The sequence below is a fragment of the Pinus tabuliformis genome, chromosome 5_1 (genome assembly GCF_031772625.1).
Source record: "Pinus tabuliformis cultivar Carrire ecotype Pingquan chromosome 5_1, CPIR1, whole genome shotgun sequence".
NCBI classification, from domain to species: Eukaryota; Viridiplantae; Streptophyta; class Pinopsida; order Pinales; family Pinaceae; genus Pinus; species Pinus tabuliformis.
The window spans coordinates 613,050,639-613,122,727 of record NC_142305.1 but is presented as its reverse complement, the minus strand read 5'-3'; positions in this window follow the sequence as shown (position 1 = coordinate 613,122,727).

The following is a 72,089-nucleotide window of genomic DNA, read 5'->3' as shown; positions in this document are numbered from 1 at the left end:
CGGTTATATCTCTATGTCTCTATATGTCACAGTTAGTTTTGATACCACATTTCAGATGTCCTATTCTTGATACTACACATTTGATGCTACACCAAGTTTGATAAATCTATATGATGTTGTATGTTCATGTTACCTCTCTTTTCATAATTGATAGAATGGTCTTTGTTGTTGTACTTATAACTTGGTCAATCACAAGTCTAGGGTATGTCATCAGTTTTTATTGTATATATCTTTAGGTCAGTTTTGGATATAGTCTTACATAGAGTCTAGGCCTATATCAAGAGTGGGAGTCTTTGTCTACTGCTACAACAAGTCAACAAAAAACGTGACAATCACACTTCAAGTACGCATTGTAATTTTAATTTGTATTTATTCATTAATATGCACTTACATGTGTTTTATGGGAAAAGGTAAGTTGAAGGGTATTTTGTTCTGTTTTGGGATTGGTTTCATCGCGAAAATTTTGCATGTAGGTAGAAGAAGATTCAAGTACAACTTCAAGCAAGAATTCAAGAGTAGAAGTATCAAATCAAAGGAAGCATTGCAACGGGACATCCTTTGAAGACATGGCAGCCATCTGTATATTGTGAAGAAGTGTCAAGGCCAAGAGTCATCATTGTAAAGTTGTAAAAGAGTCATTTGTAAAAGTATCATCATTCGAAGAGTCATTATTGTAAAAAGGTCAATCTGCCTAGAGTCGAAAAGGCATTATTGGGAGGTATAGGAGTCTCTGTTGGGATGATGTCATGGTTGGGTTGCAGGTCATAGTGTGATTGGGTGTTCGGTCAAAATCATTGTAAATCATATTGTATCGTGGATCGTTGTCCCTGGTACGGGAATCCACATCTTGTCTCTTTTTCATTCATTATAGGGTGGCAGGGAGGTGCTAGGCAGGTGAATGAAGTCACCTATAGGCTGGGGCCTGTAAACACTTCAGGGTGGTAGGGTGGTGCTAGGGTGAGTTATGGCTCGCTAGAGTGTTGGGGCATCCATTCAGTTGATTACTGAAGAAACCAGGGCGTTGGGGCATCCTTCCAGTGGGAGTTGGAGAAGAATGATTTTCTAGAATTCCAGGAAGTTGTTGCTTTCATTTCAGTTGGGGCCAAAGATTAACTAATTTATTAGAAAAGAGTTTGGTGGTTTTTGACCTGGAGGGTGTTTTCCACCTAAAAATCTTGTGCCTACTATGTTCTTTTATTTATTGTTATTACTACATAAACATTAATAATAATTGAAGATTAACTAATGCTATGAAAAGATTTAAAAGTGTTAATTGCTAAGGAATATTGATTCACCCCCCCTCTCAGTATTTCCAACATCTCCAACCCTATTGATTTGAGTGCTCAGTCTAGTAATCATCTTCTTTCCCCTCACCTTGTTGTTGAAGAAGGATTTTTAGATCCTTGAGGGTGGCCTCTTGTTCAAGATGAGGGAGATGATTCCACGAATCCTCCCAAAATAAAGCAAATTTACCATCCTTAATTTCCCAAAAGAAGTGGTCCCAAATGAGGTAGTTGTTCTAATTGGACAGGTTCCTTATGGCCGACCCTAAGGGAAGGATCGGTCTCGCAAGAGCATGCAATGTGTTTTTCCTTCGCCATTTTGGGTCCATGTCTATTTCCATTGATTGGATACACCTTGTATCCATCACCATTGTTGTAGCATCCATTTTCCTTTTAATTCTATTTTCAGTTTTATTACAAAAAATGAAAAAAAAAAAATATTATGTTGTAGCCAAAATAAAGGGAAAAGCAGAAATTTAAAAGAAATAACTTATTTTATTTGATTGATGGCTTTTGAATGTGAGAAACCCACAAGAAGATCTGGGCCATCCGATCAATAGGCCACAGATCCAACGGTAATCGCGCGGTTAACTAGAACAGGGTTTATTTCGGAAATCGAACACGATGATGTATGAAATATAGTTTAATATGTTGAAGTCTGGGCCAATCGTAGCCTTCCATCGAAAGAGACGGGATCTGATGGATATTGTGTTGAAAAGTAATTGGGTTTTATATTTAAAAGCAGACTTGATAAATCATTAACTGGAAGTTTTATTTCTTATTGGGTCCGTATGGCAATCAAAGGGGCGTTGCAAAAACAGACGCGATAAAGTTTTGTTCAAACAAGTTTAAATTTTCATGAGTTTTGAGGCATCAGACTATCCATTGAAGGGGTGACCGGACAGTGATCGCATACAGCTCAATCGAATGCGACAAGTTTATGAACCAGAGTTTTAATTCTTTGAGTTATGTGGTAACTGAAGGTTTGCCATATTTTGTGTAAATTAATCAATTTTGTTGTTTTAGAAAACTAACCAAAGTTTGAGGCAGATGACTAAAATTCCAAAGGAAAGGTGATTGGTCAGGTTTCTTAGTGTTTTCTCCAATCAGAACACTCCCGATATATATGTGGGCCCAAGTTCACACACATAGTTCTTGTAAAGTTGCAGTTTAATGTGTTAAAACAGTCTAAATGTCATCATGACATCTACAAGGATACAACTTGCATAATAACACTTAGACCACGTACTGCAGCCACTAATTCGAACAGTGAATAGCCATCACCTACTAATTTTTGTTACTTCCTATTATTTTATTTTCTTGAGAATGAGGTGTCTTTTACCCTCTACGTAATATTCTATAATAACTTTTACTTTAGACAGTTAGGGGAATAGTTAAGTAGTTTGATAGTTTTGGTGATTACCAACGGTCTCATAATGTATAAAAAATGGAAAATTTAGAGAGAAGGGTTTTGGACTTTGGAGAACCTGGAGACTAGGCCACTATATTCCTGATACAACTGTTGATTAATGAAAGAATCAAAAGTTTTCCATACATTGTTGGGTATGATTTTGTGACTTCTCTGTTATGTGTCATCAAATGTTTTCTTCCTTTAAGTATGGTAATGAAGTTGTAGGTCTTTATTTGCTTATGTAAATGAAGTTAAAATCCCTTAAAAGAGCGCTCCTATACTTGAAGTTCCTACCTCTGCAATTCTTCTAAGTTATAGATAGTATATTCTGTGTAAAACAGCATATTGTCTACGACTTCTTCAAGCTTTCTTCATTCATCATTTATGTTCAGCAATCAAATGGCATTCTGAGATTTTCATGTCACCTAAGTATTGAGGGTTTTAAAACCAAGTCTTTCAGGTCCTTCATTTGAGAATACAACATACAATTACGTGACAAAGAAGTGACAACAATTATAAACATTAAAGTCTTAAGCACAATTTCCACATAGCCAGGAAATTGGTTTCTTAAGGTACAACATTAATTGGCACCGTTGCCGGGGACAGAAGACAAGAACACTTTTCCCTGGATTTTCAATATTTTCCTCTAGTTGTTCAATGAGGAGAAAATATTTGGTTGTTTTGAACAAAAGCAATAACTTTGGCTGCAAAGAGACCCCATACAAGGTCAGATACCTCACAGCAGAAAGTTCAAGCCCTTTCAGATCCTGAGAGGCTAATTTCCAAGAGGGTTGGAAGGCCTAAAACTCCACTTACACCAAGTCCTACATTGTCTGCACCAGGCAGCAATTCATCAGATCTTTCACATTCATCTTTTATTGATCAAGAGTCACTTTCTACATCCAATTCATTTCAAGAACCCAACTGTCAAGAACAATCTTTAGAGTTTGTTTCTTTTTCAGTATCTACTATAGTTATTCATCCTGAACCTATAACTACATTACCACCTCTGCACACTCCATTTACTCCTCAGTCAGGTTCCACATCTGCTGGTAATCAAGGTTTAGTAAGTTCAGGAGAAAATATGGCAGCACCTGCATTTTTGATGAATAGGTATGCACCTATTCAATTGCCACAATAGTTGAATCAAATTCCACAAGAATACTTGAAGATTCTTCCTCATTTCACAGGGTAGGATGACCAAACATTATAGAATCATATATCAGTATTTTGTATTTTTGCAAAAAACCTAAACGTTGAACACCTGGATGTTGTTCTAAGACTTTTTGTCCAATCCTTGGATGGAGGAGCAAGAAAATGATTCAAAGGGCTTCCTAATAACGCTATTACAACATGGGAAAACATGGAGCGCTCGTTCACCTAGAGATGGAGAGAAAAAAGAGACCATGGGTATTCACTCGCAGAGTTTAATGCTATAAAGAAGAAATCTAATGAACGTGTTGTTGAATTCATCAGAAGGTTCAATAAATTGTACAATAGTCTTCTAATGGAGATTAATCTCCCTCCTGCTGGTGCAAAAATAACTTTTGTAGGGGATTTTGAGTCAAATTTTGGATTCACATTGAGGGAGAGGAGATCCCCAACCCTTGATCAGATCCAAACAAATGCATTAGATATAGAAGAAAATTTGGTGGTTGTAGGTAAAACACCAGATGCATAGCCTATCCAAAATAAGGGAAAGGCTAAAGTTGAATCCTCTCAAAGTTGAACATTAGAGGATATGAGTAATGTAATAAAAAATTTGTCAAATAAATTGATTAAATTAGAGTTGGAAAGTAAGAATTCTTAGAGGCAAGCACAACAGAACATGAAATTTAATCCTCAGTGTATAAGACAACCTCTACAAATTTTGCAGAAGGAGAGAAAATATCAAGATCAGATTCAAGCACCACTGTGGATAGAAGCAAATCCTGATGAAATAACAGAACATTCCAGGGACCATGATGATCATATTTCTACATTGTATGTAGTAGATGAAAATGAACTAGGTGTTGAGGGAGAAGAATATGAATATGCTGAAACAGATTCCATTTATGATGATAATGAGATTGATGAGTATTGGAAGCAGTTTTCTAATTTTATGCAGGTAGAACTACATAAGAAATATGACTTGAGATCAAGGAAAAGGTCTAGAAGTCAAAAATATGAAGGTGAGCAGCAAGTTCCAGCTCCCTCACAAAAGGCAACTCCACAAGAACCACAACCTGTAAAACAATTGAATAAAGGAAAGAAGCAATAGAATACAAGTAGCAAGACTCAAATGCTTCAAGGTGAGTCTTCTCAAGACAAAAGTGAAAAAATTCCTTTAGAAAAACTTGTTTCCATTCCACAAGAGATTTCAGTCATGAAGAGAAGTGAAGATGAAAATGAAAAGAACACTAAATAGGGTCATGTGTTCAGTTTAACTAAAGAATTAGAAAATCAGAATTCAAGTGCCCCTCACAGAGTTCGTCAAAACACCAGTTTATCAAAGAGAGATTACTGAGTTTATCAATCTACGACAGAATGTAAATATAAATGACACTGTGAACTCGTAGGAAGAAAAACCACTAGTGGTTTTTGGTCCACATGTGGAGGAGGTGGTTTCTTCAACCCCTCCATTCTACATTAATCTATTGATTCATGATTTACTTTTGCAAAATTGTATGTTTGATTCAGGAGCTTCACATAATCTTATGCCATTATCAGTGATGAAACAGCTAAACCTACAAGTCACTAAACCTTACAAGGACTTGTATTTTTTTTATTCAAATAAAGTCAAGTGTCTGGGGTGTTAGAGCCTAGATTTGCCTCAGGCTGAAAAGACAAGGTTCTAGGTCCACATCAAACCACGCTCAGCCTCGTAGCTAGCCCTACGAGGACAGGAGAGGGTTCTCTCTGGGTCAATCTCAGCGAAAGATAATCTATGGGGCTTAAGATTACTGAAATATAAACTAATTTTAGGCTAGGTATGAAGTACAAGGATATGTTTTGAGTTTTTTTAAGGTTTTGTTGGAAAAAGGGACAGGCAAATTTTGGGTCCGGGGATGAGGCCCGATTTTTGCATAATTCTAATTGGGGCAAGGAAGGCAATCATTTTTATGCTTTGAATTGAATGAATGGGTGGATCATACCAATGAGGAGCCAAGGAAGGCAAGAGGATCTCAAGGGTCCTCCTCAAACATATGAAAATATGAAGAATTAAACAAAATATCTAGGCAGAGCATAGCAGTCCATGAATTCTACCTTAATCACTCATTTGTTTAATTTCAGAAGACAAGAGAAGGGAAAATGATACAAAATAACATTAATTAACTTACAAATACTTAGAGAAACACACCATCAAAACATAGAGCCACATGGATCCCAACAAGTGTTGCAAAACCCTGGTCTTTCCTTTGCCAAAATTGCAGAAATGAAATGTACAATAGAGTGCTAAGCAATCCCAAGTGTCCAACCCTGAAAATGGCTCAGAAATTACATAATATACACAAGCCAAACCTATTCCCTTGCCTCTAGGGGTCGAGCTCATCATTCTAGGAGCTATTTGAACTAATTCTAAATAAGGAACTGAAATCTAGGTAGTCAAACAACTTACCCCTATATGCTAGGAAATTGATTCATTCATTAAATTTTCACCTTTTAGTGAATGAATCATCTAGAACAAGTAAATATGTGCCAAAATTACATCATAGTCATCAAATTACATCAAGATAGATTAATAATTACATCAAAAATTCAAACTGGTCAAAACTGGTGAAATTCTGAGCTGCTAAGTGAAAAACAGGCCAAAATTCTTTGTGCGTCGCGCCAAAATCTGTATGCGTCACGCCACTTTAGAGCTGGTTTTAGGGCACTTCCTGAAGTCCAAATTCAGCACAAGTGTGCTTGTTGGAAATCTCTGCCTATATACTTTCCAACCCAAGTGTAATTTCTAAATTTGGATGTCGTTTGCCTCTCCAAAACCTCAATCTCCCAAGACTGCTTCCTGTGTGTCAAAATAGGGGCAGTGAGGTCATTTTTAGGGTGTTTTTGACCCTTTAGGCAACCCAGAACTTGATGAAATCCTTAGTTAATCCATGAACATGCATAACATTTGATGAAAAATCTAAAAATGTAAAGTTTTCCTTCTGGAGATCTCCTAATTATAAGCGCGTGCCAAGTGGCGCTACACGTAGGGCAGAAAAACCTGTTTTAAAGCCAAAAAAATTCAAAATTGACAAAAGTTTCTCCAAATTTCTTGAAATTTGGGTTGTAGGTCCCTGATCAAGTACCATGCTCAACCAAAGAAGCTTCGACCAAAATTTGGAGTCGATCATGCTCCTTTTGCATCTCCTCAGTACCCTCCTGGCGCATGCAGTTCAGTGGCGGAATAACTGTCTTGTTCGTATGATGTGTCTATGTTCGTCGCCTCCATGGCGCTGCAATATGTATAACAGGTGTATGTTTTGAAAATGAGAAATAGGTGCTTTGTTTCCTCTGCCAAAGGGAAATTAGGGATTGTGAGGAATATGGGACAGTGGGAAAAGCGGATGATGGAGTTTGTCAAGTGAAGAAATGTGCAAACAGTCACTTGACTGTGTTTAGGGAGTGGGGATTTAGGGATTTTGTGAATGATATAGTGATAAATGATATAGGAGGGGGAGAATGATGGGGAATGATATGAGTTTAGTATAGGGAAAATGGGAAGCAGGGATATGAGTGTTTTGGGAGTTTAATAATGATAGGATTATGAAAGGGAAGGGATCACAAGTGAGAGAGGAGACTTGGCACCAAAATCATCATTTAAAAACACCAATTACAAAACCCTATGGAGCAGATTTTGATATAAATGTAGGGTTTATATTTTCAAACTTCAAACCTTTGAATTCTCCCTCCAAGCAACACCCAACACAAGTTAAATTCAATAGCAAGAAGGCTCAGACTTACTTGGAGCAAAAGACATGGCGCTATTGAGTTTTGATGACTGTCGGGATAAACAACTGGCCTGTCGGCTCTGTGCACCATGACCTCTTCCAATGCACCACGCGGCCCTTCAACGCGCAGTCAAACACAAAATTCCTTCCTTTAACCCACAAATCAATATCCTTTGACCTCTTGGCATAGCAATGAAAGTTTCAAGCAACGAACAAGTCTAATGGAATGATGAGTTTGATTTTTATTGAAGCCACAATGATTTTTTGTGTTGGAGGTTTTTTGCACCACACGCAAGCCCAGTGCACCACGTGGCCTATGTGTGTCATGCCAGTGTAATTTAACACTGAGAATTTGCGCTCAATGCGTCACGCATGCCATGTGCACCGCGCACAAACCCAATGCGCCACACACCCAAACCCTGTTTTTTAGTGCTTTTTGCAGGAGACATTTGGAGGCCTTCCCGGTGTCTAAATTTGGCGTAGGATAGCTCGTTGGAAATTTATTTGAGTCTAATTTCCAATGCAATTTTAATTTTTCAATTTGGAGTTCATTTTCCTTGTCAAAAATCAAATCTCCCAAGACTGGTCAAAATGTGCCAAATGAGGTTGCCTCAAGGTAGAGTGTTGTTGCAGTCAACTTTTGAAGAGCTTCCTCAACTCCAAATTGAGCTCATGACAGATCATTGGAAATATATTAGTGTCTAGTTATCAGTTTACGCATCAAGCAAGTCATTTGGCTAACCAATCTAGGAGAAAACTTGATTTTCCCAAGGTCACTTCAGAGGTGCATCAATTCTCCCTAGGCAATTGTATTTTTGACATTTCTCTAAAACCATGACACCTGTGTAAAAAGTGAAGGATTTTTTTCTTCCTTGGCCTGTTGTGGACAAAAAAATCTCTCAGTTTTTTCAAATTCATCTTTCCTTGCTCAAAAACATCATTTGAGTAAAACCTACCCCGATGTGTGAAACAAGAGATTTGTCGAAATGAAGCGAAATGAAGGGGATAGGGAGCTTCTAAATTCTTGAGGAAATTTTGAGAAGTAAGGAGGGATGTTAGCAAGTAGGCGAAAGTATAATCTCAGAAATTGAGTGAGGGAAAGGGGTCCAAAAGGGAAAAACACAAGCCCAACCTAGAAAATAGGGTTTGTAGCAAGAAACTAGGGTTTGTGCGAAAATGAGGAATTTGGGAGGGTTCAGTGATGGGAAGTGTTTAATAAGGTACATTAAGGATAAGGGAAGGTGTATGAACATCAGGATAGAAGTTTTGTTGATGATTTGACCGTCCAAACCCTGAAGCATGAACAAGGTGTAAAATGACCCAATGGAACTTGACATGATGATGACAACCCTCTCAATGATGGTACACTCAGCTGTATGGTGACATGGAACGACATTTGGACAACTTTGAAAGGAGTAAAAGCAAACCCTAGACCTAATACCTAGTGACCAAATTTTGCTTGAAGACTCGCTGAAATGACAAAATTTGACCTTGACGCCTTAAAATCACTTTGTAAAAGCATGTTTGATCACTAGAGGAAGGCTACAAAGACTGACACTAACATTGGCTCCAATGGGGATGGTAGCTCCTTGGAGGTGCCAAGAACGACAGATATTTGGGAGAGCAAACAAGTGCCTTCATCCATTGGGCAATGGAGTCAAAAACTCAAGCTGAAATGCATGACTGAAAACTGATGACTTGACGACACAAATTGACTCTCACTCAACTAAAAACTGACTCGATACTTAAACACAACCGACAAACTGGAAAAGATGCTCAAGGTTGAGCTTATTCATCAAACCTACTCTAATTGTTATTTTCACCACCCGATCAAGTGAAATGGAACATCCAATGCAACCATGTAAGCATCATGGCTTATATTTGATTTCTTCCCAAATGCTTTATGATGCGCAGGAAAAGGGAAGAATCGAAAGGCAACTCCCATGGAAACTTGGAATCAAGTTGACTGCTGATAAACTTGCAAAGCATGAATTGACTGGATGACTTCAAAAATACTACGAAAGGATCTTTATAAACATCGCTATTAATTTCCATTAACACATTACTACTCTGGCCCAAGTAATCTTCATAGCTGGATATTAAGATTTTCCTCACATCTGTGTTGTCTTTCTTTGGTGATTGCAGCAAGTTGTTAAAAGGATCCTGAATTTCGTGAATAACCAAACTCTGTTGTTGATTCCAAACAGAACAAAAATATCCTTTATCAATCTCCTCATATGACTGCAAACCTTGATATGGGCTATGCAATGAACAATATGTTAAACAAGACAGTGAAGGCGACTTTTGAATAAGATTATTATCAACATTCTTTTTTGGCGCATGGTTAGCCAATGGGGAAGAACTTTTACAGCACACATCATCCAACACACGAGCAATAGGATCATCAAAAAATTGAGAAGACTGCTGCGATGTATCTATTGAAACTGTATGACATCCTACTGGCTGATCATCTTTTTCTTTAGAGATATTATGAATACTCTGCCTTATAAACTGAAATGTTTCGAAGCAAAAGGGTACATAATCCTCTTGCATCATTAAATCATGTATTTCGGCTGCCACACCTTCATCCTCAACATTAAAGCTGAGAGATTGTTGATTTCCTACAGGTTGCTCTTTCGAAGATTTACTATGCATTTCACCCTTCAAAAACTGAAATGATTCAAAACAGAAAGGTAGGGAATCATCCTGTATCGTTTGATCATATGTGCCACCTTCCATGTCTTCACGTGTAACTTGACAAGCAATGGTTTTCGGGGACTGCATATCTGAATATGAGAAGTCTTGAACAAGGTTTTTATTGCTCTCAAGGTGGTCCAGATCTAGACTTGTCAACAATTGATTTCTGAGTGCATGAATGTTGTCTCTAATGAACTGAAACGAAGCAAAACAAAAAGGAAAAGATCCTTCACTTACTTCAAAATTTGCTGCACTTTCCTCATCATTGTCATAGCTGATATGCATCGGTTGATCACTGTACTCGAGCTGTTGAAAGTGAACTTCTTCCTCCCACAAACTAGCTGCTGATTTGTCTGCAAGATTAGCTTCTGTTTGGAGAACATAATCATCATCATACTGATCAAACTGAGGCAAATCGTCACTATAAAACACATCATCAAGCATACATGTCATATCAACAAATATCTTTTCTCCAAGATGATCTATAAGATAATCATTATCAGAACTATGTTTTGGATCAGCAACTTTTTCTTCTTCAATCAGCAAGCCATGGGCTTGAACATCATAATCATTCCTTGTGGTGATCCTTCGCATCATCTCTTCCATTTCACTTACCAAAATGTCAAGCTTTACTTATAGAGATGTCGATTTCTCTGGATCTATGTTTTTTGTCTCTTCTTCTTTCAACCTTGCCCTTCGGATCAGCAAATGAGCCTCTACATTTACTGCACTGTTCTGCATCTCTTCAAGTGTTGCAACATTCCTTTCTCTCAGCTGAAACTCCATTTCCGGATCAAAGGCACCCAGGTAGTGCAAGAGAGTGGATTTAGGAGAAGGCCTTATCTCAACTGGAATTGAATAATAAACTTGGTTAAATCTGGCAGAAAACTGTTGTACTGTCTCCCCTGGAATTCTTTTCAGCTGGTTATACTCTTCTATAATAAGGAAAAGGTTCTGTCCGATCATCCACCTGTCAAGAAAAACTTTGACGAACTGCTGGAAATCTGAGATGCTCGCATCAGGTAGGGTTTTGAACCAACTCTTGACTTTTCCTTGCAAAGAAATAGCAAAAAGCCTTATACTGACATCTTCGCTATCAACTTCAAAAAGGTCTAGAAAAGACTCAAAATTCTGCACATGTTGCTCAGCGTTGACATTCTTACTTTCACCATCAAACCTCGGCAAGTATAGATCATATTTTTTGGGGAAAGAATGAAGAACAGAAGGTAAAACAAGAGGTTTATACATATCCGGGACTATAAAAGGTGTAGGAGTATATACAAGAGCTACGGGATCAGTTTTGGTCTCTTGAAGTTCATCAGTTTTAAGACGGTCATCACAAGATTCAGAAGAAAGGTCTTGATCAAGCTCAAAGGTATGCAAATCTTTGGTATTCACAATCTTCAAAGGGAAAGAATCAACTACAGGCTGAGGATCTCTTCTCAAATACAGTATATTTTGCAAAGCATTCTTGACATTCTCAGGAAAAGAGAAGAATTAATTTATAACAAAGAACAAAATTTCTTGGATGAAATTCCAACTTGAATACCTGATCTGTCCATATTGCCCTTTCATGTTTCTACTGGTCAGGATCATCCTCCAGTGGAGTCTTTAGATCTGATCTTAAAACTAATTTAGAGTCACCAGGTGAATGATTTCAGCCTAGCCAGTGTCTGATCGTTGTCCACCATCAACCATCAGATCTGAACTTGATAAATGTATTGGGGTGATCGTTTAGATCAGATGTTCAGTTTATAAACTAGACTGGAGATTGACTGAAGCAACTTTTATCTACTTGTGCTAATGTAAAGCAAAATTGTTTCGAAGGCTACCTGGCTAACTTCAGACTCTGTCTGTAGTCTACAAAGCCAAACAGTGAAAATAAAATTTCTTCCCCAGTGGAGTTGCAACTATGTTAGAGCCTAGATTTGCCTCAGGCTGAAAAGACGAGGTTCTAGGTCCACATCAAACCACGCTCAGCCTCGTAGCTAGCCCTACAAGGACAGGAGAGGGCTCTCTCCAGGTCAATCTCAGTGAAAGGTGATCTATGGGGCTTGAGATGACTGAAATATAAACTAATTTTAGGCTAGGTATGAAGTACATGGATTTGTTTTGAGTTTTTTGTTGGAAAAAGGGACAGGCAAATTTTGGTTCCGGGGATGAGGCCAGATTTTTGCAGAGTTCTGATTGGGGCAAGGAAGGAAATCATTTTGATGCTTTGAATTGAATGAATTGGTAGATCACCAATGAGGAGCCAAGGAGGGCAAGAGGATCTCAAGAGTCCTCCTCAAACAGATGAAAATATGAAGAATTAAACAAAATATCCAAGCAGAGCATAGCAGTCCATGAATTCTACCTTAATCACTCATTTGTTTAATTGCAGAAGACAAGAAAAGGGAAAATGATACACAATAACATCAATTAACTTACAAATACATAGAGAAACACACCATCAAATCATAGAGCCACATGGATCTGAACAAGTGCTGCAAAACCCTGGTCTTTCCTTTGCCAAAATTGCAGAAATGAAATGTACAATAGAGTGATAAGCAATCCCAAGTGTCCAACCCTGAAAATGACTCAGAAATTACATAATATAGACAAGACAAACCTATTCCCTTTCCTCTAGGGTTCAAGCTCATCATTCTAGGAGCTGTTTGAACTAATTCTAAACAAGGAACTGAAATCTAGGTAGTCAAACAACTTACCCCTATATGCTAGGAAACTGATTCATTCATTAAATTTTCACCTTTTAGTCAATGAATCATCTAGAACAAGTAAATATGTGCCAAAGTTACATCATAGTCATCAAGTTACATCGAGATAGATCAATAATTACATCAAAAATTCAAACTAGTCAAAACTGGGCGAAATTCTGAGCTGCTGAGTGAAAAACAGGCCAAAATTCTCTGTGCGCCGTGCCAAAATCTGTATGCGTCGTGCCACTTTGGAGCTGATTTTGAGGCACTTCCTAAAGTCCAAATTCAGCCCAAGTGTTCTTGTTGGAAATATCTGCCTGTCTACTTTCCAACCCAAGTGGAATTTCTGAATTTGGATGTCATTTGCCCCTCCAAAACCTCAATCTCCCAAGACTGCTTCCTATGTGTCAAAATAGGGGCAGTGAGGTCATTTTTAGGGTGTTTTTGACCCTTTAGGCAACTCAGAACTTGATGAAATCCTTAGGTAATCCATTATCATGCATAAATTTTGATGAAAAATCCAAAAATGTAAAGTTTCCCTCCTGGAGATCTCCCAATTATAAGCACGCGGCAAGTGGCGCTACGCGTAGGGCAAAAAACCCTGTTTTAAAGCCAAAAAAATTCAAAATTGACAAAATTTTCTCCAAATTTCTTGAAATTTGGGTTGTAGGTCCTTGATCAAATGCCATGCTCAGCCAAAGAAGCTTCGGCCAAAATTTGGAGTCGATCATGCTCCTTTTGCATCTCCTCAGTAACCTCCTGGCGCATGCAGTTCAGTGGCGGAATAACTGTCTTGTTCATATGATGTGTCTGTGTCCGCCGCCTCCATGGTGCTGAAATATGTATAACAGGTGTATGTTTTGAAAATTATAAATAGGTGCTTTTTTTCCTATGCCAAAGGGAAATTATGGATTGTGAGGAATATGGGACAGTGGGAAAAGCGGATGATGGAGTTTGTCAAGTGAAGAAATGTGCAAACAGTCACTTGACGATGTTTACGGAGCGGGGATTTAGGGATTTTGTGAATGATATAGTGATAAATGATATAGGAGGGGGAGAATGATGGGGAATGATATGAGTTTAGTGTAGGAAAAATGGGAAGCAAGGATATGAGTGTTTTGGGAGTTTAATAATGATAGGATTATAAAAAGGGAAGGGATCACAAGTGAGAGAGGAGACTTGGCACCAAAATCATCATTTAAAAACACCAATTACAAAACCCTATGGAGCAGATTTTGATATAAATGTAGGGTTTATATTTTCAAACTTCAAACCTTTGAATTCTCCCTCCAAGCAACACCCAACACAAGTTAAATTCAATAGCAAGAAGGCTCAGACTTACTTGGAGCAAAAGACATGGCGTTATTGAGTTTTGATGACTGTCGGGATAAACAACTGGCCTGTCAGTTCTGTGCACCACGACCTCCTCCAATATGCCGCGCGGCCCTTCAACGCACAGCCAAACACAAAATTCCTTCCTTTAACCCTCAAATCAATATCCTTTGACCTCTTGGCATAGCAATGAAAGTTTCAAGCAATGAACATGTCTAATGGAATGATGAGTTTGATTTTTATTGAAGCCACAATGATTTTTTGTGTTGGAGGTTCTATGCACCACGCACAAGCCCAGTGCGCCGCACAGCCTGTGTGCGCCACGCCAGTGTAATTTAACACTGAGAATTTGCGCCCAATGCGCCGCGCATGCCATGTGCGCCGCGCACAAACCCAATGCGCCGCGCACCCAAACCCTATTTTTTAGTGATTTTTGCAAGAGACTTTTTGAGGCCTTCCTGGTGTCCAAATTAGGCACAGGTAGCTCGTTAGAAAGGTATTTGAGTCTAATTTCAAACCCAATTGGAATTTTTCAATTTGGAGTTCATTTTCGCTACCAAAAGTTAAATCTCCCAAGATTGGTCAAAATGTGCCAAATGAGGCTGCCTCAAGGCAGAGTGCTATTGCAGTCAACTTTTGAAGGGCTTCCTCAACTCCAAATTGAGCTCATGATAGCTCATTGGAAATATATTTGTGTCTAGTTATCATTTTACTCATCAATAAATTTATTTTGCTAACCAAGCTAGGAGAAAACTTGATTTTCCCAAGGTCACTTCAAAGGTGCATCAATTCTCCCGAGGCAATTGTATTTTTGACATTTCTCTAAAACCATAACACCTGTGTAAAAAGTTAAGGATTTTTCTCTTCCTTGGCCTGTTGTGGACAAAAACCTCTCTTATTTTTTCTAAATTCATCTTTCCTTGCTCATAAACATCATTTGAGTAAAACCTACCCCGATGTGTGGAACAAGAGATTTTTCGAAATGAAGCGAAATGAAGGGGATAGGGAGCTTCTAAATTGTTGAGGAAATTTTTGGAAGTAGGGAGGCATGTTAGGAAGTAGGGGAAAGTATAATCTCAGAAATTGAGTGAGGGGAAGGGGTCCAAAAGGGAAAAACATAGGCCCAACCTAGAAAATAGGGTTTGTAGCAAGAAACTAGGGTTTGTGCGAAAATGAGGAATTTGGGAGAGTTCAGTGACGGGAAGTGTGTTAATAAAGTACATTAAGGATAAGGGAAGGTGTATGAACATCAGGATACAAGTTTTGCTGATGATTTGATCGTCCAAGTGAAATTGCCTTCAAAACCCTAGGAGAGGGAAATGAACTTTACCTAGGTACAACTGAAGCATGAACAAGGTGTAAAATGACCCAATGGAACTTGACATGATGATGAAAACCCTCTAAATGATGGTACACTCAGCTGTATGGTGACATGGAACGACATTTGGACAACTCTGAAAGGAGTAAAAGCAAACCCTAGACCTAATACCTAGTGACCAAATTTTGCTTGAAGACTCACTGAAATGACAAAATTTGACCTTAACACCTTAAAATCACTTTGTAAAAGCATGTTTGATCACTGGAGGAAGGCTGCAAAGGCTGACACTAACATGGGGGTAATTAAAGATATGGTAGTGCCACTAGCCCAGATCCCAGCTAAAAGCTTGGTAATGGATATAGTGGTAGCAGATATCCCTGTTATGTTTGGAACGTTGCTATATAGGTCATTGGGAGCCAAATTGGCTGTTGTTTTGAAGCTAGATTTTACATATGCTGTTATACCAATTCTTGGTGGGGAATAAAGGAGGTTGTACAGAGAAACTAGATTTGTAAAAACAATCACAAAAAACGGAGCAAGTAACTCACCTGTATATAGTCAAGAGAAATATGATTTTTCTTACTTCGTGCTGCATGATAATGCAGAGTTGGCTGAAGATAAGCAGAGGCAACTTACTTCAACTAGTGTAAATACAGAGTTGCAATTAGAAGGAGTGTGGAAGTTTTTTTTTGATGGAGCTTATTCTAAGGAAGGAACAGGTGCTAGTTTCCTTCTAAATGCACCTGAAGGTAATATGTTCCCTTTTTCTTTTAAATTGGAGTTTGAAGCAACAAACAATGTTGTGGAATATGAGTCCTTGATCATTGCTCTTCAAACAACAAAACAAATGGGAGTCAAGTCAATTTCTGTCTTTGGAGATTCAGAACTAATTATAAAGCAAATAAAGAACCACTGTCAAACAAAACACCCTAGGCTTAGGGCATACAGAAATGAAGTGTGGGATTTAGTTGAGAATTTTTTTGAAGCTTTCAATATTCAGTTCATTCCAAGGGATGGAAACAGATTGGCAAACTCTTTGGCTGTGGCTGCTAGTACTTTTAGGCCTCCTATTAATCCAAAGCTAAGATATGAGGTTGAAATGAGACACAGGCCTTCTGTTCCTAATAATATAAAGCACTGGCAAATTTTTGAAGATGATCAGCAGATTAAAGAATTTTTTACTATGGTTGAAGATTTTTAGGGCACAGAGATTGATCAGGATGAAGATGAAGCAACAGAAGGTGCGGAGGTAAGTGGTTTGAAAAATTCTATAGTTGATCAAAATATTATTCAATTGAAAGATAATACGCTACCAAGGGGACTTGTCCCTCTTGAAAGGCTTTTTAACTCTAATGATGTAGCTATTGGTTCAGAGAAAATTCCACAAGATGAGCAGATTCAAGATCACAATATTGGAACTCAGGAGGAGCCCAGGTTAGTCAAATTATTCAATGGAGTTCCATCTAATTATAAGGAGAGATATATTAAACTTTTCAAGGACTATGTTGATGTTTTTTCTTGGTCCTATGAGGATCTTAAAACATATGATGTAAGTATTATTCAACACAAGATTCCCTTGAAAGAGGGGATTAAACCATTTAAGTAGAAGCTCAGACAGATAAACCCTCTGCTTTTACCATTGATCAAGAAAGAAGTCAAAAAGTTGCTTGATGCCAAGATTATAGTTCCACTCAGGTACTCTGACTGGGTGGCCAATTTAGTGCATGTAAGGAAGAAGAATGGAGAGATAAGGCTATGTGTAGACTTTAGAAATCTCAAAAGGGATTCCTTAAAAGATAACTATTTGTTACCTAAAATAGATCATGTGTTGTAGAAAGTAACAGGGTCATTCAGGATGTCAATGCTCGATGGGTTTTCTGGGTATAACCAGGTGGTTGTAGATAAAGAAGATCAGAAGAAGACTACATTCACAACTCCTTGTGGAACCTTTATGTATAATAAAATGCCTTTTGGGTTGATGAATGCAGGTGCTACATTTCAGAGGTCTATGGACATTGATTTTGTGGGAGATAAGTTTTTAGTGATATACTTAGATGACATCACTGTTTTCTCTAAGTCTGATGAGGAGCATCTAGACCATCTTAAAAAGACTTTTGAGAAATGTAGAAGATATGGACTTTTCTTGAATCCTAAAAGTCTATTTTTTCTCTGGAAGAGGGAAAACTATTGGGGCACATTGTTTGTAGAGATGGAGTGAAGATAGATCCAGCAAGGGTGCAAGCTGTGTAGAAAATACCTTTGCCTAGGAGAAAGAAGGACATTCAGAAATTTCTAGGTAAAATTAATTTTTTAAGGAGGTGTGTGTCCAATTATGCAGAAATTGTAAAAGAAATTACCAATATGTTGAAGAAAGATAATGAAGTGCATTGGACCAAGGAAGCCAGAGAGTCATTCTCTAGGATTAAAGAAGCATTGCAAGCTGCTCCAATCCTAATAAGCCCTGATTATCAAAAAACTTTCCAATTTTTTTCATTTGCATCACCTAAGTCAATAGTTGTTGTTTTGTTGCAGAAAAATAATGAAGAAAAAGAGCAGCCAATTGCTTTCTTTAGAAATATTCTCAGATATGTTGAACTAAAGTATAATAATCTTGAAAAATAGGTATATGCTTTTGTTATAAAACTAGCTCACAAACATGTATAAAATATAGTTGAACGCCTTAGAATTCAGCCTCTTTGAGGGGGAAACCTCCTTTACATTACACGAATGAAAAATTCTTGGATGACACAATTGATAAGACCTCCATTCTATATATAGGAGTCTAAGGGGTCATAATATAATTAGAGCCGACATAACAATAATAATGTAAGGGCACAATAATAACAATACTGGGCTTCTATGGGGCACAATAATAACAATATGGGGACTACATGGGCACAACAATATAATAAGGGGGTTGTACTAATAACAATAAGGGGTTACACTAGTAGTATAAGGGCCTAACATGCCCCTCTCCTTGAAAAAGTTTTGTCCTCAATGTTTGAGTAGTTCTTGATGCTTTTGTATAAAATTCTTGTCCTCCCATGTGGAATCTTCGGTGGGTAAGTTCTTCCACTGGATGAGATACTCTGAAATTGATTGATTTCTTAGCTGTCGAGTTCTTATTTCTATGACTGCTCCAGGTTCCAATATGATTTTTCCTTCCTCTTCAAGTTCTGGTAATATTGTTTGAATTGGGATATTCTACACCTTTTGAATGAGTGGCCACACTTCTTTATCCTTCTTCCATTCATCCCTTGTCTCATTTATCCAATCTAGTTGGATAATAGAAATGGCACAAAACAATGCTTCCACAGCCTCATCCTTTCTTGAGAGTGCATCTGCAACAAAAAATTTCTTCCCTTTTCTGTAGATGATGTCAAAGTCATAACCCAACATATTTGTGACCCATTTTTCTATTCTTCTAAAGATAATATTTGTTCTAAAAAGTATTTAAGACTATTATGATCCATTTTTACCTTGAAGTGTCTTCCCATTGGGTAAGGTCGCCATTTCTTAAGTGCATGTAGTATTGCCAATATTTCCTTCTCATAAATAGCTTGCTTGAGATGTAGCTGTAAAAATACCCAATCACCTACATCAAAACTTTTTTCACTGCGATGTTGGCCTACCTGTTGTTTCATTCAATTCTACACCAAAGTGGTGTTATCCTTTAAAAGTTGGAGAACTTGTTGTTGATGGTCGATGTGATCTTTCACTGCTTGAACCATTTTCTTCTTGATATGTCCTTCTATCTTGAGAGTTTGAGGAGTGGTAATTTCTTCCAATGTTTTACAAGATATGGTCGGATTCATTTCTTGTTGCTCGATGTGATCTTTCACTTCTTGAACATTTTTCTTCTTGATATGTCCTTCTATCTTGATAGTTTGAGGAGTGGTAATTCCAGCCAATGCATTACATGATATTTTTGGATTCATTTCTTCTTTCTCGATGTGATATTTCACTTCTTGAACCTTTTTCTTCTTGTTATGTCCTTCTATCTTGAGAGTTTTAGGAGTGGTAATTCTTGCTAATGCTTTACAACATATGGTCGGATTCATTTCTTCTTTCTCTGGGGTTGGGTCTTGGCATATATCCTCTTCTTTTGATGTTTCTTGATCCTTTTCTTCCTCCTCTTCATACTCTATGTAAAATAGTTTCTTCTCAGCACACTTATGGCCTTTAGTGCATTTGATATCACAGTTGTAACAAAGCCCTTTTTCTCTTTTTTCTTCCAATTGTTGCGGTGTAACCATTGTAGGTTGTGGAAGGCTAGGAGAAGAAACACTTCCATAATTACAGTCATGAGTGGTGGGATTCCTTGTTTCCATAATTTCGCTTTCAATTTTTCTTGCCCACCTAAATGCCTTCTCCAATGAATTAGGTTCCCAAAGACGAACCTCATGTTGAATGTTATCCTTTAAAGTACCTATGAAGACATCAATCCTTTGCTTCTCTGGAATATCATTTACCCTTAAATTCAATTTTTGAAAGTCCTCATTTTGATTTTCCATTGAACACTTTTTTTTGAGATTTATCAATTGGCTAAAGAAGGTGTTTCTCTTTGTATCCTCATAATGTTCTATCATTTCCTTCGTGAAAATTGATCACGTAACAATTTTTTTACAAGAACAAAGCCCTTTATACCATAAAAATTGATCTGGTTCTAAATATGAAGATGCAATACATACCTTTTGTAACAGTGGTACACCATGTAGATCAAAATATTTCTCCATCTGTCGTATCTAATTTACCGGATCCTTGCCATCAAACTTCCTCATATCACCTTTTCTTGATTTTAGGAGCTCGATATTGAAATGGCTATAACTCTATAATTTCGGTTCTTCTAGTTCTAAAATTGCGACCTGCAGTAGCCCTCTATGTCCTCTTTCCAATGCCACCAGTCTTATCCAAATTGGATTCACCAAGGAAGAGTTATGCCAAATCTCTCACAGTGACCTGATTATAGACTAGTTCAGTAGAGAAAACTTGTACGACATGCCACGTGTCCCTGTTTCGACCTTTGGCTCTGAAAAATATATACAAGAAACTAAAGTTCTTTCTATACCTTCTTATGAAATTTCAATCCGATGCTCAAAGCGAAAGCTATGATGATTTTCCCCAGGTCACCTGTTTGGAATGTAATTCAAAAGTCTACAAAAAGACCAACTTCCTCAAATCATATCTCCGCAAATATAGCACAAAAAGCTCTGAAATTTGGACCCGAGGTTCAATGCGGTTTTGTCTCAAATGGGTTTTTTTTTTTTTTACTTCTGAAACGTCTCAAAAAGAAAGTTATAGCGAAAATGCCATGATGACCTATTTGGAGCAGCGAAACCATAGAATCCAAAGCTCTGATACCAAATGTTATGAAACCAGCTCACAAAAAGATAGAAAAGATAGATCAACGCCTTAGAATTCAGCCTCTTCGAGGGGGCAACCTCCTTTACATTACACAAATGAACAATTCTTGGATGATACAAATGAAAAGACCTCCTTTCTATATATAGGAGTCTAAGGGGTCATAATATAATCAGAGCTGACAAAACAATAATAATTTAAGGGCACAATAATAACAATAGTGGGCTTCTATGGGGCACAATAGTAACAATATGGGGACTACATGGGTACAACAATATAATAAGGGGTTGTACTAATAACAATAAGGGGTTAAACTAGTAGTATAGGGGCCTAACAGCTTTGGTAAAAGCCCTAAAGGCCTTCAGGACTTATTTACTGCAATAACAGATCATTGCTTATGTGCCAAAAGTTGCAGTAATGGATGTCTTAGTCCAGAGCGATGTAGAAGGAAAAAGGGGAAAATGGATAGCTAAGATCCAAGAGTATGACTTGGACATAAATCCCACAAAGCTAGTGAAAGGGCAAGGATTGGTGAAGATGTTGACAGAGTCAAATTTTCAGGCATTGGGAATCAACTTGTTGACACCTGTGAGTGAGGAGGCAATTGAAGAAGGTGAAGAAAGATCAGACCCAGGTATGAAGATTAGGTATAAATTTTTATGTTTAGAATGGTACAAGCACATAATCCATTATTTGTGTTTTCTCTCTTGTCCTCAATCTTTGGATAGAACAAAGTATAGAGCATTAAAGATCAAAGCCCAGCCATATGCGATTGTTGAGGGTAGATTGTATTGGAAGGATCTTGTAGGAATTTTGTTGTTATGTTTAACAAAGGATGAATTTATAGAGACCATTAAAGATTAGCATGAGAAGTTATGTGCAGGACATTATAGCTAGAAGGCTACTACACACAAAATCCTCCAGGCAGGGTTTTATTGGCCTACTTTATTTGGTGATACATATAAGTTTGTCAGAAAATGTCAGAAGTGTCAGCTTTTTGCTAAGAAGAAGAGGTTATCTTCCTTGCCTTTGATCCTAGTCTTCATAGAGGAACCATTTAGACAATGGGGACTCGACTTTGTTGGAGAGATTAATCCACCTTCAAGTAGATAGCACAAGTGGGTTCTCACAATTACTAATTACTTCACCAAGTGGGTAGAAGCTATACCCATCAAGAGGGTAAGTGACCAGGTGGTGATGAAGTTCTTAGAGGAGAATATTTTCAGTAGATTTGGATGCCCTGTCAAAATTTCAATTCAAGTAAGTTTATTACTTTTTGTGAAAATTATAATGTTATTTTTTCCCATTCAACATCTTATCATCCACAAGGAAATGGATTAGTTGAATCCACTAACAAAACTTTGATGAAGATCCTTAAGAAAACTATTGCAAAGAACCAGAAATACTGGGATTCTAAGTTAAAGTTTGCTCTATGGGCTGCTAGAGTGACTACAAGAAGGTCCACAGGAAAATCACCTTTTGAGTTAGTGTATGGAACTCAAGCCCTATTCCCAAGCCAACTTGTGAAGCCTATGATTGCAATGATTCAGGAGGCAAAAGAAGAGCCCAATGCTCTGATAAGAAGAATGAATAAGGTAGTGGAGTTGAGTGAAAACAGGGATAAGGTAAGAGACAACTTGATCATGTATCAATCAAAGATGAAGAGTATTTTTGACAGAAAGGCCAAAGAGATTGATTTTAAAGTTGGAGACCTGGTATTAAGGTGGGATACTAGAAGAGAAGATAAGGGAAAACATGGAAAGTTTGATCCTCTCTGGTATGGCCCATTCAGAATTATAGAAGCAAGGACAAATAATACATTCTTCGTAGAGAATCTTGATGGTAAATCATTGCAACTGCATGTCAATGGGAAGTACCTCAAGCATTACTTCCAGTTCTGAAGCATAAGCATCCTATCATTGTAGATACCGGAGTGAACTCATTGTACAAATTCCATAGAAGTTTAATTGGCTAAGAAATATGTGACTCCATGCCCGAGGTGAAGGCACTGATCTATGGTTCTTAGTGCTTCTGTGGAAAAAGAACTATCCCCAAGTGGAGCCAAATGTTGTAGCATCCATTGTCCTTTTAATTCTATTTTCAGTTTTATTACAAAAAATGAAAAAATCAAATATTATGTTGTAGTGGAAATAAAGGGAAAAGCATAAATTTAAAAGAAATAACTTATTTTATTTGATTGATGGATTTTGAATGTGAGAAACCCATGAGAAGATCTGGGCCATCCGATCAACAGGCCACAGATCCGATGGTAATCGTGCAGTTAACTAGAATAGGGTTTATTTCGGAAATCAGATGCGATGATGTATGAAATACAGTTTAATTTGCTGAAGTTTGGGCCAATCGCAGCCATCCATCGAAAGAGACGGGATCCGATGGATATCGCGTCGAAAAGTAATCGGGTTTTATCTTTAAAATCGGACCTGATAAATCATTAACTAGCAGTTTTATTTCTTATCGGGTCCGTATGGGAGTCAAAGGGGCATTGAAAAAATAGACGTGATAAAGTTTTGTTCAAACAGGTTTAAAGTTTCATGAGTTCCAAGGCATCGGACCATCCATTGAAGGGGTGATCAGACGGTGATCGCATACAACTCAAGCGGACGCGACAGGTTTATGAACCAGAGTTTTAATTCTTTGAGTTCCATGGTAACCGAAGGTTTGCCATATTCTGTGTAAATTAATCAATTTCACTGTTTTAGAAAAATGACCAAAGTTAGAGGCAGATGACTAAAATTCCAAAGGAAAGGTGATTGGTCGGGTTTCTTAGTGTTTCCGCCAATCAAAACACTCCTGATATATATGTGGGCCCAAGTTCACGCACGGAGTTCTTGTAAAGTTGCAGTTTGCTGTGTTAAAACAGTCTAACTGTCATTAGGACATCTACAAGGTTACAGCTTGCAGAATAACACTCAGACCATGTACTCCAGCCACTGATTCGAATAGCAAATAGCCATTACCTACTAATTTTTGTTACTTCCTGTTATTTTATTTTCTTGAGAATGAAGTGTCTTTTACCCTCTATGTAATATTTTGTAATAACTTTTACTTTAGACAGTTAGGAGAATAGTTAAGTAGTTTTACAGTTTTGGTGATTACCAACTATCTCATAATGTATAAAAAGAGGAAAATTTACAAAGAAGGGGTTCGAACTTTGGAGAACCTGGAGACTAGGCCATTATATTCCTGATACAATTGTTGATTAATGAAAGAATCAAAAGTTTTCCATACATTGTTGGGTATGATTTTGTGACTTCTTTATTATGTGTCATAAAATGTTTTCTTCCTTTAAGTATGGTAATGAAGCTACAAGTCTTTATTTGCTTATGTAAATGAAGTTAAAATCCCTTAAAAGAGCGCTCTTATACTTGAAGTTCCTACCTCTATAATTCTTCTAAGTTACAGTTAGTAGATTCTGCGTAAAACAACATATTCCCTACGACTTCTTCAAGCTTTCTTCATTCATCATTTATGTTCAGAAATCAAATGGAGTTCTGATATTTTCATGTTACCTAAGTATTGAGGGTTTTAAAACCAAGTCTTTCAGGGCCTTCATTTGAGAATACAACATACAATTATGTGACAAACAAGTGACAACAATTATAAACTTTAATGCCTTAAGCACAATTTCCACACAGCCAGGAAATTAGTTTCTTAAGGTACAATTGCCACCATAACTTAGCTCCTAAAGCCACATTTAGTTCCTCAAGGTCTCGCAGACTAAGACCCCCTCGATCTTTGGGGAGGCATAGTTTGTTCTAAGCAACAAGGGGTCATTTCTTCTCTTGGGTGGCACCGTGCCATAAAACTTTTCTGAATATGGAGACTAGCCCTCGATATATACTCTTAGGGGTAGGGAGGAAAGAGAGTTGGTATAGAAGAATAGCTTGCATGACCGATTTAAGGAGAATGGCTTGCCGAGCTAGGTTCAAGACTCTAAATGTCTAGTTCGATAATTTTTTAACAATTTTGGAGCGTAAGTCTTTCCAATGGGCTATGCAGATGGGATTAGCAATCATAGAAACACTCAAATACTTTGATGGAATAGACCCAATAGAGAAACCTAAGATGTGATCCAAAAATAGCTAGATCGGACAACGAGTATTAAAGAATTATATATTATATTTTTCCTTATTAGGAGCATAATTGAGGTGACTTGGAATTTCGCAAGGATCACATCAAACAATAAAGCGTCTTGAACTGTGGCCTCGCCATACAATAGGTTATCATCCACGAATTGTTGATGGGTCATAAAGATGTATGTTCTTGGGAGGTGGATACCTTTTAGATCATTGTTATATTTCACCCCCTTAATCATTCAACTCAGGTCCTTAGCTGTTATGATGAATAATAAGGGTGAGATCAGATCTACTTCCATGAGACCTCTAGAAGATCATAAAGTGGAGGAGGGGGCTCCATTAACCAAAATTGAGAAAAAAAGTGGGTGGAGATCATTGAATAAATCTAGCTAAGCCAATATTTTGTGAAGAAAAAAGCTCTCATGACCGAAATAAAATAGGACCAACTAAGGCGGTTGCAGGCTTTTGATAATTCCAACTTTAACAACATCCCTTGTTTCTTGTGCCACTTGAGTGAATGAATAATTTCATGAGCATAAATTATTCCATCCAGAATTTGTCCCCCCTATACAAACCCCAACCGCTCTTGGTTGATCACATGATGGAGGATGGGTTTCAATCATTGAACTATAATAGAATAAAGGATCTTATATATCACATTGCAGAGATAAATGGGCTTGAATCCACCCAAAGTGTGTTATGAGGACAAATCCCTCTTACGAACAACAACAATCTCCTTAGACTTCAAATAACCCTAGAAACAAACAAACATAAATTTCTACCTTTCCCTAGACTCTGATTGATGAAATAAAATAGAATGATAGATGCCTCTTACCAATTTAATGAAATGATTGATGAAGTCCCTTAAAGATTTTGACCATTTTCTCCTCGAAGCTCTAGATGTCCTCTCGTCACTTTTGACAACTTCTCCATACTATCTTGAAAGAGATCTACAAAGACAGAGACAAACAAGAGATCAAAGAATACAACATATAATCAAATAGATAAATGGACTAATTAACCAATTATATATCATAAATTGATCAATATGAAACCAAAATCCAAGTAGGTGATCAAGGAATCCTATAAATTAAATCAATGAAGATGTATTTGAGAAAGAACAATTGCTTTTATACTCATAAAACTGGAGAAAAAACTTAGAACCATATAGCCTTGATGTTGCAAGTCTCTTCTACAATTTCCAATCCTCTCCCTTGAAATAAAATCCTTCCAACCTAATATCAACAGCAAAAACCTACTTCCAACAGCCCTCTTCCAATCCTCGAACCTTTAGTAGCTTTGTAGGCCAAGAATGGGAATTTTTGGATCCATTCTCCAAGGGATGAGATCCACTATTAGTGGGATAGAGGTGCCACAAAGGAAGGGGAGTTACTCCATGATAGGAGGGATCAATACTAAATATGCACCCATTTGAAGCTTGTTGGTTGGGATAGATGCTACAAACAATGCTTCTAGACTTTACTTTTTATTTTTACATACTTCAAGTCATGTTCGCAGGTCATAGTGGAAGACAATATATACTTATGTGAAAATATTAATGGTATTCTTTGCGTATGTGTAGAAATTAGCTAGGAAACTGTGAATATAGCCAAAATCCAAGTTTTGTACCATAGGATCCAGAAATTCCACTTTCTTTGGGATAATTTAGATTCGAATTTGCAGGCGAATGGTCTAGGATACATTTGTGATAGTGAGAGATCCAAACCAATGGTTATTTACCTAATGTGACAAAATTATGTGTAACATATTTCCCCCTAAAGTGAAAAGTCAAAAGAAATATTTTGATGATTGAAGTGCTTTATCATGCAAAGGTTTAGGTTAGAGACTATAGTCAGAGACCTGAAACAATCAAACAAATGTTACAATGCAATATATAATATCATCACTAAGGTAGGCATTCCCATACTCAGAACATAAATGTCTTAAAGCATAGTACATAAATATATCTGAAGATCCATGTCCATAGACGACACAGTATGGACGCAACCATCAATGGATCTATATTTACAAACATGAATATTTAATAAGTCCACACAACTTGGATGGGTGAAACTAGATCTAGGGTCTTTATCTCCATCTCTTGATCTGTAGTACAAATCTAGCCATGTGAGTCAAAACTCGAAGTCGAACATGGTAGAAACCACTTGATTACTGGTCAATGATGTGAACCATTAACAAGTGCGAGAGAAACCACCAATAATGACAATGTTTCTCAAGGTACTTCTAGTACAATCTATGAAGTGTGAATAGATGATTTGATGTTGAACACATAGAATCATTCAATCAAAGGCCAACGATAAGAATCTATCATTGAAGGTGAGAAACCTGCCATTAAGGCATGTAGACTCCAATGTACTGAAGGTTTCTAGATCAACTTCCTAGATAGTGAACTAAAGTTGATAGGAAGTGACCCGTCGTAGGAGGGTGTACAACATGAAACTCATGTCAAGTTTTGAAGAACAACAGTTTAGAGTAATCGAGGCCTGACTCAGGGATGGTCAATGGAAATGAAGGTTAAGGCTGGAAAGTAATTTGACTGAGGTTGAACTTCTCTTAACATATTAGAGACACGAAAAAATGACTTCTAAGCATTTAACTCAAAAAATAAAACCCAAACCAACTGAAGACTTTCAATGAGGTATGGTTAACTGAGTAGCAAATGGATTTCCCAACCCGAACATGAAAGTGACAGAGTGTCATGTTCAAGAGTGGAATACTGCCTTTTACAAATACAAAACAAAAATTCTTTCTCACTTTTCCCTCACAATTATTGGCAAGTACCTATTTATTTTTTACAATCTTGAGGAGGATAACATATGCTTGTCCTATAATCTCATCCTTTAGGCGAGTCCTCTAAAGTATTTTTAATGAACCGTAAGGAGTGGTTCAGTCTCAACATGCTTAACGAGTACCATATTGTTTAATTTTTACGAACCTAGTAAAGTGGTAACTCAATGTCATTTTCATGTTTAAAGAATTTGAAAAGACACAAAAAGTAAACTCATTCAGTTCTTTTACTATAAAATTTTAATGAGCCCGAAGAAAGTAAAGCTCTATGTTTTTCAGTTTTAGGGAGTTCGGAGAAAAACATAAGTAAACTCCACAATGTTATTTTTTGTAAGTTTAGTCCCTCAAGCCCAAAAAAGGATAAAATAATGCAAGAGAGAACTCTATTGACCATGATTTGTCAATGTATACCTTTTTCATAAATATTCTAGTTCAGTCTGTAAAAGGGGTAAACTTATACTGAATAGATAGTTGTTTATTTACTTTTACGAGTTCGAATAATCAAGTATTCAGTGACCTTTTCGTTTTTAAGAAGTCTAAAAAGGACATAAAGAGAAATCCATGCTTTCTCTTTTTCGTAAATTTTAACGAGTTCAAAAAAGTGATAAAAATGTACACAATACCAAAATGATCTAATTCTGTAATTAACCTATAAACTACACACTTAAACTCAAAATACTTATCTCTGCTCAAAAAATAAAATGAAAACATTATAAAACTGGATTTTAAAAAGCCAATAGGAAAACGATATTATTTAATTAGCCCTAAAATCTAATAAAAAGCCCAAATAGTAAAAAAAAATCACCATTTGTTTTTTATCATTTTGAGAGTGATAGAAGTCATTTTTTACCAAAAACTTCTGAAGTTGATTCTAGGCAAACAGCTGGATGAAATCATGAGCCATCTCCTCTAAGTAAATGGACTATCCGAGCTCCTCATTTTCATGCCATTTATTTAGCTTTCCAATGTATATTTAGGTTCGGGGGGAAGGGTTTTCAAAATGATTTTCTCCCACAATGTGCACAGGTCACCCTTATCGGGCCTCCGTGCATCGACTTAGTTTTAAATGTTATGTGCGCAATTTCTAGGAAAGAAACCGTGCACATGTGCACTGTTTACTAAGTCGGTTTTGCACAGCACCGAGGGCAAGAAAAATAATATAGAAAATGCCCAATTTTTTTCTTCTAAATCTCTCCATAATTCATTCTAATGATATTTTATGTTTAATTGCAAGCTTTTGAATTGCAAACATGGAATGGAGAGAACGTGAGCACGAAGAACAAGATATAGTTTCTCTAAATGATCTAGCAACCATATAGGTCTTGACAAATTGTGATTTGTGAAAGTTTTTTTACCATTCTGGACATGAAGGCCCAATTGGACTTGATAAAATGGATGGTAGGCAAGTGGAATGTTCAGGAAGAATGTTTCATAGTCAGAGATCACAGACTTGTCATTGATGCTGACAAAATTTACTTCCCGAGTGGACTTCCACACTATGGAGTGGAAATCAACCTGTATGGGCATAGGAGAGGTGGCACGACCAATGTTGCCTATTTGAAACAACATTGTACTGATGGGGCTGCTCTCAAAGATGGTCGAATTGACATCAATACCATAGCTAAAATTCCTTTGTAATCCCTCGGGTTCACTATTACACGACTGTGTGGTAGTGAAGGTTTGCATTTTCTCACGAAGGCTCATATGCAAACCACTGTGGATTGCTTTTAGGGTACCATTTTTAACTGGAGTGAGGTTGTAGTTTCCAATATAAAGAGGCAACTAACCAGGGTCATAACGAGAAAACTCAAAAACTTTGGGTGTGGTGCCTCTTTGGAATGAATTCCTCTTCTGGATCCACAGGTAGCTATAGAGAGAGGAGGGCCTTGTGACCCTCGCATGTTGAAATGGGTTACACTTATGACACTCCGTAGAGGTGGCGAAGGACAAACAATCAGATTTACTATTGACTTCTTCGAGTGGTTGGAAAACCATATCATCATGATCGAAGATTTCTCATATGTAGGGATGGACTACAAAGGAGATCTGGACATGCCACTACCTCCTGGGATGCAGTGGGGTGCTATAGGTAAAACTTCACATTTTGGTTGATTTTTGAAAATTTTCATTTTTTTGTTATTTTTGGCATCCAAAGCTAATTATCCAAAATGATCATGCAGATGTGACCCCAGTGAGACTAGTTGGATTATGTAGATATGATCAGTGTTGTGAGAAGCGAGCAACTCCCACAGTACAAAACCTGGAGGTGGTGGAGACAACGATAGAGATAGAGCACAATCTTGAGAGGTTGAATCTGGACATTCCAGATGCCGATATAGACGATTTGCCTCTCCGCTACCAGAGGCATAATGCAGGAGTTCCTAGTCCTATTATCCATCTTCTATGACAAGTAACACATGTTATTTTATGCTACCATGATCATCATCATGCATAGTCACTAGTCTAAGGGCTAGATTTTTTATTTTTATTAATGTATCGGCATGTTCAGAAAATAGAGGCCACAGGTCCTCATGCATTTCGATGACATTTTTTGTAAAAGCCACACTATTTATAGACTTCTATCTAATGAAAACTACTACTTTTATTTATGTCTGTCTTGTACAATATATGAATAAATATTGCATTGATTTCTTTACCAATGTTTTAGAAGTGACAATATAACACATAATTAGCTAATGCATCTGTTAATGTGTTCGAATTTCTTGGAATATGTTGATACTTCTAACAGAATAAACACCATTCAAATGTAATACCATGAGTTGTGAATCTAACCTAAAAATAAACCAATGAATGCCAAATGAAATGGCATCATATAATAGCTCAATCACTGCGCTATATTCTACAATATTGTTTTTTGTTTGATCGAGGCATATCCCATGAATAGAAAATAACTCGTCTATGGGAGAATAAATCACCCAGGCTATAGAAGTCAAATTCTAAGTACTATGACTAGTGCCATCAGCAAAGCTAATGTAAGTTTGAGGGAATGTCGACATCTGTAAATCAAGTGTAACACAAGATGAACAGGAGAACTAGCAAAAAAGTGCAAAAATTTCTAAAACATTTCACGCATAAAATATGATACAGTAATATACAAATGTTTCACCAAACAATCTAAGCATAATATCTCTTTAGGTAAAGACCATTTATGGGCTTTCCCAAAGGAATTTTGTCATAATCTACTAGTTCATAGGCCCCTTTTTCCAATGCACGTTTTACAATATAAGGGTCATGCCACATGGGGTCAAATTTACCAACTCCTAACTTGTCATGTTCTTTGTTATGAAACCAGCTCACAAAAAGATAGAAAAGAGAGATCCACGCCTTAGAATTCAGCCTCTTCGAGGGGGCAACCTCCTTTACATTACATAAATGAACAATTCTTGGATGATACAAATGAAAATACCTCCTTTCTATATATAGGAGTCTAAGTGGTCCCAATATAATCAAAGCCTACATAACAATAATATTGTAGGGCACAATAGTAACAATGGTAGGCTTCTATGTGGCATAATAGTAACAATATGGGCACTACATGGGTACATCAATATAATAAGTGGGTTATACTAATAACAATAAGGGGTTACACTAGTAGTATAGGGGCCTAACATGCCCCTCTCCTTCAAAAAGCGTTGTCCTCAACGCTTGAGTAGTTCTTGATGCTTCTATATAAAATTCTTGTCCTCCCATGTGGAATATTCAGCGGGTAAGTTCTTCCACTTGATGAGATACTCTGAAATTGATCGATTTCATAGCTGTCGGGTTCTTGTTTCTATGACTACTCCAGGTTCCAATATGATTGTTCCTTACTCTTCAATTTCTGGCAATATTGCTTGAATTGGGATCTTTTGCAACTTTTGAATAAGTCGCCATACTTCTTCGTTCTTCTTCCATTCATCCGTTGCTTCGTTTATCCAATTTAGTTGGATAATATAAATAGCACAAAACAATGCTTCCACATCCTCATCCTCGAAGCGTCTTCCCATTCGGTAAGGTCGCCATTTTTTAAGTGCATGTAGTATTGCCAACATTTCCTTCTCATAAATAGCTTGCTTGAGATGTAGCAGTAAAAATACCCAATAACTCACATCAAAACATTTTTCACTACGATGTTGATCTACCTGTTGTTTCATTTGATTTTGCACCGAAGTGGCGTTATCCTTTAAAAGTTGGAGAACTTGTTGTTGATGCTCGATATGGTCTTTCTCTACTTGAACCTTTTTCTTCTTGATATGTCCTTCTATCTTTTGAGGAGTGGTAATTTCTTCCAGTCCTTTACAAGATATGGTCGGATTCATTTCTTGATGCTCGATGTGATCTTTCACTTCTTGAACATTTTTCTTCTTGATGTGTCCTTCTATCTTGATAGTTTGAGGAGTGGTAATTTCATCCATTGAATTACAAGATATGGTTGGATTCATTTCTTCTTTCTCGATGTGATCTTTCACTTCTTGCACCTTTTTCTTCTTGATATGTCCTTCTATCCTGGTAGTTTGAGGAGTGGTAATTCTTGCCAAGGCTTTACAAGATATGGTCTGATTCATTTCTTCTTTCTCTGGGGTGGTGTCCTGACGTATATCCTCTTCTTTTGATGTTTCTTGATCCTTTTCTTCCTCCTCTTCATATTCTATGTAAAATAATTTCTTCTCAGCACACCTATGACCTTTAGTGCATTTGCTATCACAATTGTAACAAAGCCCTTTTTCTCTTTTTTCTTCCAATTGTTGTGGTGTAACCCTTGTAAGTTGTGGAAGGCTGGGAGAAACAACACTTCCATCTTTATAGTTGTGAGGGGTATGCTTCCTGGTTTCCATAATTTTGCTTTCCATTATGTCACAAAGCCCTTTTGCTCTTTCCAATTGTTGTGTTGTTGCTCTAAAGAAGGTGTTGCTCTTTATATCCTCATAATGTGCTATCATTTCCTCCGTGAAAATTGACCACGTAACAAGTTTTTTACGAGAACAAAGCCCTTTGTACCATAAAAATTGATCTGGTTCTAAATATGAAGATGCAATACATACCTTTTGTAACAGTTGTACACCATGTATATCAAAATATTGCTCCATCTGAAGTATCCAATTTACCGGATCCTTGCCATCAAACTTCCTCATCTTGCTTTTTCTTGATTTTAGGAGCTATACCTTGAAACGGCTGTAACTCTGCACTTTCAGATCTTGAAGTTCTGAACTTGTGACCTGTAGTAGCCCTCTGTGTCCTCTTTCCAATGCCACAAGTCTGATCCAAATTGGATTCTCCAAGAAAAAGTTATGCACAATCTTCCGCAGTGACCTGATTATAGACTGGTTCAGTAGAGCAAACTTGTATGAAGTGCCATGTGTCACTGTTTCAACCTTTGACTCTGAAAGATATATAAACAGAAACTACAGTCCGTTCTCTTTCTGTACCTTCTTATGAAATTTCAATCCGATGCTCAGAAAGAAAGTTATGACGATTTTCCCCAGGTCACCTGTTTTGAGTGTAATTCAGGAGTCTGCAAAAAGACCAACTTCCACAGATCATATCTCCGAAAATATCGCGCGCAAAGATCTGAAATTTGGACCCAAGGTTCAGAGCCAATTCTTCTCAAATGGGTTTTTTTGGCGACTTCTGAAACATCACAGAAAAAAAGTTATAGTGAAAATTCCACGATGACCTGTTTGGAGCAGCGAAACCCTAGAATCCAAAGCTCTGATACCAAATGTTATGAAACCAGCTCACAAAAAGATAGAAAAGAGAGATCCACGACTTAGAATTCAGCCTCTTCGAGGGGGCAACCTCCTTTACATTACATAAATGAACAATTCTTGGATGATACAAATGAAAATACCTCCTTTCTATATATAGGAGTCTAAGTGGTCCCAATACAATCAAAGCCTACATAACAATAATATTGTAGGGCACAATAGTAACAATGGTGGGCTTCTATGTGGCATAATAGTAACAATATGGGCACTACATGGGTACATCAATATAATAAGTGGGTTATACTAATAACAATAAGGGGTTACACTAGTAGTATAGGGGCCTAACATTCTTGATTATAGACGAAGACTAAATCACCTTCTACATACGAACGGGGTTTGACATTTTCATCATATTATGCTTTAAATTTTTTCTTTTGGGCCTCGCTAGCTAATGCAGCATCGTGATGAGTCTCATCGAGACGTGCTAAGTACAGGAAACGTTATTCTTCAGCAGAAGTGGCTGGTAATAATTTAATTTTTAGTTTCAAAGACGGTATCTTACATTCAATTGTTAAAATTGCTTCCATGCGATAAATGAACTAGAAAGGACTAAAACCTATCAAATTTTTTGTTGTGGTATGGTATGCCCCAAGGCTAGATAAAGCATTAAATGTCAATCTCGTTTATGAGTCCCGATAATATATTTAGTCATGGTGGTTAAAACCTTGTTAACAACTTTCACTTGGCCATTTGCCTATGGGTAATATGGAGTAGAACAGTTATGGCACAAGCCTAGATTTGTGGTAAGATCGGTCATCATATGGTTCTGAAAATGGCTACCATGGTTTGTGAAAACCATGGGAATGTAACCATGTCCCCCGGCTGAGTGAGGGTTACATGTAAAGAAATCGATGCCCCATTTAGTGAAAGGGCCGACAATAATGATTGGGTGAAGAGGAGATAGATGTGAATGCATTTTTTTATCATAAATTTAACAATTATGGCATTTTTGAACTACATTGATACAATCTTTAAACATAGAAGGCCAAAAATAGCCCGAGCGAAGAATATTTTTAGAAGTGGAAAACTTTGACATATGACTACAACAAGCTCCAGAATGGCATTCATTTAATGCCTTTTCGACTTCCTCGTGAGTTAAACATCATCGAAAAATAGAATCAGCACCACGACGATAAAGTGTATTGCCAACAATATTCTATTGTTGGGATTGATACTAGATATGATGAAGATTAGTTCGACTTAGTTATGGCCGAAACATCTGGGTTTAAAGATAAATCATGATATCTCCATACCATGGATCTAAAGTACTGAGTCGAAAAAGAGTTTCGTCTAGAAGAGAATCCTTTGCCACATTTTCGGTTTTAGTTCAAGGAAATTCACACAATAGTTCAACAAATACAAATGATTTCTTAGATTTGGATTTTATGAATTCAAAATCGCATTCCTATAGGATGAATATCCATTTGGAATACTTGCCCCCCAACAATTTTCTGGTAAGAATGTAAATCATGGGATTGCAATTGAAAATCACAGTGGTTTTTCGCAATAAAATATAGTGATGGAAACGTCGGAAAACTTGAATAGCTACTAAGGCTAATTTATCCACATGTGCATATTTTGCTTTAGTTTTGGTCAAATTACGATTTAAGTAATATATCACATCCTCTTCGTTCGATTCGTCTTCCTAAACTAGAATGTGACTAAGCATAAAAATTAGTCTCAGCAATAATCAGGAGGATGCAATAGCAATGTATGTGTCAATGCATATTTAAGTGCATTAAAGGCCTTTTGAGACACTTTATCCTAGATAAATGAGATGCCCTTTTTCAAAATTTGAGTAAAACCTTTAGTCAACTTGGCGTGGTCCTCGATAAATCAACATAGAAAGTTGGCTTTCCCTTGCAAACCTTAGAGTTGGCGAAGATTGGAAGGAGGAGGCAAATTCAGAATACTCTCAACCTTCAATGGATCGACACAAATTCCTTCCTTTGAAATGATAAATCCTAGCAATCGACCAGATTACACACAGAAAACACACTTATGTGGATTCAAGTGAATATTGTAATGAAGACATCAGATAAAGATTGCTCTTATATGCATTAGATGGTCTTCCCGTCTCAATGAGTGAGCTGGAAAGTCATCTAAATAAGGTTTCACAATATGCTTGATATCATGAAATGCATAAGCGATTACCTGTTGAAAAGTTGCACCAAATCTCTTCAAACCAAATGGGAGTTCTCGATAGGAAAAAGACCCCCATGGGTAGATGAATGTGGTTTTGTGTTGATCAGTTGGGAGTATGTTGATTTGATTGTATCTAGAAAATCTATCCATAAATGAGAACATTCATTTTCGGCACATTCATCAATGATTTGATCGATATAGGGAGTAGGATAATTGTCTTTTGGACAAGCCTTATTGATATCCCTATAATCGACACATACTCTAATGGTTCCCTATTTCTTGTTATCAGGTATGATATTGGACACCCAATCAATTAATGGAATCGGGTAGATGAATCCTGCTTTGAGCAACATCTTTTCTCAAATGCAATGGATGTAATCGTTGTCTGATATTTTTGGCATCCGGGTAAGCCTTAATTTCATGTACTACAATTCCTAGGTCAATTCCTAGAATTTCCTCTTAGGACCAGGAAAAAATGTCGTGGAATTCTTGAAATAAGGCCTTATACATTTGAATGTCTTCGATTGAGCATTAGGAACCTATGTGAATATTTTCAACAATCCTTATTTTAACTGAGATGTCAATGGTAGTCGTTGCAGATATATTCCCCAAAGTCCTTTTGAAGTCATTTTGAAATACTAAAATGGGTGATTATGTATTATTTACTATCTCAGATGAAATATATTTGAAAAATCATTCTTGATTTTATCAGGGTTAGGTAGAAAATATTAACGATGATGGTGATCATTCCAAGGCATTTCATCTGAAGTCATAACCTCCATGATGCTTTCTTCAGTTAGAAATGTACATTCGAAAGGATCAAAGAGTGAAAATGGTTCTAACCAAGGTAAAGGAGAATAATCATCATTGATCATATCAAATCGATCAATATCAGAAGATGAAGGGTCAGAAAATGATTGTACTTCCTGATAAGCCAATTCAAGAGGGATCAAAGGCATCTCATTTCCATAAGAGGATAATTCAAACTCTAAAGGCACTATCCACGGATCAGAAGATTCCATAGTGCTTGATGTAGTCATGTTAACCTCGGAAAAATTATAAGGAAAGTTCGGTGGAGGCATCGTAAAGGTTCCCATCAGTGATGAGTCTTTGAGTAAACCAACACCAATATCCTCATAAAGAGTATTCATTTTTCCTAAAATATGTATGCTACCCTTAGAGTTAGGGTCTGAAGTGTAGTAAGACAACTGGTCTACTTCAAAAATTTTCCTTTGTGAGGAAATTGTGTCATTCGAAACAATGATGAGACCACTGCTTACATAGTGAAGGTCCAATTCAACCAAGTAAAATGTTGTAATTGAGTTGAGCATTAACAACCTCATCTTTGTTTGTGACCACTTTGTCATCTAGCTCTATGGGAAAATCGTTCAGGATCCCATATGGATGAAAACCTCTTCCATCAAAGGCTTTCAGAGTGGTAGGCGAATGATTGATGGTTGGAGAACCTAAATCTTTCCAACAAGCAATTGGCATAATGCACGTAGAATCTCCTTCGTCAACAACTGTGAAAAATAATCATCTAGTTTTAACAAAAACTAGAATTTGGAATGTCAGTTGATGAGGGAGTCTCTGGATATGACTCTCAAGATAAAAGATAATTAGGTTAGAATCCTATAGATCAATAGATCCTATGGATGACAATAAAACCTTTCGTTGTGTCGGACATGTTTGCAACACTTCTAGAGCTGACATTGTGGAAGGATACATAGCCAGGTCTTGAACAATGTTGTAATTTTGTGCAGCTCTAGCATACAGGTTGAAAGATAATTTCTGAAGCACACCTTTGGGAGGCGGTAGGATCATCATGCCAGGATTCGGCTTCTTGATCTGTAATGGTTCAGAAGGAGGAGGAGGAATTGAATTGGAAAGTTGACCACATGAACTAGCCTCATTTCCATTATCAACGGGACTCTTAGACCCATAATATTTTGATCTCGTAGCTACCATAACTTCTTGCTAAGACATCATCATGATATATTACGATGTGGAAGAGGAATAAGTGTTATGAGAAACCATTTTTCTATCTTGAGAAGGAAATGGATCCTTCAAAACAGTGAGAGTTGGAGAACCTTTAATGAATTTAGAACCTCTGCCCGATGTGGGCATTCCTTTGTATAGTGATCATAATTTCAAATAAGGCAAGGATAGCGAGGTTTTTGTTTTTTGTCAGTGGGATCAATTTTAGAAGGTTTATGTTTCGAAGGAGCATTTTTTATTTTTATTTTTTACCTTTCCCCTTATTTTTTCTTCCGCTTGATTTCGTCTTGCCAGTAGATGATTCTACAACATTGATTTCAGAAATAGTTTCTAGAGGAAGGCTTTTAGATGGTGTATCTTATATGCCCAAAGTTTGATTATTTTTAGAATTTTTCTTTTCCCCCTTAGGCTGTTGGTTAAAAAAACCTATAACACCATCATCGACATTAGATCCTAATCTTGTAGGATATGTAATGATTAGTTCACCCATTAGGCGTGGTAAATTCAAGATTTTTTCATACAAAGTGCCAAATTGAGTGTAGACTAAGTCTAAGTACTGGGCATGAGAAATTACCTACTCTTCTGTAATGACATCTCCCTTGGAAACATCCCCCATGATAATGGTAAGAAGTGACTTTGTAAACCACTCAGCTAAAATCTTCTCTGGAATAAAAAATATGACTAAGTGATGCCTATGTCTCTATTCATGGATATGATCGGAAATGTGAGTCAATTTTGATAGTTTTAATGAAGTCAATATTTCAGTACCAATATCATAATGGATCGGTAACTGAAAGTGGGTTAAAAATGTTTGTTTCTAGGGAGTTAAAGCTATGGAAAGAAGTGTGAGGTAGCTCAATGTACCATTTGGATGCCGAACCGGTTAAATTTCATTGGAAAAGGTGAAGAGGAATGGAATCATCAATTAAAGAATTTGATGCACACCAAATATGATATGTCATCACATGATTGGATGGGTCTTCTCTCGATTTTCCTTCAAATTTGGGTATGTCACTCAGTAACTTGGTAGGAATCTCCAACTAATAAGGATAATAATAAATAGGATGGTTGGTTAATTGGGATAAATATGGTAGATCTAGGGTTGGAATAAATGGTAACTACCCGTTAGAGTCTTGTGGTAAAGATTGATAACCTTGCAGGTTAAGACCAACCCCCGAAGGAGGATACCCGGGATATCCTGGAATAGCCTGTGAAGTTGGAATTGGAATTCCACCAAGGTAACTAGGGTGAACCATATAGGGTTGAGGTTGAACAAGGACTTGATAAGTATGATTGGGGTATGGTTGACTCTGAAAAAGTTGAGCTTGACCCATCTGACCTATGTAATATTGCCCCTATACAAGTTTCTCCTGCAAAGGTTAACCTTGAACAAATTGACTTTAAACATGTTGACTTTGAATAAATTGACCTTAAAAAGATGGGGTTTTGAGAGTTTGACCTTGGAAAGGTGGACTCTGAAAAAAATTCCCTTGAAAAGATTGAAATTGGTAATATTGACCTTGAAAAGACGTTTGCATTATTCCTGCTATGGGTTTCCTGATAGGAATATGCAGTATAAACTGGACCGTAGGAGCAATTTGATAAGGAGAAGCTTGTGTGATTGCCTAAGTAATCTGATGAACAAATATTTGAGGGGTTATTGGAACGATCGTTTGTGATAGTCCTGGAATACATATATAAGGAGAACTTCGAACAAGTTGAGAAACAATCATTTGAACATGGGTCTGTGGCAAAATGAATAGGTCGTTGAATCAATTAATGAACAGGTGTTTGAGGAATTCCTTTGACAGATTGTTGGACAATTGTTTGAGGAATCCCTTGAACAGGCTGTCGAACAGGTAAGAAAATACCTAGAACAGGTGTTTGAGGAATAGCTTGCCCAGTAGGCTAAACAAGTTGATAAAGTGGCACTTGTGGAGCACTTGGACCATATTGTTGATTAAAAGCAGGATTATAAATAGTGTTCATCCCAAGATAAGGAGTGCCAAGTAAAGGTTGATTTATAACAAGTTGACCTAGGCCAGGCTGAGGTCTCTAACCATAATTTCAGGTAAAAGGTTGACCCCCAGCAATAGGTTGTCCTCCAGGTGGAGAATAAGGTGGTTTCCCCCCATGTTGGTAATAAACACTACTCGGGGTTACTTGAGGGTTACTTGAATTACCATAAACCATGTAAATTGGTTGGCCTGATGCCATAAGCGCTTCAGGCATGCAATTCATGCTCTGAACAATAGAAGTGGATAAACAAGATCACTAAGTACAAGGTTGGGGGAGAAGAATCCAATCGTGAAAAGGTCCTAGTGAATGACTCGTATGTAGGAGGAACTAGTGGACCACCATACAATAGTGATTCCAAGGAACTCGTAAACATAGATAAATCAATAGGTTCACTCCCAAAAGGAATTTTTGAAATAGTTCTTCCTGGTTAATAAAAAGGAATGTGTAGCAGTGACAAATTCTGACCTAAAAAACTCAAAGTGGTAGAATAGTATCAGGTCGGAAAGGAGAGAAAGGAACTCTTGGGCCAAAAGTTACAGTACTAGTAAATGGAGAATGACTTGTCTTTGTTTCTTCGATAATGTCTTCAATGCTAATTAACCAAGGAGGTAATTCAATCATAACTATCAACTTCCTTCTCTGTGAAGGTGGCTCAGGAGTAGGAGCTATAACATCTGAAGGTGATTCAAGTTGAGAAACTTCAAACTCGGGATGTTCTATGTCTAGTTCGGTAAGTTCAGTATCTAAAACTTTACTAGTGTCAGATTATATGTGAACTACTTCGGTAATTTATGGACTAGAGTAAACTAAGCCTGATTCTACTTCTTGTCTTGGATTCACTTCGGTTTCTATTGTCTCATATTGTAAAATTGTTGATGTTTTAGGTTCTTTTGAGGCTTTTGATCTTGTTGACTTTGACCTTTTAGTTTTTATATTTTCCAATGGACTTGGTGTGTATTCAAGAGGTTTACCTTGCATTCTATGTGACTACCTTGGTGATTCAACCTAGATGAAAATTTATCACAAAAGTAAGCATTATTCACAATCCAATATTAAGGTCTCTAAAAATTAAAAACAAACAATTAACACGTGCTAAAAAATATAAGGATTCAAACCATGCAAACAACCTTTTCACAACGAAATCACTAGTTGGTATTGAAATCCAATGTCGCATAAACCAAAGTTAAAAGTGGCTATAGACATGAGCGAGTGGAATCAGTTAAACTGACAACCTACTTATTGAAGCAATCTGGTGCAAGTAACTTCACTTATGCCATCTCGAGCGAAGATTGACCTCCAAAAAGTCTAGGTGAGTCTAGTCTACATATGTTCTAGGTACAAAGGGACCTTCCCTCTTCCATCACCTCAGGTAATATCCTATTAATGGTGTTGGACCTGCCAACATTAAAGGTATCTCCCTGATTTAAAGTCCCAACTAGACCTCAAACCATTTGGAGTAGGAGTCCCAACAGTGGGTGGTAATGTAATGCCTTGACCACAGTAGTGCACAGAGGTGAGTATGATAACTTTGGGTGAGATCAAGTGTGTGACCCTGTGGAGAGTCAAGTGTGATGCATGAAGGTTCTAAAACTCATATGGGAAAAGGAAGTGTGCCCCTTAGAAGCTTGTAATAGTACGCAACTTGAAAGGAACACACAAGAAGAAGGACATCACAACCTAAAATGCATAATAGTCAACAAATTAAAGTAATGAGTTAATCCAACAACACGCATTCATCGAGAATCACACAATCGCATACAAAGTAGTCCATAAGAAAATGTGTAAGTTAAACAACATACATTGCTAAAGCAACCAAAATGGACCAACTGCATTAACAATATATGCAAGAAAGCGTGTTGGCTCTGATATTATTATTATAAGTGAAATATCCATCCATACGTACACCATTGACAACTACTAGCCCTAATTGTGGAACATTAGAGTCAAGAACACCTTCTCCTCCAAAGAGGTATACTCGCTCTACGCTATGGAGAAGCCAAGGTTCTTCACAATACTCCCAAAAATTTTCTAAGCCTAAGCCTACCCAAAATATTGGCTCCCAAAAGCCTCTTCTATGAGTTATGAGGTTTTGTTTATAACAAAGGTTGGGGTGACCCTTGACATTCCCCTTTTTGACTCTTTGACTCTCCTCATGACTTTTCAACTTCTTTACAAGTAATTCATTACATAACATGATGACCTTTCACATTCCACTAATGATACTTGGAGTTTGACTTACAAGATATTTACAAATAATATTACATTTTCTACATGTACCCATGTAAGAAAAAATAGGATAAAGATAGCCTAACAATACAAAACACTCTGATTTCGAAGTTTGGTGAAAGACCAACTCGACAATATCCACTTAGTGCTTCTCAGTCACATATTGATGTCAAGCTTGGTATTATGTGATAGTGTCCCCGAACTGTTTGATGGTTTCTTTCTGAAAGCAGACTCTGGTCTCCATGGCATATGGGTATATGGTCTTGGAACCTGTATCCAACTCCTTTTGAAACATGTACAGCATGGTGTTGACCATGACAGGACCACCAATGTACTTTTTCATATTGTGTGCTCAACTCCAAGTCTTCCCTAGTGGCCTCTTGCCTTAGCTGCTCCATGTACTCATCGATCTCTAGCCAGAATTGGTTCTTGGTTTTAGCATCGGTGAGGGAATCAATTAATGTGATCATGTACATTCTCACCATTACATCCAAATTGTTGTGCAACCATGCATATGAGCCCTTAATTCTACTTATGAATGGAGCAAGTTTCTCATAGTTTTGGATCAACATTCAAACCTTTTCTTTCTCTAGCTCTGCCTATGGCTTCATCTTCTTTGCTAAGTCAAGCGGGGCCCCTTTTTACCACATTGTCCACTCTTGCACATGGGCGATGGAAGCATGTATGTTCTTGAGAGTTTGAACAAAATCTTTTCTATGCTATTGTAGTCCATGCACACAAACAAGTTCTTTATGCACGGTGACAAATCTATTATAGAGCTTCTAAATGGTACTCTCAGGTGTTGATACTTTGCCAAGTATTTCTTTCTTCATCTCCCCCAATGCAGAAATATCATTCTGCATTGATGCTCAAAGTTATTCTACTTTTTGCTCGAAAACCTGCAATTTCTTTACCAATTTTTTATGCTTGATCGTCAAGTACTTAACATTTGAGCTTGTTGCTCCTGCATAAGGCAAGATAACTTCAACAAGGGTAGTTGGATGCTGCCAGTGTTTGACACTATCACCCTTTCCTTGATGAATGCAGGTGATGTGTCATCATCTAGAAAGTTCTTTCTTCATGCATGTACAATCTTCTTCTGAAACTCATCAAATGATAGATTGTACACATCCATGATCGGATCATCGTTAAGGAGAAAAGTTTATCTTTGCTCGCTCGAGGCTAGTTCTGACATTGGAGGTGGCAGATATTGAGAGATGACCTATGGTGCTCTCGACATTAGGTCAGTGTCTTCATTTGTGGCTCCTTCTCCAGCTCCATGTTTCTCACTTTGATCAATTTCTCAATTTTCTCAACAAGCTCTTGATCATGCATCTGTTCACCCTCTTCTTCAGTTGTTCGTTGTTCTGACTCATCAACCTGTATGGGTGTCATTTGATCTGTCATCATACCTTACCCTTATTCATCTTCCTACTTCTCCTTCTCTTCTCTTTCTCTCCTCCTCAGCTCCTGTTCTTCCTTCAACTTCTTCTTTGTCTCCTGCAACTTCATTTCTGCTTTTTGCAGCCTCTTCTTTTCGCTCTTCCTTCACTCTGCTCTCTTTATCAAATGCTCCCTCTTTTCTTCCACTGCTAAAGTTGCCTTCTCCAAGAGAGGATCTGCCTTCATCTTGCAGCTTTTCTCCACCTCTAGGTTCTCAACAATCTTCCTCTTTCCCTTGTCCTACATTGGATTATTTCCTATTATTGTTGTTGTTGTTTCTTCTAGGGTTGTTGTTGTCTACAAAGCATCTTTCCAAGTTCCTGCAAAACTTGTTGACTCATTGAGTCTAGAGGCATTATAGAAGTAGCTCCAAGGGTCCTCCTCTCGCCAGTGAAATATCCCATGGATCCATGGAAAATACACCCTCACATAGTGGTCCTTACAAATACCACGAGGATCATACAGATTGAATTCTTTGGTTCTAAAATCAAATTTCACTATCTCCTTAGCCTTGGAATCTGCATCCTTCAAGCTCTTAATCTCGTATTATTTGATCCACAAAGGAAGAGTGGGCCGTGGCGCTTTCTTCTTCCTATGAAGTCCTATTGACCCCTGTGGAGAGGTGATGTGAAGCCTCTTGCATGATCCATTTGTTAGTGGCCTACCTTGCTAAAACATGCGGAGGCTCCTCTCTTCCAAACACTCTGATGAAGGTGCCACCCGGTTAGGCATACCAATCTTCAATGTTTACTATCTCCTCCATTACTTCTCGGGACCTGCAAGGTGGATCTTGCTCAAAGATAATTTTGTTCAATGGAATGATAAAATGTCCAGATAGATTTTCTATCACTCCTCGATAGCTGCTGTCAAAAATCTACTTGCAATAGATGTTGACGATAGTCTCTTTTAGTGTCCATGTCCAACTCATGCTAAGGAATGGTTGTTGGACATAGATTACATCAAGTAAGTATGTGAACATGTAAAATATTGCTTACTCAATATTAGGAGGATTCTGAGCATTAGTCACATGGATCTTCAACTGATGAGCCAACAAATCTAACTAGTTGATTGGCTTCCCATCATTCACAAACTAGGCTAGTACGACTACCCACCCTTCAGGAAAGGTTTTTGTGCTCTCTTGACCATATATTCTACAAGAAAAGATGATCAAAAATTTATAAGCCTTCCTAAGGGACGTTGTCTTGTAAATGTGGGTGGGTGTCTATATAAACTTTGATGACTCTTTCACCCAGCGCTTGACGATCTCTCTAGTGTTAAAAAATATATGGGTGGCATAAAAAAATTAGTTTATGCACTTCATCAGCTGGGGTAAATGATACATCTGCTAAAATTTATTTTCCTTGAAGCTGGCAAGCTCTATCTCGCTGGCACAGCTTAATGTCATAGTCTATTCATCTCTATGTGAGACAATCCAGCAGATAATGTCCACACATGGGAAGGAGACGTACCTGCATGCCACCTAGTATAAGCTTGGCCATTGGATACTAAGATAAAATTGTCAGTCCTCTAAGTCTTACTTGGAGTTATATGCAAATGTATCTTTGATTTGCTGCCATGTTAGTCTTGTTGAACCCTTCTCAATGAACAACTGAGTATCTGCATAAACTGGTAGATCAACTGATATCTTCTCAAATACTTTCCCAGTACTTCTCTTGGTGGTTTTATTTGATGTAGCTCTCTTGGATGCCATGTTAACTTTAACTTTTAGAGAGGTGCTCAAAAAATGTTGTACTTGTGGGACATAGAGGAAACTGATAGCAAGAAAATGTCATCTTAAAAAACCAAAGCAACTTCAAGACAAGATCAAGCAACAAGATGGGCTCATGATAGGAAGGATTGTGCAATTCTGGCTGACAGTGGTCACTAGATGACAATAAGAACTGTGCATTTCGCAGTCCCAACAATTGGTCTGGAAGCTTGATGACTGGAACTACACAATGTGTAGTTCAGTCTTAGGCCAAGGTTGGGAGAGATTGTTCATTACACAGTCTCGATGGCCAAGCTAGGAGGCTGGATCCTAGAACTACGCATTGTGTAGTTGGAGCCAGGCATGACAAGATCTGTGCAATTCCAGAAGCCAAGGCAAAGGCCTTCAGCTCCCATATTGCACAGTGAATGCAATGAAGTGTGAGATCTGGGCAAGGGGGGCCCATATTTGCCCAAGGGAAGTATGAAAATCAAGCAGATCTAAAGTATGGTATGATGTTGAGTGCATATATGAATAAGTGTTTTTGTATGCATGTGAAACAAGTGCAAGAATAAATTAAACTGAAGGAAAACGAAGCATGTGAAGGGAGTCATGGCAATGACGACTATTGGTGCAAAAACAAGGTAACTCATGCGACACTTGAGAAAGACAATCTAAAACTTGAAAGAACATTTCTATAAGCTAAAACAAGTGAAAATGCTAGCATTCATTCAAAGAAACAAGTGAAACAACACGTTCATAAGATAAACAACAAAAAGTGATAAAAAAAGAAGCAAAAGACTAGAAAAGAAAAACTCACCTAGAAAAGCAATGACGATCGCATCGAAGGTTCCTTGATCTCCTCAGGGATGTTATAGCTCTAGGATAAAGTGTGAAAATGAGCTCTAGTAGCGTAGATTAAATAGATTTGGTCAAATTAGGGTTTATGATGTGCATGCCCAAAATCAAGGAAGAAGTGACACTTGGCAGCGGTTTCCAAAATAACTCAAGTGTCTCCTTTAGGTTACTAAAAATAGATCCCTATTTTTGAGGGATGATTTTTTTTCTTTTTTTTGGGGGCGGGAAACTTCCATGTATTGACCAAAAACATTGCACAGTTCTTGGAAGGACCAAGAAACTCTCTGGGTCATTACGTTGAGCAATTTCTAAGCACAGTGGGTTCTGCGCAATTTATGGACTAAGTGGTTCTCAGATGCCTCTCATGTCTACGCAATTTCCTAGCTCAAGGTTGGATGGCATTCAGTACTGCACATTTCTTGGGATCAATCCCCACTCAAAATCAAGACTGCACAATTCCCAAGAGCAAGGCCAATTGCCCTCAAGAATTGTGCAGTTCTCTAAGGAAATCCTGAAACTGTTAAGGGACCAAGTCAAGAGATTGGCTTGTGGGTTAAAAATGAAATGAGTGGGAAAACACAAGACAAGATGAAAATAATAAGGCTCAGTTGAATCACAAGTACCTAGGTTAGTGTGAGATGAGTTGTGGTTTAGAAGGGAGGCTCTAACTCAAAGCGTAGAAAAAAATTTGGAGGGTGGTTGTAGCTGCTACAAAATTGGCAAGACATTGGTATAACTCCAGCTCTCTATATGGAACTTGTCTTGTGCAAAGCGACTCTAACTCTTCTAGAAGTATTTTTCAATCCTTCCATCATCATAGCTTCTTCACTAAGCTTGAGTTAAAGATGTAGTCCCTACCATTCTTCTTAATCGACAACACACATACCACACCAATTCAAACTGACTTGTTTCAATTAGGGATGAGGGTTATATTGATTCACAAGTAAAATAGACTGTGAGAGTTTTAGTTTCATCTCTAGTGTTGCTCCACTACCAGCAGGCCTGGACAGTACCCCAGTGGAGTCACTTCAGGAACACAAGAATTGCTTGCTGCCAACAAGCCTAGATAGTTCCCCGATGGAGTTACTTGCCTCACCTCTCTATGCAAGAAGCCTTTCTCTTCTTTCACCCTTTATTTTTATTTTCATTTTTCAAAGAACTATGCATAGAAACTTATTTATTTCATGAGGCAGAAGCGCGATCTTGACTTATTGAGAGTAGAAGAGGTTGTCCCTTCAGAGAAGGATATTTATATATAGCTCTGACATACTTATTATGTTTTCCCCCCTCTCCTTACTCTAGTTGGTTGAGTTGAAAAGGGTTAACCAAATATAGAAGATTGATTAGAGTAGGTGGTACTAGTTAAGAGTGAAAGCATCGTGATTCTACCATGACTCTTTTCGCAAGGAATGTATTTTCCATAAGGGTATCATCGACTAGAAGAAATATAAGGTTCACATGAAGATATGGAATAGACAGATAATCGAGTGTTGGTACAAGTTCCTCTTGGACTTCACCCTGCTTGTCTAAGAAGCAAAACACATTTTCATATGGAAACTACCCTACAAGTGCAAAAGCAAACAAGGAAAGGAAAGAAGCAAGACAAAGCAAAACAAAGTAAGAAAATAAGGAAAAAAATAACAAAATCAAACATTGCTTCTACTCATAAACTAAGCAGAGCATATGCCAACTCACGTAAAGTGATACTTCAAATGCAGCCATCGGCACATTAGTTGACCCATGTAAGTGAGAGCATGATTGAGAAGAAAGATATACAAGCAAACCAACAAACAAGAAAGATACAAAAATGTAAACCAATACGTTTGAAAGCTTGAAAGCATCCACAGAAATTAAAGATGAAAAGCACATGAAAGGCACTCTGCTGATGTATCATATTTCCCTAGCATATTGTGTGTGGAATACAAGCATGTACACACCTTCGAACTTGAAAAATGAGCAAACATAAAGAAAGAAGAAAACTTTTGTTTCACAATAGTGCTTGCTACATATGACTCCTCCAATGCTTGAGCAATAGGATCATGTAATTCTAGTGAAGGATGTGAAAAATGTAAGATAGATTGGTTTTCAATGTAAACAACAAAGTGATGAGGAGCTTGGAAAAGTTCAACAGATTTCTGATCAGACGTGGAACTAACGTCAAGCCTACGAGAACCTGAAATAACCATCAACTCGAGATGAAGTGCCTTGACATCTTGAGGAGTTTCCAATTCATCAAAATATGGATGATCAAAGACCAATGGCTTAGAAATATCAACAGTAGGAAAATTAGAATCGTGATCAGATGAATGGATTGAAATATCATGACAGCCACGATCAGAAAATTCAAGATGATGGGCAGTGGCATCCTCATGATCTGATGAATCGTACAGAGGGGATGAGGAAAAATGAGAAATTTCACCCTCTATGTTTCTGGAAAGGTAAGATGAGAGATTGGGAGGATCAGGGAATATAGATTTTTCCTCTCTGCATTCCAATGAAAAATTAGCATTCAATGTGTTTTGCGAATGATCAGAGATAGAAACATATGGAAATGAATTTTCACAAGATGGAACAGAAATGGCAAAATCGTGGAAGATGTCAAGATAAAGAAAATGAGGTGCAGACAGAAGGAGGTCATCCTTGACCACAGATTATTGTTTAGACTCCCACACATACTCATAAAAAATGATAGCGCGGGTTGGTTGCTCAAAAAAAACTCTGTCTAGAACTTGATCCTCGTGAACATCACATGTGAGATCCAAGATGGATGAACACAACACACCAAAATATGGAGGATCAAAGGGACCAAAAGAGGGAGGATGAGGAGATAATACCACATGACAACCATTAAAGTTACAGTCCAAATCTGGGCAAAATTCTTGAGCAGGTGGGGTAGGAGGAGATGGTTATAGATCTATAGGTGGATTCTCAAATTCTCCCACCTCAACCTGTGAAGCTAGAGTTTTTGATGAGAAGGGGACAGAGGTCACTTTGGGAAGCAACCTTGTCTGTCTCAGACTTAAAATCTTTAACACTGAGGTATGTTGGGAGAGGTTCAAACGATTCTAAATCATGTGGATACTCATAAACGTGAACAAGATATTGAAATATTTCCTCCATAAATTCCCGTTCAACTTCATCTTCAGGAATTTCATAACTGTAGTGAAGAAAACGATCATTAAAATCTTGAAGAGATTTGTCAGGTGATTTTCGCAATTTTAAATGTTTTTTATTAAGGGCTTTATGGTCATAAAGAACAAAATCATGACATAATTCTCTAAACAAGTGATCAAAAGAGTGTATAGAGGTTACAGGAAATGTGTGACACCATTTCTTTGCATGCCCTTTGAAAGTGAAAGTGAACAACCCACAGGCAATGTCATCTGACGGGACATCATGCTTGTCACAGAAGCCAACAAAGGCAATTGTGTGCCTTAACAAGGTTGTTCCATCCTCGCCATTGAACTTATATCTGGACAAATCATCGGTGATGCTCATCGGCACTTCAAAATCAGAAAAATTAGAGAAACATGCAAGGGTTATGATTTGGATAGAAGTCATGAAATATGTACAGAAATGCAAAATAGACTTCAAGGGCTCAGCTTGCCATCTGGCCCTCCTTCTAGCACCAGAAATGTTGTTGGTGCTGGACCCACTAACATTCAAGGGATCTCCCTGATATGAAGTGCCAACTAAACCTCAAATTGTTTGGAGTAGGAGTCCCAGAAGTGGGTTGTAATGTAATTCCTTGATAGTGGTAGCGCGCAGAGGTAAGTATGATAACTTTGGGTGAGAGAAAGTGTGTGACCCTACAGAGAGTCAAGTGCGATGTATGAAGGTTCTATCACATGGATAGGAAAAGGGAGTGCGTCCCTTAGAACCCTGTAATAGTACACAACTTGAAGGGAACACACAACCGGAAGGAAATCAAAAGCTAAAATGCAGAATAGTCCACAAATTAAAGTGATGAGTTAATCCAACAACACAAATTTAACAGGATTTGTACAATTGCATACAAAGTAGTTCATAAGCAAATGCATAAGTTAAACAACATACACTAAAGCAACCAAAATATTCCAACTACATTAACAACATATGCATGAAAGCGTGTTGGCTCTGATATTATTATTATAAGTGAATGTTCCATCCATTAATACACCATTGGTGACAAATATCCCCATTAGTGGAACATTACAGTCAAGAACACCTACTCCTCCAAAGAAGTATACTTTCTCTACACTATGGAGAAGCCAAGGTTCTTCACAATAATCCCAAGCCTTTTCTAAGCCTAAGCCTAGCCAAAATATTGGCTCCCAAAAGCCTCTTCTATGGCTTATGAGGTTCTATTTATAACAAAGGATGGGGTGACCCTTTACATTCCCCTCTGTGTCTGTTTGACTCTCCTCATGACTCTTCAACTTATTTACAAGTAACTCATTACATAACATGATAACCTTTCACATTCCACTAATGACACTTGGAATTTCACTTACAACATATTTACAAATAATATTACGTTTTCCACATGTACCCATGTAAGACAAAAAAGGCTAGAGACAACTTAACAAGACAAAACACTATGATTCTGAAGTTTGGGGAAAGACCAACTCAGAAATCTCCACTTGGTGCTTCTCGGTCACATATTGATGGAAATCTTGGCATTGTGTGATAGTGTCCCCGAACTGTTTGATGTTGTCTTTTTGAAAGCGGAATATAGCCTCCATGGCATCTAGGTATATGGTCTTGGAACTTGTATCCAACTAGTTTTGAAGTATGTGCAACATGGTGTTGACCATGACAAGACTGCCAATGTACTTCTGCATCTTATATGCACTCAGCTCCAAGTCTTCCCCATTGGTGATCCAGGTGGATATTGGTGGCCACCCACCAAGTCCACTTGGACCCCCACCATTGTTTCTTTCAACTTTTTAGTTTCCTTAATTTTAGAACAATTTAATTTTTTAGCATTTTTTCGAGTCTTGAACTTCTGGAGCCATTTTGAGGCCCTAAACGACGCTTTTTGGGAAAACTAGGAGCAACATGGTTCCATTAACCAATGTTTATCTTCCCAAAGTTGTAGTTCTCGAATAGATCTTTATAACGAGATATTGTGCACATCAAACGGAGATTGTATGCCAAAGTTATGACCCCGGGAATTTGATGTACCAATTTATCCAAATGAGGCCCACAATTTGGCATTTCATCTTCTAGGGTTAGGTTTTTGGATGTTTAGGGTTTTCCACTATTTCTCAACAATAAATAGGCCTTCGAGCCTCATTGTATCATAGTTAAGAGGCATGTAGCTACCACATCTCTTCTCAGAGATAAGCTACCATCGCCCTAGCTAGTTTATTTCCATTTATGTTTGTAAGCATATTTCAGCATTTTACAATAATGAAATGAAGTATTATTTTTGTTGCATCTCTATATGTATGGTTATATATGTAATTTGTTGTGTTCTTGTTTAAATCCAGATCAGTGGTATCAGAGCGGTCTGCTCTTTCTCTATCTTTCTTTGCATGTGCCCAACGAGGTCGAGATATAAGGAGTTAGGGCTTGAACTGGTCGAACCTTTGCAAGACCAGCGCCGCAAATCCCGACGGCCTCCCATGGTGGATAAAAAGAAAGATGAGGGGGTAGGAGATCATATCAAAATCTTGCTCGAAGAGGCCCTCGAGTGACAAAGGAACGCGATGATGGACAACTTTTCCCAGATCCTTCAGCAACTACCTAGGGGCGACACATTTACTTACAGCAGCTACTCTGGAAGCGCCACACCCTTTAAGGTAGAAGTTAACTTTGAAATTCCCATATTTAAGGGTTAGATAGATGCAGATGTCGTAGATAAATGGTTGAATTTTCTAGAAGGGTATTTTTCTATTCATGATTTTTCCGACCGGGAAAACATTTATTTCACTCTTTTCAAAGACGCCCCCCATGTCAAGGACTGGTGGGAAACCTATTGCGAGCAGAAGGATGAAAGTATGGCCTCACTGCTTTCAGCTGCACCCACTTGGAATTCATTCCAGACTACCATCAACGAGCAATACTACCCTATCGGAAGCTATGAGGATCAATACATAAAGTGGACCACGTTGCGACAAGGAAGGGACCAAGGCGTGTCGTAGTTTACCAATATTTTCCATACCATTTGCACAAAGTTGGGTATGAAGGATTCGGAGTAGCCTTTGGTACTCAAATACCATGGCTTCCTGCACAGGTACATCCAATAAGAAATATAATTCCTGAACATCTCCTCACTCAGCACGGCATACTGATATGCCGTCAAGATTGAGCAAAAGTTTAAATAGAAGAAGCGAGACTTTGGATCTACGAATCTGAAGCAAAGGAAAGGTCCCCCAAAACCACAAAACAAAGGACAAAGCCAAGGCGGGGTGGCCCAAGACAACCTGCCAAAGCTGCAAGCAAAGAACAACGTCGTAAAGCCAAAAAATGACATGGGAAAGTGGTGTGAGTTCCATAAGAGCTCCACTCACAACACAAGTGAGTGTCAGGCCAACCAGTCACTAGTGGCCGAGCTAAAGTTTTCAAAATCAGATGCATGTTCTGACTCTGAGTCAGAACCTGACAAAGGGAACTAGATTATCGATGCGGAGGCCAATGCCATCGTTTCCACCATGAAGATCCAGAAGGAGGAACCCGAAGATCTAGAGGAGGAGCGTCTCTTCCACTCCCAGATGTGGGTAAAGAGCTCCCCGCTACAATTCATTATCGGCAGCGAGAGCCAAAAGAACCTCATTTCGGTAGAGGTCGTGAAGTGGTTGGGATTACTGACCACAGCACATCCACAACCGTACACCATTGAGTGGCTTCACCAAGGATGAGATCTTCGCGTGAGCCAACAGTGTCACCTTCCATACAACATTAAGCCCTTCATGGATGAGGTATTGTGTGATGTTTCTCCCCTTGATATTTGTGATGTATTATTAGGACAACCATACTTGTGGAAGCGACATGCTGTGTATGAATCAAGGCCCCGTGTTGTTATTGTTACTTTGGGAAATAAGTTGTACAAGATACCGGAGGTAGCATCACCTACCGCCATCTCTTTGGTTACTACAAAACAATGCAGTAAGCTCATTTCCAAAACCAAGAAATTTGTTTTCCTAATGATATGCCCACAAGGAAAGAAGAAGACGGTGACCACGACCTCCAGACAGGGCCTCTTCACACGACAACTTCAAATGGACAAGGTCATGGAGGAGTACGAGGACATCTTCACCTCCCCCGCAGGGGTTCCTCTACACTATCAAGTCAAGCACTCCATTGATTTGACCCCAGGTGCGTCACTACCCAATGGACCAATCTATTGGCACTCCATTATGGAGAACAATGAAATCAAGAGGCGGATTCAGGAGCTGTTGTAGAAAGGTCACATCTGTCCAAGTTCATTGCCCTGTGGGAGCCCAATCGTGTTGGTACAAAAGAACGATGGGACTTGGAGACTCTGTATTGACTATCGGGCACTGAACAAGATCATTGTCTGTAATAGGTACCCGATCCCATGGATTGATGACCTCTTGGACCAACTAAAGGGGGAAAATATTTCAGCAAGATCGATTTGAAGTCAGGATATCACCAGGTACCGATCGAACCCTCCGATGTGTGGAAGATTGCCTTCAAAGCCAAGGAGGGCCCTTTCGAATGGTTGGTTATGCTTTTCAGATTGACGAATGCTCCTGCAACCTTCATGAGGCTAATGGATGACATATTGCAGCCATTCACCAACTCATTTTTAGTGGTATACTTGGATGACATCCTAATCTTCAGCCAGAGTTGGGAAGAGCACCTCCACCACATCCGACAGGATCTCCAAACACTGCAACAACACAAGTTATGTGCCAATTTGGAGAAATTCACTTTTGGCATGACCCAAGTTCAGTATCTGGGATACATTTTTGATGAACGGGGGGGTGCATGTGGATCCAGCCAAGATCCAAGTCATTCAGGATTGGCCATCTCCAACCACTCTGACAGAGCTCCACAGATTTCTATGTCTTGCCAACTTCTACTGCAGGCTCGTGTTGGGGTTTTCTCATATCACTTGGCCCTTGAGTCAAGTCACCAAGGGAGGAGCGAAAGAAAAATTAGTTTGGTCTGAATCTCAACACAAGGCATTCACAGATTTGAAAGATCACCTCTTCTCGGCACCAGTGCTCGCATCACCAGACTTGCAACAACCATTTGAGGTCAAGACAGATGCCTCTGACTATGCTATTGGGGCAGTCCTTACTCAACACAGACATCCAGTGGCATATCATAGCGAGACACTTTCAGACATAGTCTGGAAGTATCCCACTTATGACAAAGATATGTATTCCATTGTGCAGGCCTATCGAAAATGTAAGCATTACATTTTGGGGAAGGAAACGGTCATCCACATAGACCACCGACCCTTGTAGTTCATACAGACCCCAGGGAAATTGCAAAATGGTTGCCATCAGAAGTGGTCAAAATACCTGCAACTGTTCCATTTGAATATCAAGTATAAGAAGGGAAGCACCAATAATGTTGCAGATTACCTCAGTCGACCACCAATCATGGCGTTAACCACCGTGCTCAACACTTGTGGGAACGAGACGTCTAATTGGCCACTTATCTATAAATGCGACCCATAATTCGGCCACACATACCAGACACTCTTGAAGGGTCAACATGTTCTAAATTTTCACCTCCAGGTTGTCCTATTATGCCACATGTGTCACCTTTGTGTTCCTTCAAGCGAGCGTGCCAAGATGATTAGGGAAGCACACTACAGTCGAGCTGCTTGGCATTTCGGGGTCGAGAAAATGGTGGCAGTACTGCAGAAGTATTTCTATTGGCCGAATCTTCGACAAGATGTCAGGAAGTACATCAGATCATGCACTGTCTGCACCATTTCCAAATTGACCATCAAGAATCAAGGCCTCTATACCCCGCTGCCTACCCCTAGTCAACATTGGGAATCCATCTCCATGGCTTATATGTCAGGCCTTCCTTCTACTAAGCATGGAAACAACTGTGTTTTTGTGGTCGTAGATAGGTTCTCGAAGATGGCCATTATGGCGGCCTGCAAGAAGAATATCACAGTAGACGCCACTGCTAAACTTTTCTTTGAATGAGTGTGGGTACACTTTGGGATCCCACAGTCTATCATCTCAGATCGGGATAGTAGGTTACTCAGTACATTTTGGTCTAGTCTTTGGTTGATGCTAGGTACCAAACTCACTAAGTCCACAACCTTCCATCCTTAAACTGATGGCCAGACAAAGGTTGTCAACAGGATGATTACACACATTCTGCACCTATAAAACTCAAATAATCCATGCACATAGGATGAGAGCCTCCCCTATGTTCAGCATAGCTACAACCGAGCTCTCCACAGCTCGACTGGCCACAACCCTTTTCATTTGGGCTTGGGATTCTAGCCACTATGTCCCATTGATGTGGCCATGCCATTTGCAGCTACTCACGTAGATTTGGCTCATGTCCTGTCCGAAACAAATAAGGCAAACAACTTCATTGAGAACATCCAACATATTTTCCAGCAGGTCCACAAAATTCTGGAGAAATCAAATACTAAGTATAAGCAGCGACATGATCAACATCAGGTGCCACACAAGTTTCAGGTGGGTGACAAAGTTTGGTTGCATTTTCAAAAGTAACACCTTATTGGAGCCTATCAGAAACTCAGACCACTTCGATATGGTCCTTACACCACTACCAAGGTTGTGGGAGACAATGTATTTGAGTTCAACATTCCCCCATTCCTTGGCCTACACCCAGTGTTCAATCTGGACTGTCTTCAGTCATACTTTCCACCATTACTAAACACATCTGATATTGCAGAACAGCTCACACCCATAGGGTTAAATACAGATTGCATGGAACAAGCTGCAACTGATCGGATCATGGACACACAGATCAAGCACACTTGCCAGCAAAATATACAACTGTATCGAGTTGTCAAAGCAGTCCAACTCCTTCACCAGGGAAAGTGGCTCACCAGGGACCAAGTTCAGCAGAAGTTTTCTCATCTCATGGAGGAACTCAACGCAATGGGGATCATTGCTTCCTAAGGGGGGAGAAATGATCCAGGTGGATATTGGTGGCCAACTACCAAGTCCACTTGGACCCCCACTATTGTTTCTTTCAACTTTTCAGTTTCCTTAATTGTAGCACAATTTACTATTTTTAGCATTTTTTGCGGGTCCTGAACTTTCAAAGCCGTTTTGAGGCCCTAAACGACGTTTTTTGGGAAAACTGGGAGCAACATGGGTCCATGGATTGATGTTGCTCTTCCCAAAGTTGTAGTTGTCGGATAGATATTTCTAATAAGATATTATGCGCATCAAACGGAGATCGTATGCCAAAGTTATGACCCCAAGAAGTTGATGTACCAATTTACCCAAACAGGGCCCACAATTTGGTGTTTCATCTTCTAAGGTTAGGTTTTTGGATGTTTAGGGTTTTCCATTGTTTCTCAACAATAAATAGGCCTTCGAGCCTCATTGTAACACAGTTCAGAGGCATGTAGCTGCCACATCTCTTCTCAGAGATAAGCTACCATCGCCCTAGCTAGTTTATTTCCATTTCTATTTGTAAGCATATTTCAGTATTTTACAGTAATGAAATGAAGTATTATTTCTGTTGCATCTCTATATGTATGGTTATATCTATAATTTGTTGCGTTCCTGTTTAAATCCAGATCAGTTGGCCCCTCGCCTTAGCTACTCCATGTACTCATCGATCTCTAGCCAAACTTGGTTCTTGGGTTTACCATCAGTGAGGGAACCTATTAATGGGATCCTATGCGTTCTCACCATTACATCAAAACTATTGTGCAACCATGCATATGAGGCATGTATGCTACTGATGAATGGGGCAAGCTTCTCGTAGTTCTGTATCAACATTCAGACCTTTGCTTTCTCTAGCTTTGTCTGTGGCTTCATCTTCTTTCTAACTCAAGCAGTCCCCATTTGTATCGCATTGTCCACTCTTGCCCACGGGAGATGGAATTATGTATTTTATTGAGAGTTTGAACAAACTCTTTGCTCCATTGTTATAGGCCATGCACATGGAAAACTTCTTTATGCACGGTGACAAATACATCATATAGCTTCTCCATGGTACTCTCAAGTGTTGATACTTCAGCAAGTATCACTTTCTTCATCTACCCCAAAGCAGAAACTGCATTTTGCATTGATGCTTGAAGTTGTTCTTTGCCAGTTGTTCATTCTCAACCATCAGGTGCTTAACATTTGAGCTTTTTTCTTCTGAATAGGCCAAGATAACTTCGGCAAGGACAGTTGGATGTTGCCTAGTGTTTGACATTATCACCCTTTCCTTGATGAATGTAGGTGATGTGTAATCATTTGAAAAGTTTTTTGTTAGTTCCTGTATAATATTCTTTTGCAACTCATCAAATGATAGATTGTACACATCCATGATTGGATCATCATCAAGGAGAATAACTTCTCCTTCTTTGCATGGGGTTGGCTCTGACACTAGAGGTGGCAGAGACTAAGAGATGACATGTGGTGCTCTTAGCATCAAGTTAGTGTCTTGATTTGTGGCTCCTACTCCAAATCCATGTATGTCACCTAGATCAATTGCTAAATCTATTGAGAAACTCCCAATCCTACATCTTTTCACCCTCTTCTTCAACTGTTGGTTGTTTAGACTCATGAACCTATATGGGAATTGTTTTCTCTGTCATCGTGCCTTGCCTTTTTTCCTCTCCCTGCTTCTACTTCTCTTCTCTCTCTCCCATCCTCATCTCATGTTCTTCCTTCAACTTCTTCTCTGTCTCCTGTAGCTTCAGTTCTGCTTCCTACAACCTCTTCTTTTCTCTCTTCCTTTGTTATGCTCTCTTTATTCATTGCTCCCTCTTTACTTTCGGTGCCAAAGCTGACTTCTCCAAGAAAGGACCTCCCTTCATCTTGTATCTTTTCTCTACCTCTAGGTTCTCAACAATCTTCCTCTTTCCCTTGTCCTACACTGGATTGTTGCCTATTTTTGTTGTTGTTGTTGCTTATGGGATTGTTTTTGTCTGCAAAGCAGCTTTCCAAGTACCTCCTAAGTTGATCGACTCATTGAGTCTGGAGGAATTATAGTAGTACCTCCAAGGGTCCTCCTTTGGCCACTGAAATTTCGCATGGATCCATGGAAAACACACCCTTGCATAGTGGTCCTTGAAAATACCATGGGGATCATACAAATTAGATTTTTTAGTTTCGAACTCGAATTTCACTATCTCCTTAGCCTCAACATCTTCATCCTTCAAAATCTTAATCTCTTATAATCTGATCCACAAAGGAAGAGTGGGCCATGTCACTTTCTTCTGCCTATGCAGTCCTACTGACAACCCTATGGAGAGTTGATATGAAACCCCTTGCGTGATTAGCTTGTTAGTGGCATACCTTGGTAAAACATGCAGAGGCTTCTCTCTACCAAACACTCTGATGAAGCTGTCACCTGGTGAGGCATACCAATCTGTAATGTTTACTATCACCTCCATTGCTTTTCGGGACATGCAAGGTGGATCCTGCTCAAAAATAAATCTGTACAATGGGATGATAAAATGGTCAGTTAGCTTTTCCATCACTCCTCGATAGTTGTAGTCAGAAAGAATCTTGCAATAGATGTTGATGCCAGTCTCTTTTGGTGTCCATGTCTATCTCATGACAGGGAACTATTGTTGGCCACATATTGCATCAAGTATGTGGACATGTAAAATCTTGCTTGCTCATTCTTGGATGGATTCCGAGCATTAGTCACATGGATCTTCAACTGATGAACCAACAAATATTACCAATTGAATGGCTTCCCATCATTCACCAACTGGTCTAGTGCGACTACCCATCCGTCAGGAAAGGTTTTTGTGTTCTCTTGACCATATATATAGTAGGCAAAGATGATCAAGAATTGATAAGACTTCCTAAGGGACTTCGCTTTGTAAACATGGGTGAGTGTGTATCTAAACTTTGACGGCTCTTTCACCCAACGGTTGACGATATCTCTAGTGTTCACAAAGCTATGGGTGGCATAGAAAAATGAGTCCATGCACTTCACCAACTAGGGTAAATGATACATCTGCTAAAAGTTCTCTGCCCTAAAGGTGGCAAGCTCTATCCCACTAACATTGCTCAATGTCATCGTCTGTTCATCTCTGTGTGAGACAATCCAACTGATAATGTCCGCACATGGGAAGGAGAGGTACCTGCATGCCACCTAGTATAAGCCTGACCATTGGATACTATGATAAAATTGTCAGTCCTCTAAGTCTTCCTTGGAGTTTTATGCAAATGTATCTTCGACTTGCTACCATGTAAGTGTTGAACCCTTCTCAATGAACAACTGAGTATCTACATAAGCTGGTAGATCAACTGATATCTTCTCAATTTCTTCCTTAGTACTTCTTTCGATAATTTTATTTGATGCAAATATCTTGGATTCCATGTTAACTATAACTGTTAGAGAGGTGCTCAACAACTTTTGTACTTGTGGGACAGAGAGGACACTAATAGCAATAAAATGTCAGCTTAAAAACCAAAGCAACTTCAAGACAATATCAAGCAACAAAATGGGCTCATGATAGGAAGGATTGATCAATTTTGGCTGACAGAGGTCACTGGTTGACTGTGAGAACTACGCATTGCGCAGTCACAGCAGTCAGTTGGGAAGCTTGATGATTGGAACTTTGCAATGCGCAGTTCAATCTTGCGCCAAGGTTGGGAGAGACTGTGCATTGTGTAGTCTCAATGACCAAGTTGGGAGGATGGATCCTATAACTACACAATGCACAGTTGGATCTAGGCCAGGATAGGCTCTGTGCAGTTATAGAAGCCAAGGCAGAGGCCTTGAGCTCCCAAATTCCGCAATGCATACAGTGAGGTGTGAGATCCAGGCAAGAGGGGCCCATATCTGCCCAAGGAGAGTGTGAAAATCAAGTGGATATTAACGATGGTATGATGTTGAGTGAATATCTGACTAAGTATTCATGTATGAATGTGAAACAAGTGCAGAAATAAATTAAACTGAAGGAAAACAAAGCATGTGAAGAGAGTTGTCGCAACGATGACCATTGGTGCAAAAACGATGTAACTCATGTGACACTTGGAAAAGGCAATCTAAAACTTGAAAAAACACTTCTGCAAGATAAAAAAGGTTAAAATGTCAGCATTCATTCAAAGAAACAAGTGAAACATCACTCTCACAAGATAAACAACAAAAAGTGACAGAAAAAGTGGCAAAAGACTAGAAAAGCAAAACTCACCCAGAAAAGTACTGACGATCGCACCAACGGTTCCTTGATCTCCTCAGTAATGATAGAGCTCCAGGATCAAGTGTGCAAATGAGTTCTAGTAGCATCAATTAAATAGATTTGTTCCAATTAGGGTTTATGATGTGCATGCCTAAAATCAATGAAAAAGAGACACTTAGCGATAGTTTCTATAATAATTCAAGCGCCTCCTTTGTGTTACTAAAAATAGAACCCTATTTTTAGGGATTCTTTTTTCTTTTTTAGGAAAAATTTCCATGCATCGCCCGAAAATATTCCACAGTTCTGCGAAGGACCAGGAAACTCTCTGGTTCATTGCACTAAGAAGTTTCTAAGCATAGTGGGTTCTGCGCAATTTCTGGGCTGAGTGGCTTTGGGATGCCTCTAATGTCTATGCAATTTCCCAACTCAAGACTCGTTGGAATTTAGTACTACACATTTCCTAGGCTCAAGGCCCACTGGCAATCAAGACTATGCAATTCCCCAGAGCAAAGCCAGTTGCCCTCAAGAATTGTGCGGTTCTCTAAGGCAAGCCCATAACTATTAAGGGACCAAGTCAAGAGATATTCTTGTGCGTTAAAAAATGAAATGAGTGGGAAAACACAAGCCAACATGAAAATAATAAGGCTTAGTCAAAGAACAAGTACTTGGGTCAGTGCAAGATGAGCTAATGTGGTTTATAAGGCAGGTTCCAGAATCAAAGCATAGGAAAAATTTTGGAGGGTGTTTGTAGCCACTACAACATAGCCCTAGGATTATGGTCACTAAGATTACTAACTAAAACAATTCTACTTGGGGGAAAAGTCACAGATCAGGTGTACACGTAAGGGCAGAGTAACAAAGCTCAATCCCCTTGAAAGCTCCTCAACATGGTCAATTGGAAGTTTACCTTCAAGTGACCCCAAGTACCTTACAACATTGTTGTAATACATGTAAATCATTGTTCCATAGCCAATGAAGTGGGTGAGATCACTTCACTAGCTATGATATGATATCGTGCTTGACTCCTTTGTAAGGGGAGCTTCCCAGAGAAAAATTGAAATAATTAGATTTATCTCCCTATCGCAAGATTCTAGTGTTTGTCTGCAAATTTGGAAAGTTTACTCACTTCCCTATTCCAAATCCCTACAACTTAATCTACTGTAGGTGGAAAAGAGCCCTAAGAATAAAACTTTATAGATTGATTTTAATTAGCATTGATTTTAATAGTTGTTGTCACACAAAGGTAATGGATGTGAAACTTGATGAAATTATGACTTGACGCAATCCTAATGCAACTGAAAATGATGATATAATATTTTTTTTTCATAATCTATCTAGATAAAGGAAAGAATCTTTCACTTTTTCAACTGAAATATAAACAAAAACTGTAAACCCTAGTATAACCCTTTTCCTAATAATGAAAATATCCACTTTCAAATCACTTGAATATTGAAAACAATTTCAAATTTTCATTTTTCCCAATAACAGCAATAAATAATAAATCTCTCTTTTCATACAATCACTCCGAAATTCGAAAAATGCAACAAGAAGCCAATAATGACTAAAAATTTTTTCTTTAATTGAATGTTACAAATTTACTTGCAGCAAAAGTAGGATTCATTAACACTTGAGCAGCAGAAAGAAAAATGATTTTTCCATTTCAAAACCAACACAAGAAGTATTTTTCACAAATAATACCTAATCTTACAAATCATTGATTTTGACACACAAATTAAACTTTCGCAAAAGAGAAAACTGGACTCAAAAACTAATGTAATCAACAGAAGAAAGATAGATAGTAAAGAAAACAAGACTAACATACCTCTCTTTTGATAAATCGACCATTGATCAGATAAGACCTTAACCTAATTTGCGAAAATAAGAAAATCACAAGCAAAACTCTTCATAACATTTAGCCAAACTGATAGTCACTCACGGGAGGTTCAAACAAGTGTAAAACAATAGGAAAAAACCAAAAGTTTGGATTTCAGGAGGATAAAACTAATTTTTTCAAAAGTTTCAGTCATGTGTGCAACCTCTGGAGTAAATAAGTGTGAATACTCTTTGTTTCTAAAAGGAAAATGCACGGAAGTGCGCAATGTGCATAAAGTAAAAGTGTACACAACAGGGAAATTCAAGAAAAAATAAAAATAAATCAAATCCAATCCAAAATCCAAATTTTTAACATTTCTAGACACTCTAAGAAGGCTTGTGCAGCAAGTTGAAAATGTCAAAAAAGGAAAACTAATGGATATTGACATGAGTCCCCAGTGGAGTCGCCAATTTTTTATGAGGACAAATCCCTCTTGCAGGCAAGAGCGATCTCCCTAGACTTCAAAGAACCCTAGTAAAAAGCAAACATAAATTGGTACCTTTCCCTAGACTCTAATTGATGAAATAAAATAGAATGATAGAGGCCTTTTACCAATTTAACGAAATGATTAATGAAGTCCCTCAAATCTTTATACCATTCACTCCTCGATGCTCTTGATGTCCTCTCGTCACTCCTGACAGCTTCTCCATACTATCTTGAAAGAGATCTGCAAAGACAGAGAAAAACAAGAGATCAAAGCATGCAACATATAATTAAAGAGATAAATGGACTAATTAACCAATTATATCTCTAAACTGATCAATATGTTGCCAAAATCCATGTTGATGATCAAGGAATCCTACAAATTAAATCAATGAAGATGTAATTTAGAAAGAACAATTGATTTATATTCATAAAACTAGAGAAATCCCTACAACCATATAGCCTTGATGTTGCAAGTCTCTTCTACAATCTCCAACCCTCTCCCTTACAAGAAAATCCTTCCTACCTAATCTCAATAGCATAAACCTACTTCCAACAATCCTCTTCCAATCCTCAGACTTGTAGTAGCTTTATAGGCCAAGAATGAGAAGTTTTGCATCCATTCTCCAAGGGATGAGATCCACTATTAGTGGGATAGAGGTTCCATAAAGGAAGGGGAGTTACTCCATGATGAGAGGGATCAATGTTGAATAGGCACCCATTTGAAGCTTGCTAGTTGGGATAGATGCTACAAACAATGCTTCTAGACTTTACTTTTTATTTTTACATACTTCAAGTCATGTTTGCAGGTCATAGTGGAAGATGGTGGGTACTTATGCATAACTATTAATGGTCTTATCTGTGCATCCATAGAAATTAGCTAAGAAACTGCGAATATAGCAAAAATCTAGGTTTTGTACCATAGGATCTAGAAATTCCACTTTCTTTGGAATAATTTAGATTCAAACTTTGCAGGGGAATGGTCCAGGACACATTGTGGATAGTGGGAGATCCAAACCGACGGTCATTTTCCTAATGCGACAAAATGATGTGTAACAGAGTGTTAGCCTCTTTGGATTTTAGAATGAGTGTAAGGAAGGTGGCATTTATACCAAACCAAATTTTCCTTCTTTGACAGGACACCTCCACAAGCTCAACAATTTATGGGCCCAAGAACAACCAACAAGCCTTAAAAAATTCATAGGCGTAACCATCTAGACTAGATGCCTTGTAGGAAGGCATCTCTTTGACCACCATTTCACATTAGAGCCTCATTTTGTTCCTCCGTCACAAGGCGAGGAATATGGCAGGTGATGCACTCATTGTCTTCTGATTTGTTAATGTCTTCTTCAAACAAGAGAGATGAGTAGAAGGAAATTAATTCCCTTTCCATATATTGGTGATTTTCCAAATAGAATCCATCCCTTGAAGTAAGTGAGGTAATGTGGTTGTGTTGGAAGTTGCAAATCATGGATCGATGAAAACATTTTGAATTTTGATCCCCTTCCCAAAGCCATTGGACTCTATATTTTTTCCTCCTCAATCCTTCCTATTGAATCCTCCGCTCTTCCAACTAAGATAACATGTGACCTTATTCATTTTCCAACTCCTTAGTGCAGCCTTCACAAACTATCTGCATTTGAATCATCTCCATTCTTTTCTCTAGCTTATATTTTTCAGTGAAGATGTCACCGAACTCCTCCCGATTTCGGACTTTGATTTTTAATTTGAGAGATTTAAGTTTCCTCTGGAATATTTGCATGCATGACCCTGAGGGCACCTCTAGGGTCTTCCACCATTCTTGTAACTTCCCCAAAAATCTTGGGTGTCGTAAACAAAATCTTTCAAAAAGGAAAGGGTTTTTTTTTCGAGGGAGAGTGGGAAGCCAGATTGAGACATAAAGGCCAGTGATCAAAGCCTAGAGAAGGAAAAATTGATGCTTTAATAAAAGGATCTTGTAGTATCGATTCCTCAGACATAAGGTAGCGGTCTAGCGACAAGCCACCTGTTGTTGACTACCTCTCTGGTTGTTCCAAGTGTGAAGCCCTATCTTAGTGTTCACACCCACCAAGTGAAGCTCTTCAATCATCTGATTAAAGGTTATGAAGCTTGGATCTAGTTGTCTGACTCCGCCTTATTTTTCCTCCAAACTCTAGATTAGATTAAAGCCTACCCCTAAGATCGATTTTGATGAAGAGACCTTAGAGCAAAGGGCATGAATGTCTTTGAGAAAGAACTCCTTATCATGTGGGGTGGAAGGCTCATAAACTGTTGTCAGGCTAAACCACACTTCTGAACCAATATGCCAAAAAGTTCTAGAGCGAGTGTAGTGGGTGTCGATCCAGTCTTTGAAGATCACTTTATTGGGGTTCCAGAGGACCGTGATGCCCCCAACCACTGTAATGGAGTCTATCATCATGACTTCACTATGCTTTTAGCATTGTTGGCTAGCCTCCAACAAATTATCTATTGTCATTTTGGTTTCCTGTAACAACACAATATCTGGTTTAACTTTGATTATTTTTTCTTTCAGAGATCAGACCTTTCCTTTGTTTTTAAAGCCCTGAATATTACATGAAACCACTTTCATTGAGAGGGAAGAATAGATCAGGGAAGTAATCCTTTAATTGTCCCCTTTGTCTTGAGTTGAGAAAACGTTCACCCGCTTTCCTGATGACCTCCTTTGTCATCTTTTGGCCTTTTTTTCCTTTCTCTTGGTATTCCTGGATTTGGGAGTGTGATAGCCAACATACGCCCTTATTTGCTTGAGCCAATAGGTTTAGGATCTACCTCCTGTTTCCTCGATTTGGCACTCCATTGGTTGAAGATGTTTCCAAAGAGATTAAGCTGGTTAACTGGGATGTATTTGATGTCCCCTTTGAGCCATACTCAAAAGATTTAAATAAATTTCCTTTCTTTCGGTCCAATTTTGTTGTGTTTTTCCTCTATCTCTGGGACTTTACTTTTTTTATTAATGATCTCCTCCAGTCATTAATCTTCCTTTGTTGTTTCCATCACTTTCCTCTCAGTTGCAGCTTTATTCATCGGGGTTGGGATTTGTTTGTCAATTTCCATCGCCTTAAGAGGTTGTTGAGACAATGATCTGAAAATGGAGGAGGAGGTCAATTTCCTCTTCTTAAAACATGGATCGTTCTTCGATGCTTTGCAAGGAAAAATGGATCTTAACACAAAACAGGTTTTCCAAAAGGTCTCTTCAAGTTATGAGTTATTTTTCACTTGTAAACTTAAGCATAAGAAACACAACATCACATAACGCATATAGGCATTCATGAAGAGTAGAACAAAGGATTTGGTGATAGAGTTCACCCATCATGGGCTACATCTTCAGGCCTGCCAACATAGCTAGAATGCTCCATATATTCAGTGGAAAACGAGTACATAAAAGTTTGTGGATAAAACATGTGGATATTCCCACTTCAAAGAAATATTCTCTTGCAAATCACTCTCACATAAACATCATTAAAACACACAGTCAGTCGTGAAAACATCAACAACACAAGATGTCTCCTACAAAGACCCTATACTCCATCTAAAAATGAGCATACATGAGCATATAAGCACTTCAATTCCACATGGAAGGACAAATATAAAACATTCCTCAACAAGACAGTGAGAAAAGTATAGAATAGTTTAACCCTACAAGTAACAGTTGTTGCAGTAAACTTCTAAACATAAGAAAACCCCTACAAGGCCCTCTCCTTGCTCAAACACCTTCAAGAACTACTCCAAAACACTAATTGATCCATACACCCATGGAATTGAACCTGCAAAAACTTCTTTTAGATGTGCTCAAATCAGTAAATAAAGGTATGTATTGGAACGAGAATGTCCAGAAACCCCTAGGTAGACTCTTATTGAGCTCAAAAAGGCCAAAAATTCACAAATATATGGCTCTACAAGCTCTCCATGTAGTTGTGTTGTTATCTGTCCTACAAATCAAACCAAACTGTCTAAATGTCCTACAAATCTGTCCCATTTTCTGCTACAAAGGTGACAAATTCGCCCCCCGAAGGTGCAATTTGTTGGATACTTAAATTGCCCAAAACCCCTTAAAGGCATAAATTTTGGCCACATGGACCATGCGACCAGGGGTCAGGGATAACCACCTGCCCCTACTAGCCTTGGCCCATTAATTCTTGGGTTGTGATCATATTAACCCCCATGGGGTCGAGGATCGAGCCAACAACCCACCCTCACCGTCAAAGCCCTCTCGTCAGTCCACCAAGGTCCTGTGAGCATTGTATGCTCAAAATCTAGGGCTTAACTTCACTCCTCTCCACTTTGGTATGCCGAAGGTCCCGTGAGCGCCCATAATCCTAGGACTGGTGCTTGGCTCTATTCCCTTCCCAATTGATGCTCTGCCGAGGTCACGTGCAGGTAAACAAGATGAGGGGCTAGGCCCCAAACTACACCTCCTCTACGTTGAACCCTTCTGCCCTGTGTTGCTGTCGTGTGAGGGTCTTGTGGAAAGGCATCAAGGTTGTTCCCCTAGCCCCATACCTTTGTGCCAAGGACATATGGTAAGCAGGTGAATGGTGGCTAGGGTTGACTTCCCAGCCCCTCCTCCAAAAACATGTGCCATTTAAACATCAAATAGCGCCAGAGACATTTGGTGTTAAGAAACACTGTGAGGGAATAGTGGTAAGGCGCTTGTCTTGGTTGACGAAGGTCCTACTTTCGAATCCTGCCCAGCATATCTAACCATTAACCAAATTTTGGCCAACTGTAGGGTGCCACATGGCAGCCTCTGGTTAGGCAACATGGCACACCCTAATTTGTCCACCAAACAAAAACATGAACTAATAAAAAAATAGCTAATTCGACCAATACGAGGCTACCACTTAGCAGAACCTCATTGGTACGTACTTGCATAATGGCCTATTGATGTCAAAAGTACGGTAGCCATTCAGTTGCCCGGTCAGTAACCTTGCTCATTTTTTAGTTGTTAGGCCAAACAATCAGAATGCAATAACTTGAGCATATGGTGTCAGATTGAGGTGAAACAAACATCGTTGGATTAATAACGACGAGCACGTTGACTTGGTGTTGGTTTCAAGACTTTCTGTGCACTTTCATTTTTGAGCTAAACTTTGATCACCTAATCACACCTCACCACTAGGAAATTTTGGACTCCAAAAGTTTACTTCTCCTAGTAAATAAAATGAGGCTGAAACTCAAAATTATCCAAAAATTCAATCCATATGCTATATTTTTAATTGGTTCCCTTCAAGCTACAATCAAGGCACTTCACCTATCTTCTTCGTGAAGACCTACTGTCATGTTAAGAATGAGCCAAAAAAAATTATTGTTGATGTAGGAACAAAAACCCTTTTGAGTGGAATATGAACATTCTCTTTAATCTCATCTTTGCACAACTCAAAGCAACTTCATCTTGATTTTCAATTTTTGAAGACAAACTTGACTCCATCTTGGAAATAAAAAGCAATATAAACTTGCTTTACCCTCCTTAAACTGAGTTTGTAACAAAATTACATTGTTGGGAAAATTCGATGACATAATTGGATTTCCTTACAAAAACATACTCATCTTGTACAATCTTAAACAAAGATTCTATTCACAAGAAGTTTCATCTTGAATACTTGCATTGGTGAGTACATCACAAACTTGTAGACAAACTTGGATGACAACTTGTACAATTCAAAAGTCCTTACACATATGGACTTATAAACAAGACAATAACATAACGTTAATGAAACATACTTGCTGCACATAGTGACTTTTATTGTTCACTTTACAAAAGTACCGAACATGTAAACAACAACAAGTAATTACAAATTTGCAAAGAAATTTTAGAAACACTACCCAATCTCTTCCTCTCCTAGGCTTATGGGTTCTCTTTTTGCATCAAATTTTCCTTGAAGGTTTCTTTAGGATTGCTACGAGTACTCTTTGTCACCTCTTGCTTCCCTTGAATTAGGTTGCACAATCTCTTTTCCCTTCTTGGAACAAAGCTCTGGATGTAATTTCCAACATCATTTATTTCCATGCCCATGCATCTTGCAATGGGTACAAAATAACTTTCTCTTGCTTGCCGACAAGGAAGTCCTCTCATGCGAAGGAGATTCATCATGCTTGATGCCAAGAATATGATCCATTCTTTTAACCATTACCATGTGTTGCTCACAAACAGTCACACAATGGTCAAATGCAACACAGATAGTACACGGATACATATTCCACAAGTACTCAAAATTACCAGCATTTGGAAAATGCCCATGAGATTTATGCATGTCCCTTGGGCTGCAGCTTTGACAATGTGGGGTGGACTATGACATGCAAGGTCCCTTCAAGCATTCATCTCGCTTGAGAGACAAATGAACATTGTCACCACCATCTTGGTGTGACATATCATCCTTAGATGATTGTTGTGCCTCAAACCATATAGATCATTCTCCATACTCAATGTTCTCCATATGAAGAGCCAAATTCATCTCCTCTAGCTCTTGGAGAGTATTCTTTTCCATTCTTGCAACTTGGTCAGATGAGACTCTAATACTAATTGATCTAAAATTGGAGGAGGAGTTCAATTTCCTCTTCCTAAAAACATGGATCATTCTCTGACACTTTGCAAGGAAAAATGGGTCTTAACACAAAACAGGTTTACGAAAAGGTCTCTTCAAGTTATGAGTTAGTTTTCACATGTAAACTTAAGCATAAGAAATGAAACATCACATAACTCATACAAGAACCCATGAAGAGTAGAACAAAGGATTTGGTGATGGATTTTACCCCTCTTGGGTTACATCTCCGAGCCTACCAACATAGCTAGACCACTCCATATATTCAGTGGAAAAGGAGTACATAAAAGTTTGTTGATAAAACATGTGGTTATTTCCCCTTCAAGGAAATATTCTCCTGCAAATAACTCTCACATAAACATCATGACAACCTACATTTAGTTATGAAAACATCAGCAACACAAGGTGTATGCTACAAAGACCCTATACTCCATCTGAAAATGGACATACATGAACATACAAGCACTTCAATTCCATATTGAAGGAAAAATAGAAAACTTTCCTCAACCAGAGATAGTGAGATAATTATAGCAGAGTTGAACCCTGCAAGTAAACTTTCGAAGGTAAGAAAACCCTTGCAAGGCCTTATCCATGCCAAAACACCTTCAAGAATTGCTCCAAAACATTGATTGATCCATACACCCATTGACTTGAACCTGCAAAAATTTTATTTAGATGTGCTCAAATTAGTGTTGGAAATAATACTGAGAGGGGGGGTGAATCAGTATTATCACATTAATAAAACTTTTTCATTTCCATAATCAGATTCATATATGCTACTTCCACAACTTCTTATGATTAAGTTAATTGATCTTCAATGAGTGCATTAGAACATTATCAATCATATTATCGGTTAACAGATGCAGTAACATAGAATAGATCATCACACATAAGGCACACATGAACACCATGATATAAGGTGGAAACCCAATGCGGGAGAAAACCACCTGCTGCAAGTCATCTCAATCTTCTTCTTAATAAGAAAAACCTTTTACAATATTTTATACTGGTGCGGTCTTATACCAGTACGGGAGCTACAACCCCCTTTGCTCTTGTACTAGCCGATCCATTTACTAGTACGCAGGCTACTACCTGCTACAAAGCTCCAAAGATTTCCTTTAGCTCTTATACTAGCTTAGATACTAGTACGTAGGTGCTGACCTACAATCTTCTCTCCTCCAGGTACCACGTTTCATCAATTTTCAGACTGGATACACTGAAGCACAACACATAATCTGAAAGGCCACATTTCATCCAATTTTCATACTGGGCCCAACAACATTGAAGCTCATAATCAAACAACCTTCTGAAATACCCAAGCACTAGATCAATACATATACAAGTGAGTCATCAATCAAATCTAGTTCATCAGATCACATAAGATGAGTCAATAAGAACCTGATCCATTCATCCATCAATGTATAAACATTTAATCAAGAACTGCTATTATCAAAACTTAATACCAGAAACCAGACATCACTTCAAAACCCAGAACACAACAATAAACAGGGACAACTAAATATATTTCATGAGAAGTACGCAGCTTCACCCATATAACACCTGCGTAGAAGTACGCACTTTTCCCAACTGCGTTCCTGCGTACCCACGCACTGTGCCTCACAGACTTCCTGCGTACCTGCGCTCTGTGTCCGATGAACTGTCTGCGTACATACGCATCTGCAGCGCTTCTGGGCCTGCATATCTGCGCACCTGCAGCGCTTCTGGGCCTGCGTACTTACGCACTTTTCCTTTACTGTACTTGCGTACCTGCAGGTATAGATAATTTCAAGACTTCAACAATAACCCAAACTGTCAGATCTACAGATCTGATCATGCGCCAAAGGGATCTCCACCAATTATTAGATCCGACTTGTAACCCTCATGATTCTCCTTGATTTAGATTCAGATATCTCTCACAAACCCATCACTAGAATTTCAGATCTAGCTTCTCTCAAGATCTTCTACTTTCACAAGTGTTTAGCCAAATGATCTCCTTTGCTTTATATAGGCAAGCTCTTCCTAAAATCATGGATCAATAGGGGCTCAATAATAATAAAATAAAGCAATACCACGGGCCAAAACCATAGAAACAAGAACGGCGGGCTAAATACCACGGGCCAAACATAAGAAACCCCACGTGAGCACGCTTCTCTGCCTTGAAGTAAGTGCACTGGGGGTACGCACCTCATGAACGGGATAACTACGGGTATGTACGCACTTTATGTAAGACAGGCCTGCGTGTATGCACCTTCTGTACAGTGTACCTGCGTACCCCTTATTTTCTTCAATATTTGAGAGATGATCATCAATCTCTGCTACTGACCTGAAGTACTGTTATCCATCACCTGTATGGGTTGCCATCAAGGACAATACTTTAGCCATAATGCCAACAATCTCCCCCTTTGGACTTGATGGCAAAGCTTACTAAGAACTTGCCATTTGATTCCTTTGAGTTGTCCTGCATCTATGTATTATGTCACATCTGATATCTCTTCTGTAGATTCATCTGAATGTATATAAGTGAGATGATCTTCTATGAGAGGGTTGCCATCAAGTACAACACATGCATCATAATGCCAACAATCTCCCCCTTTGGACTTGATGGCAACAACACCAAATCACTCTCCCCCTTTGACATCAAGGGCAAAGGGTTTTGCTCCCCCTAAGAATATGCTCCCCTTGACTATAAACCGGATCTGTTGAAGTCTCTGAATGAGCTCCCCCTTTGTATATGCCATGGTGCACCAATCTGATAATGCTCTTATATAGGTTGTTCATGCTCAAGCTCCCCCTGACTGTAAGCAAGGTCTGCAAAAAGATGTTCTACAAGAAGAACATGACTCTATATATCATAAATGACCTTCCTATCACCAAAAGACTCAA